At 34.8% G+C, this 72089-nt stretch overlaps 2 long non-coding RNA genes across 3 annotated transcripts; one reads left to right on the forward strand and one right to left on the reverse strand.

Moving 5' to 3' along the window:
- The first annotated feature begins 20300 nt into the window (after positions 1-20300).
- Positions 20301-28176, forward strand: LOC134270746 (uncharacterized). The gene is made up of 3 exons (XR_009992878.1): positions 20301-20650; positions 23834-24022; positions 26982-28176. It is a non-coding gene; the product is annotated as an uncharacterized LOC134270746 (long non-coding RNA).
- Positions 28177-37006: 8830 nt separating this feature from the next.
- On the reverse strand, positions 37007-45816 carry LOC134270754 (uncharacterized). 2 transcript variants are annotated; one of them, XR_009992883.1, is made up of 3 exons: positions 45764-45816; positions 44775-45200; positions 37007-37893 (listed from the first exon to the last, which is right to left on the reverse strand). It is a non-coding gene; the product is annotated as an uncharacterized LOC134270754 (long non-coding RNA). The 2 variants fall into 2 exon arrangements; XR_009992882.1 differs by lacking the exon at positions 37007-37893 and having other exon boundaries at positions 44730-45200.
- Between the last annotated feature and the right edge of the window lie 26273 nt (positions 45817-72089).

Consider the following 72089-nt stretch of genomic DNA (forward strand, 5'->3'; position numbering starts at 1 on the left):
ATGTTAACTATGACGTCACACAATATAAGGTCTTCAAAATACCACAAAATGAAATTATTTGCTATTTCAGACAGCTGGATAGCTGTATACTACATACAAACCTACTTTTACATGCAGTTTTGTCGTTTGTTAAATCCCACACAACAGTATATAAACAATGCATCGATCGCAATGTACTTGTCAATGTGACGTCATCTCGCAAAAATGACGCAGTTTGTACACAGTGAGAGGCTGATCAAGTCACATTTTGTACAATGATAAATGTCTGTTGTTCTCAAATAAAACATTATTTGCAGTAAAATAAAAAGCCGTTAACATTGATGCGATGTCTATTTTAGTATTTTATTTATAAATTGTACGTGCATTCTCCAGACAAGCGACACTGTCGTATGTTTGTATGCAGATTCATTGAAAAAGTAATAGAAGGGCCCTAATAAATCGATTTATTGCAAGGGCATACCCTCAATGTATCTTGTCAAAATTTTACACATAAACTCAAGAAGCATTAAGATATTTTAAAAGTGCTGCGAACCTCTTGAAATCTTGCAAATAAAATAATTATAGCTGTATTTAATGTAGTTGACCAGCAAAATAATCAACCTGCCGTCCAACAAATTAAATTTTACCAAAAAGGGAATCTTTATAGGTTCGCAGCACTTTTCACAAAATACAAATTGTGTTGAAAAGGATTATAAAATAAAAGATTTTTAACTTTGTTATGCCCTTGCAATATTGAAATTTATAGATGACCTCTAAACTGTAAATATAATTGCCAAAGTCATGTGACGTCGATATCACATGACAAGTCTAAATAAAAAATCTAAAAATCCCAAATGTCCCAAACATGTAGATTTAAACCACATTACATTTTTTTGATATCAGTGAATTCCTAAAAAGAATCGCCCATCCTAATAAAGTATGTATTTTTTAACTTAAAAAATCGCCGATATTTCCATATGTAACCTTAACTGTGCTGCGGGGTTAATAAATTCCTCGATAGCTTTTTGTTCTTCTTCACTTAGAAGACGAAGGTGTCCATAATCTATATGACAGATGTGAAAAAAGTAAGACTTGTCCTAAATTTATTGGTAATTAAATTGCTATTAAGCGATTTAAAAAGGTTTGTATACTACTACACTTATTATTATCATCTATATTACTTTAAAATTAAATTGATGAGAAAGGCGTGTAAAATGCTCATTGTCATTAAAATCAGGGTCATTGAAAAAGTTCGTAGACTTTTGTTCTAACGTTTTTAGGTCACCTGGGTCACTCAGGTGACCTATTGCTATCCGTTTTCGTCCGTCGTGTGTTAATATTTGAACATTTTCATCTTCTCTGAAACCACTGAACCAATTTCAACCAAATTTGGTATATAGCATCTTTGGGTAAAGGGGAACATAAATTATGAATTTCATGGTCCCTACCCCCCTGGGCCCTGAAGGGTGGGGCCAAAACCACTAAAATTGATGAAATCTTTAAAAATCTTCTTTTTTCCTGGACATTAAGCAGGCAAACTGTAAGCATGAATGTAATGACCATTGAGTCCTCTACCAAAATTGTGAAATTCATGGCCCTGGGATCAGGGGTTCTAGTGCTAGGGCGGGGCTATATTGATTATATAGTGAAAATCTCTTCTCTGTTCCTGGGTATTGAAAAAACAAACTAAGTACATAGCTACAATGAGCAAGAGTGCCTCTTCTTAAAATGTGAATTTTATGGCCCCCAAGGTCAGGGGTTTTGGTGGTAGGGTGGGGCTCAATTGATTATATAGCGAAACTGCATTAATTTTTTGAAAATCTTCTTTTCTGCTCCTGGGTATTAAATTAACTTAGTACATAGTTATGATGACCATTAAGTCCTCTACCAAAATTGTGAAATTCATGGCCCCAGGGTCAGGGGTTCTAGTTCAAGGGCGGGGCTATATTGATTATAAAGTGAAAATGCATTAATTCTTTGAAAATCTTCTTCTATGCTCCTGGTTATTAAATAAACTAAGTACATAGTTATGATGACCATTGAGTCCTTTACCAAAATTGTGAAATTCATGGCCCCAGGGTCAGTGGTTCTGGTGTTAGTGCGGGGCTCTATTATGCATTATTTCTTTGAAAATCTTCTTCTCTTCTCCTGGTTATTAAATAAACTAAGTACATAGTTATGATGACCATTGAGTCCTTTACCAAAATTGTGAAATTCATGGCCCCAGGGTCAGGGGTTTTGGTGTTAGTGCGGGGCTCTATTGATTATATAGTGAAAATGCATTAATTCTTTGAAAATCTTCTTCTCTGCTCCTGGGTATTTAATGAACTACAGAGTAACTAAGTACATAGTTATGATGACCATTAAGTCCTTTACCAAAATTGTGAAATTCATGGCCCCAGGGTCAAGGGTTTTGGTGTTAGGGCGGGGCTCTATTAATATGTTGATTATATAGTGAAAATGCATAGTTATGATGAGCAAGAGTGCCTATTCCACAATTGTGAATCTCATGGCCCCAGGGTCAGGGGTTCTGGTGTTAGGGCGGGGCTCTATTGAAAATGCATTAATTCTTTGAAAATCTTTTTCTCTGCTCTTGGGTATTAAACTAAGTACATAGTTATGATTAGCAAGATTGCCTCTTCTATAATTGTGAATTTCATGGCTCCAGGATCAGTTGTTCTTTTTTAGTGGGGTGCATAACTGTTCATCATAACTATGTATTTAGTTAGTTTATTTACTACCCAGGAGCAGAGAAGAAGATTTTCAAAGAATTAATGATCTCTATCACGCACAATAAACAAACGATAGTAGAAATGACAAACAAATGTGGTAGTGATCAGGGCGGTCATTAGGATCAAGGTACGGCTTCATCCTGTTAGCATGCGCTGTCAAAGTGTTTGATTTGTGATCAGGGTCCTGTAGTATGTAGGTAACATTAGATAATCGCTCAAGATCTCGTACGGTACTTGCCATTTGTTTTGGAGAGAGTCCAAGTTTAGTCGTTGGAGTGAATTACCATATTTTGTCACCTTTAGTATAATGAGACTATCGTTTGTTTATTGTGCGTGATAGAGATCTAAAAGATGAAATAGAGCATTAGGTTGATTTGTGTGAGAAACTGGATAAAAGAGATCTGGTAATGGGCATGCCCTTGGAACACGTGTGAGAGAGAGAGGAAAAAGTTTGGAAATCAATGAGAGTGGACGTGTCTTTTAACAGGTCTGGACGATTTCTAAATATGGAAGTCAAGAACGATAACCGCAAGTTGCTTTAAATATATTTCCTAAACACATGAGATGGTTTTCTGTCCAATCAGAAAACAGGATTGTGACGCACCTATGAAAAACCGTAAATAAAGAGCGCAAGTACACTGTACACGTGGATTTTCTTTTTTCGTGAAAAAGATTTTTTTGATAATTTTTATTTCGAAATCAAATTAGATGTATTGGTTAAAAGAGATATTTACATTTTTTTTAAAATTTTTTTATTTATTTTACCAGATTTATATAGCACTTTTTTCATAGATTAATTGATTGTATATTTTTTAACGTTCAATCAATCTATGAAAAAAGTGCTATATAAATCTGGTAAAATAAATAGATAAAAAAAAATGTAGTAAATACATGTATGTTCAAGAGTGCTTTACAACAAACAAGATATAGCAATACAATACAGTGATAAGATTAAAAACAATAACTCTTACTAAGACTAACATAGACAAATATATATTTAAAATTACCAGTCATAAAAATCTAATAAGACTATAGGAATTAATTAAGCACAAGTATAACATAAAATAAGATTTAGGCTCATTAATACAAGTTTCAATGAGTTTGTAATTAAAATATTTATATTCGTTTAAAATAGAAAATTATAAGAACGATTAAAAATTAGGTTAAGTTTACATGTTTACATGAAAAAACAACATAAAAGAAAGTTAAAACTTATAAAATATCACATTTTAGCATCACTTTCTACTCAATTTATTCAATGTCTTATTATTGTTAATACCTCCAGTTACTCAACATAATAAGAGCGGAAAAGATGTGTTTTAAGCTGTCTTTTGAAAGCGTTAAGAGTCTGGGCGTTTCTAATTGACTCTGGTAGTGCGTTCCATAACCTTAGTGCAGCATGGCTAAAACTACGGTTTCCAAATGTCACAGTTCTGGTACGTGGTACTACAAGTGTTAAAGAACTGCTAGAACGAAGGTCTCTAGCTGGACGGTACACACACAATAACTCTATAATGTACTGTGGGCACTGTCCATGGAGAGCCTTGTAAGTGTATAGTAGGACCTTGTAGTCGATCCGTTGACATATTGGTTGCCAATGAAGTTCCTTGAGCACCAGTGTATATGGTCATGACGAGGAGTTTTTTGTGATGATTCCATATGGGAAGACCCCTTTACTTCATTACTGTGGAAAAAGTATAAAACATAAATGTTAAGGGTTGTGACAATATACTTTTTATTAATTTAAAATAAGTTAGTTAACTACCGGGTAGATATGTATGTTAAATTTTACCTGCACAAGCTGAAAATCAAGAATTTTGTTTCTCTCAAGGTCCATGATGGTATAGGTACCATATTTGGCAGAATATCCTGGGGAGTCACACCGTGCATCTCCTCCTACAACAACATCCTGGCTAGGTCCGTGTCTAATTGCCTGAAGTAGTTCTGACTGCTCAAAACCCCAGGTTCTCGTTGCAGAAGGTACAACATAGTATGAACAAGCGATTATTTTCAGACATTTTACAGCATAATGACGGCATCATAAATTGGGTATAGCAAATGACATATGCATGGAATGCATTTTGTTTAATTCTAGTTTATTAATAATTTTTATTTTTCAACAGATAAAATTAAAAAAAAACATTTCTTTCTTTATTTCGTCGGAAAATATACATCAACACCAATGAATGCAATTATAAGCATGTATTATGAATTTATAATACAATCATGTAGTATCTTGAATACAAATCTTAACAAATAAAAACCAGAAGTCTCTGTCGAGACTGAAGCTCTACTGGTTTGAACTTATAGCAAAGGAAGAGAAAAGTCCTTAAGCAGCTGGGATTTGAAACTTTACAACAGCAATAAATAGAATAATGATCGTTGATAAAGTCTCTTTATGTTCTTAGTGTAGTCTACTTGTGTGCCAAGATATATTGAAATCAGACCAAAACTGTAGGAGGAGTAGCATTTTGAAACAATTTTACAGATATTTCTATTTTTAGTAACCACGGCAACACCGCTCATCGAAATCAAAAACCAATACACAGAATTATGTATCTTAGTGTATTCTACTTGTGTGCCAAGTTATACTGAAATCAGACCAAATCTGTATGAATAGTAGCATTTTGAAAGAATTTCACAGAAATTTCAATTTTTAGTAACCTCGGCAACACTGTTCATCGAAAATAAAAATCGATACACAGAATTATGTATCTTAGTGTATTCTACTTGTGTGCCAAGTTATATTGAAATCAGACCAAAACTGAATTGTGAAAATTAGCGACATCAATCAACCAAACTTGTAAGAGATTTATTAGGACCCGACACTCCAAACCACACTTCTCGTAGATATGATTTTTGCATAGAGCAGATTAATATTTGATTTGAATTATGCAAGTAGTTGTAGAGTGTTTCGGCTATTAAGAAGCCTCACCAGGGGTCACGGACATAAATCATGATGTTTGTTTTAGGTGAGACCGGATTATTTCGTCACCTATATGAAAACTGAAAAATAGAATTTTTCTTGAGGTTCATGTTTTTTTTTAAATTGAATTTCGAATTATTCTCCTAAGACATAATGTAAAAAGTAATAAAACTTAATTGATTGATTATCATTTAGCGTAATTATTCATTTTTTAAAAAATGTTTTCGCCGGTTTACTTCATTTGCCTCTTAGCCGTTTTACGCCGGTCATATGACCGGCGCAATTCGGCGTACGCCGATCAGTGACAAATGAAACTGGCCCATTGTGAATATTTTTTCACTAGGAGATTTTATATATTCAAATGCAAGTTGAATGGCCTTTGCTTCGGCGGTAAAGATTGTTGCTTCATTTGGGAGCCGTGTAGAGAAAATATTGTCTTCCATCACGGCAGCTGATGCTACTTTATTTTTATCCTTTGAACCATCTGTATACACCTCGACTGTTGAACCGTAAGAATGTTTTATTTCGGCGAATTTTTGTTTAAAAACAAGACAATTTCTTAAATTCGGTTAAAGATAAATCTACAGTTGGATTTATTAATTGCCATGGCGGTATTTCCGAAAAATTAGAAGGTTTTATAATATCCAAAGGTAATTCAGAATCTCTGATATGTTTTTTAGATCTTAGACCAAGGAGTTTTACACATGATTTTCTCTTATGAAACAAGTCTTCATACTGCGGATGAAAAACACAATTATAAGCAGGATTATTAACATTTACATCAATTAAATGACTTCGATACGATGTTATGTTTGATTTACATAATTCTAGAGCCGTGGCTCTATAGGAAAGACATATTTAAATATTTTTGATAAATAATACAATGTATTTTATTGCAAGCCAACTACCAATTAACCGAAAACAATTTATTTGTCTTTGTTCTGTCATGCCTAAAGTCCGGCGAGGGTGTAGGAGATATTTGATTGATTACTCAAGGTGAAGCCCTAGTAATTGTTATAACATTTTGAGTTGAAAGACGGTATAATTGTTTGATTAAAGTTTCAGTTAGAGAATTGATGTGTTTAGATTTTCTAATTATCCCAACTTTACTGTGTCGGCAAAATTTTTACTGTGTTTTTACTTTTGGTAGAGGACAGGTAATTTATTTCTCTTGTGTTCGGGTTTCGGATGTTTATTTGTGAATGTTCCTAAAATTAATGCGAAATGAGTTTCATTGCCTGTATTTCAGATACTGATCAACTTTGTAGAGACAAAGCTCATGACAACCGAGTTTATTTTGAAAGTTGGCCCCTTAGACGTGTTGAGAGACGACCGTCGCTAGGATTTTGGGGGGCCCAACTTAAATATTGAAATGAGGTTAGCCTATTAACCTTTCGACATTTTAGGATACATTGAAAAAAATGCATTCAGATACAGCGCGTGGAGGATTAAAGATGGGGCTCATTTTTAGGTGTCTGAGTAAACTCAGGTGACCTATTGCTATCTGTTTTCGTCCGTCGTCGTGCGTTAACATTTGAAAATTTTCACTTTCTTCTCTGCAAACACTGAACCAATTTCAACCAAATTTGGCACAACGCATCTATGGGTGAAGGGGAACAAAAATTGTGAATTTCATGATTCCCACCCCCCTGGGGCCTGAAGGGTGGGGCCAAAACCACTAAAATTAATGCAATCTATAAAAATCTTCTTCTTTACTCCTGGACATCAAACAGTCAAACTGTTTGCATGATTGTAATCAGCAATAAGTCCTCTGCCAAAATTGTGAAATTCATGGCCCTGGGGTCAGGGGTTCTAGTGCTAGGGCGGGGCTAAATAAGTAGGAAGTGAAAATGCATTATTTCTTTGAAAATCGTCTTCTCTCCTCCTGGGTATTAAATAAACCAGCTAAGAACATAGATATGATGAGCAAGAGTGCCTCTACCAAAATTGTGAATTTTATGGCCCCACGGTCAGGGGTTCTGGTGTTAGGGCGGGGCTCTATTGATTATATAGTGAAAATACATGAATTCTTTGAAAATCTTCTTCTCTGCTCCTGGGTATTAAATAAACTAACTAAGTACATAGTTATGATAAGCAAGAGTGCCTCTACCAAAATTGTGAATTTTATGGCCCCAGGGTCAGGGGTTCTTGTTTAAGGGTGGGGCTCTAATGATTATACTTAGCATGTTTAGTGAAATGCATGAATTCTTTGAACATCTTATCCTTTTCTCCTTGTTAATATGATAATGATCTAATTACATATTTAAGGCCAGGGTGTATTTTATTTTCAGTTTTACAAACTCTCCGCTCAAGGTTTTGAATTTTCAGAAAAAAATAAAACAATTTTTTTCTTTCCGATGTCAAATTTGAGTCGGGATAGAGATTTCAAATTTACGAACTCGCACTTCCGGTTTTTACGATGACACGGCGGGTAAATAAAGCTAGCTTGGTTTTGTGTAAAATTCATCGATAAGAGTGCCATTCAAAACGTTTCACCTGTTCAAGGACAAATAAAATGCTGACGACTTTGTTGCACAATGACATGCTGGTGAGATAATTATGTATTCGTTTCAAAAGTAACTGTAAATTATTTTCTGCCCCCAGGTTTTAAACTGCTCGTGGTAGCTATTGCATATTGCCAGCGACATTGTTTAGGTCTCTGTTATAGCTTACAGTCTAAGCATCATTCTTCAGAAAAGGGTGGCTTATGCATCAGATGTAATGAATAAAACTATGGGAGAAGTTAAGTCCATAATGTCTACACATTCACCTAACACATATTAATAAAATGAAGATATATTGAAAGACTTTTAAAGAATTGATTTTTTAAAAAAATATATTTTTGCCACCAAACATATGAGTATCAACTTTAATGACTGCATGGAACGGTAAAAAAAACAACTAAAAACATCGTCTTAAAAATATTCAGTATACAGACTGAGTTTTTTTTTAACACTTTAAATTTTCGGCAAAAAGCTTCGTTTGTTGAAATTACTTACCTAACAAAAATAAGACGTTATTTTCTTAAGACTTATTTGCAAAATGAATATGACTTCATATACACAGCCAATTGTGCCTAACATTAATTTAACATGAAAAAACGTTAATTTAACGTTTAATTAACGTCAATCGAGCTTAAACATGAATTTCACGTTAAAAAAATTTACGTTCAATTAACTTCGTTTTCATGTTAAATTTACGTTAAGTGTTACATTAACGTTAAATAGTTCTCAATTACTTAACGTTAAAATGCATAAAAATTGTGTGCATATTTCTGGAATTTTCCTTCCTATTCTTCCAGAAAAATACATGTTATTGCATTATAGCAGAAGCTTGACTGACACTACTTGTAATCATAATTATTTCTATTAAGGTACACCAGAAGCTCATCAATTTTTCACTTTTCCTTTTAGCACTGCAGAAAGCTAAGCTTGCATGTTGACTTCATCCCCGGTGTCACTTTCTTTTCAATTTGCATATATCCTAAAGGATAAAGGGACCCATCAGCTCCTTTCAACAAAGTCCTTCAAGCTTTAAATTTTCTGAAGAAAAGAGAAAAACACCAATTCATCCATTAATACTTTTAATCAGGCATCTTCAATACAATGCTACAAATCTTTTCCAACCTGAAAAAGAAAAGAGGCAGATACATATATTGTAATTTTTTTTCAAATGAAATACTTTAAAACATGAACAATACATTATATTAATTTAACAACTTAAATTTGCCTAAAATATGAAACAAAAGGTCGATTGGCCACATCTCTCACCTGATCACATGGGCTGGTTTGAAAATACAAATCAGCTAAGAAAGATGGGGTTAAAGAACATGAATATTGCTTGGGAAAAGTATATTTCTTTTGAAATTCGATATGATTTTCGAATGTTCATGGAAAACACCGTCAGATAATGACAAGAGCTGCACTTTTAAATAAAATACGGCTGAAGTGTACAAATTCATATTTTCCCCCAGCACTTTTCATGTACTAAAACCTAAGCTCTTTTAAATAAAGGCTTGCATTATAGGATTCATCCTCATCTTTCTCTTGTGCCAGCGCGATTTATGTGGAGTTGAGTCAAAAATATAAATATCCGATCACGTGATTCGGAGGGTCACATGACACGAACATGAAGACTTCCCATGGAAGCCCTAGATGTTTTCAAGACAATATTATCAGTTACTTCATCTTCCTATCAGGATTGTTTGTGTCCAGGTTAATGTATTAACATATAGAATTTAACGTGGTTTTAAGCTCTCGGACAGCCTTATCGAAGCCGCGAATTGTAGATGGGCCTCCATTATCTAACTTTTTAACAGTAGGTCCCTGATTTCTGTCTGTAAAATTTCCTTTGAAATTCTGTTGAAAAAAATCCATCAATTTCTTTTTGATCTCATTTGCCTGCTGAAGTAATGAACAATTTTTACAATATAAAGTATAATAAATGCTGTCATGAAATACAATCACACATTAACATTCTTGTGAACAAAGAGAACATTCTATGAGTTAACAACTTTTTTCTGTAAGGGGGAAACTGTCAGACTGCCTGCTTTACAAGGTCTCCCAGATGTTGATGATGACTGCGTAGACCTACTGTGCAAGTGATCCTGAATTAAAACTTTGACTGGATCTTGTACGTGTCCTTCATCTGGATCACTCAGCTGCAGGTGACATTGAATGTTGAAAAGATCTATCAGCTCTTGTGAGTGATCTTGATCTTTGTCGAGGGGTATCGAATCATGAAGGTGACATTGATCTGATGTTCCTTTTATGTTACCTTGATATTTGTTCCGATCTGTTTGATCCTGCTGGGGGCATCGATCGTTGATGACATCTGTTGGAACATGCACCTGCAGATGACCTTGATCTTTGGCCGGATCTATTGGATCTTTCTGGTGAAACTGATCATTGATTAGATGTTGTCGATGCAGCCGATTGTGACCTTTGATGAACTCTGTCTGATCTTAGAGGTGATCTTGATCCATCACTATTCGATTCTCTAAGGCTAATTATGCAAAATATATTTATAACAAGAGGCCCACGGACCTTATAGGTTTATAACATTTAATGCTTTTGTAAAAGAAAGAAAAGGCTTATGTTTGAAAGATGTAATAAGAAATTTGGAAAATAAATTTTTAAAAAAAAGGCTGTTTCAAAACTATATCTTACGCTCAGTACAAACGCTTTGTATGCATTTATAGTTTTGACGCACTCCTCTTTTTTTCAACTGATCTTCCTCGAAAAGAAACAAGAGGTCCATGGACCACATCGCTCACCCGAGTTTGTCAGGTTGTGCTTAATGGGATTTTCCCCATTGTAACATCTATTATAACATCTATTATGACCCCACCTTACCACAGGGGTCATGAATTGGACAGTTAAAAATCTACATTGCCCCAGGATGCTTCCATGTAAGTTTCAGTTTTTCTAGCCTAGTGGTTCATGAGAAGATTTTTGTTCAATGTTCCTACCCCAATTGTGTCTTTTCTTGATTATCTCACCTTGTGAGGAAACTTGGTCCTTCATTTTTACAATTTAAACTCCCCTTTACCCAAGATGTTTTCTACCAAGTTTAATTAAAATTGATCCAGTGCTTTTTGAGAAAAAGCTGAAAATGTGAAATGTTTACAGACTGACGGACAGACAAGAGGTGATCAGAAGCTCACTTTACCTTGAAGCTCAGGTGAGCTAAACATGAGTTTGTTCCAACTGTTGGACATTTACAAGTATATACTTATTAGATATATAGAATGTATTGGTATACAGTCATAATTTCCGTAACATTGTCTACACTGTTTGCCTTTATTTATTAGATTTATATTTACTTCTCTTGTTGTCATTGGGTGACACGAATAGAATGTCTTTAGGAAACCATTCTGGGACCAAGCTTTCAATTCCCCCAGAATCCCCTCATTATTCCATACTTGTTATATACTAAAAGAAAAAGAATACATATATATTGCCAGAAAATGAATAATTTATATTACTGGGTGTTTTCATTCTTATTTTAATTTACTTTAAATAAATATACAAAAACAAGATAATAATGACTGATTGTAGTATGTATGAAACATGTGAAAACTAAACTTTAAATAATATTTTGAGATTACAGTTTAATAAACACGGATAAATTAATTGAGAAACATCGCACTTTTTTGTGCGCCATAAATATATAGTTTTTTTTCTCCAATGGGTGGCACTGTAACTCTCCGGTCTTTCAATTTACAAAAGTTAATAATGTATTAAAATATGCGGGGGCTGCTGAAATTATCACTAATCATATTGCTGTTTTTTTTTCTTTTTTTAAATTAATGAATTAATTAGAAACAAATAATGTTCGTAATTATTTCTGAACTAATCTAAAGTTAAAATTCTACTCACAGAAAATTCCATCATCTGAAATTATACATGACGCACCTAGAAGAAAATGTCGCGAACACCGCTTTATGCCGTCACGCCTTGAAATTATGAATTATGAAATTTGGAATCCAGTAAGAAAGGAAATTTACCTATGAAGAGAATTTGAAATTGAAAGAACTCCTTCCTCGGCCCCCGAGATCTTCCGCGTTCTCTCCATAGAAATTAATTTCCAAGGGGAGACGCAGGTTGGTGGCATGTTGTATATCTTCCACGGCATCCCGAAAGAGGCTCTGTCGGCTAACAAATAAACTTGTTGTCTCCCCAACAGCCTCTTCCGTAACGTCTAAGACATCAAGGGGGCCTCCCTTACAGTACATTTTCTACAAAATGTGTCCATAGAGCTACTGGTTCCTCTGTCTCGAGCCTTATGAAAATAGATTAAAATACATATTATTTTTCTTTAGATAAGGTTTGAACAACTTTTTACTAAATGTAATAAGGAACAATAGGTTGGTAGACATGCAGTGTCATTTCATATTAAATATTTGATTTCATGATTTGTTTGTTTAAAACAATCTAGAGCAAGTGATTAATTCACAAGGTAGATAATTTTTTAATGTAATCAGTTTACAAGCTGCTTATACTTATATTACACGTTTTAACAACATTTTCTAACCTTATTGTCTCTTGGGCAATTTTAGTGGCAATTTCACAGCCCTCATCCACTCTTGCTGTTATGGGACCTGCATTAGGGACATAGGGGCTGCATTTTCGGTCACTGCACTTTCTATGTCAAAGGGGACTTCGTATTCCTCCCTGTAACAACTTAAAACAATTAATTCCTTCTTTATCTGGCATTGTTTAAGTAAACAAAATATATAAAGCATAATTTTACATTTTACTCTACATCTTAACTTATTATGTGTAAATGAATTAAATTTAACATACCAGAAAAAAAGCACCATTGACCAAACACATATCGCGTTAAATATTGGATGCAATGTTTAGCGAATATAATGGACGACTTAAACTACATCACTTGCATGACAGGATATCGGATCTGCAAAACACGACTTACACGATTCTTAAATGATCCCGACGGTATTTTTTTTTTTTTATAAAAGAGTGATTATTACTATGATCCCAGACGTTATTTCACTAACTGCGATGTATTTTTTTGGAAACACGAGTCATTTCCAAGGTCGACCCTGTGTAAATTCGAGTTGACGTTGTTTAACTTTCTCTTTTTTTCTGCATGGGGAAGTATTGAAATTACATCTAAACAATCATTTGTACATTGTTTTCTAGAACTTTAAGATAGTCGTTACTATTTTTAAAAATTATTAATTATGAAAGTTATAGCCAAGATATAACTATGTAACAAAAATAGAGACATATCCTGATTACTGGTATTCTATACGACTTCCTCCTAATTTAAAGACCATTTGAGTATACTTACTGAAAAGGCTCATTGTCCTCCACAAGAGGGGGAAGTATAGGTATTGTCTCCTGGGTGTTGCTAAAACGCGGAACGGAAAACGGAACGGAACGGAAAACGGAAAATTTTTTATCAAATAACATATGTTCAATGAAGTACGGAGAGCCGAGCTCATTTACAGAGTAGAATGGATTTCTTACATGAATCACGTTTATATTCTGATGACAAAAATATTTTAAAACTATCAATATTAATGATAAGACACTGACAATGAGTTTTTCAATCCTAATACCACGGGCCGATTTTGTCAGAATCAGAATTAATCTGGTACCGCAGCTGAATGTAAACAAACAGGCCAGTCTGGTTCCCTCTCCTGCTTTACCTCGTATGTGTAGAGAACTACGGTAACACTGTTATCAAAAATCCTTACGCTAATGAAATATGTTCTTTGACTTATGAAGTTTTCAAAGTCATTAATTACTACTTATGTTTATTTTATATAGATAAAACTTCGTTTTATTTTTGTTGCTTTATTTAGCGTTTGTATTATCTCAAAAGCGGTTGAGAGCAAGAACTATATTTTTGCACGTAATTTTAAAATGGCGACTATGGGGTCAACATCCTGCCTTGAACAGGATCCCATAAGCCGGCAATTGCTCTTTGAGCAATAAGCCCGGCTAAAAATCAGATAACATAGCAATATTCTTGTTTTAAAAGTCATTTTTTATAAAAATTAATTATAAATTATTATATTTTCCTGAGCCATACACCCTCCGTGGAAAAAAATGCTACTGAAAGGCAAAGGACATCCCCCCTTTTTTTTTTGCTTGTCAAATTTGTTGTATGTTGTAAAAAAATTTTCCGACCCCTACCCCCTCTTTCAATTTGTTTCCAATGTCAATGTCTGAAAAGGCAAAAATAACTAATTATGCTATTCAGATTATGCACGCAGTGTCGAATTCGCGAGTCATGAAAGGGAGGGGGTGGCAGTTTCGGGTCTTCGTGGGGGCCCACAGCCACATTAAAAATTGATTTATTAAACCTTATGTGCATTTTGGACACAAAAGGGGGCAGACCTATTTTAACTTCAATGGCATTTCCGATGAGCGGGAAAACAAACTCATTTTTACGGGGTCATTCATATACGCCTCCCCCCCCCAAACATGCACACATATGTGCCGCAAACAAACAAAATTTAACTTTAATGAATGCAGATATTCTGCAATCTGCATTATATCTACCACAACGTTGTCTATCCATAAAAGGACTCTATTTTTGAATAAAATTTTAACAAGATATGTTTATTCGAGCTTGCCGTAAAGGTTTGCCCTAAACGTAATCTTAAATGACTTAATAATTTTTTCTCTTTCCATGGTTCATTTAGATATCATATATTACCCCCTTCCCAGTCATAACCTTTTTACTACGGAAATATTCTTTCAAGTTCACATTCTCACCCTTTCTGTGAATATAATAAATGTGGTGTAGGGTGGTTTCGCGCCGATTACGTGTTCGCGCCGAGTGGTATCGTGCCGAGTGGTTTCGCCCCGTTTATCAACAGGAAAGATATTGGTAGTATACAGTATGGCTTCCCCCCGATTACCTGTAATTATATAACTTAGTACCTTGTAATTAATTAATCCCAAGCGTTAATGTCGTGTGTTGCATAATTATCCCATTTTAATACTGAATAGTGATAATGATGTGTTAGCCATTTATTTGCACAAATTTGATCGTCTAATTTGGAATAATTAAGACCGGATGATAAAATAAATATTTATTTCACAAATCTCATTGACTTTTCAATGAAGGTTGTCATTGTTTTTCATTTGATTTACAATATTAAATTATGTAGGATTCTTCTGCATGGCGATTATTCTTTATTAGACTTCCCATTTCATTGCAATTACCACTTCTTTATAATATTTTAATATATATATTAATCAAATGACTAATTCGATAAGCGGTATCTTCAGTAATACAGTAGAAACCAATAGGGGCGAATCCACTCGGCGCGAACAAGTGATCGGCGCGAAACCACTCGGCGCGAACACGTAATCGGAGCGAAACCACCCGCATTCATAAATGTAGTAAGTTAGTGTTAAAAAAATAATACTGATAGATGTTGGGAGTTGGAACTTATCCCCCCTCCCGAATCAAACAATTGTTTTCTTTTTGTGTTTTATCTCCTCTCCCGAATCAAACAATTGTCTTCTTTTTGTGTTTATTGCTTGTCAAATACTTTTCAAGTTCGTTTACCACCCTCACCCCCCTTTTCAAATTTGATTCTATGTGACTGCTATGTTAGCGACTTTTGTAAATAAGAGACTGAGCATGACAAAATCAACTTGTATTTAATAGTAGGGGTTGTGTGTACAATATATATCGTTTATGGTAAAATGTGTGTATTTTAAGTGATTTAATCCAAAATAATATATTCCGTTTTCCGTTCCGTTCCGCATTTTAGCAACACCCTTGTCTCCTAACTAGATGTAGATATGCTAGATGAGCTTGAGTCGGACACACTATATCATAAAATTAATGTAAGAATGTTGTTTTAAAAATACTGCACATCTGTAATATAAATGTTTCACTTTTTGAGAAGTTAAACTTGTGATTACATTGGCATGACAATGTGGATGCCCTTGGGGTCCCTTCTTTCCTCTCGTACCCCTTCCTCTTGATTTTTACGTCTTTTGTTTATCACCAGGGAACAAGCGCCTTTTCAATGCAGGTTGTTTTCTATAGGAAATCAATAAATATATAAATGAAATTCCTTTCATTTAACTGTGTTAACGTATGTATTTATAATGATTTGACCTCATCAAATGCTCTCTGTCATACATTACACTACATGCACAAGTAACATTTAATTGTAAGACACTTACTCTTGCTGAACGTGTGGGAGTGTCTGAACCCCCTCTGTCCCCTCAGTACAGATCTTAATACTGCCGAATTCTTCAGCTTGTTGGACAGAGAGACTCCCTGAGTTTCCTCTTTTAATAAAACTGTAACTGTACTTTCCAGGGGTAAGAAACTCGACTTCTCCCTGCTCATGATGTTCTGTGAGCGTTTTGGATACTTTCGATAGTTTAGGTTTTATGATAAAAAGTGCTTCAGAAGGATATGGAAATAACGAACAGTATTCAATCTCAACGTCCATTAAACAAATATACAAAATAAGAGCAGAGCAAACACGGACCTCCGAAACATCAGAGGTGGGATCAGGTGCCATGGAGGAGTGAGCATCCCCTGCCGACCGGTCACACCCGCCGTGTGCTCGTTGTCATAATCAGGAAATAACGGAAAAAATCCGTGGTCAATTCAGTGTATAAATAATGGACTAACAATTGGTATGAAAAACGTCAGTCAGCATTTCATTCAATGATAAATTGTATTTGCTGACAAGGTCATTGTATCGACCATAGAATTTATACGAAATGATGACTTTAAACGAGACTGTTGATATTCTTGTTTCATCAAATTGCTTGTCAATAATTTACCTCGTTTAAGAAATTGTTCACACGTAGAGCATGCTCTTGCGTATTCAGCAGGTTCTAAGATTTGCTTCTGTTACGATTTGGCAATTTTTTTTTAGCTGCTTGATATTTCTTGATTTGGATTGTTTCAGTGCTTGTGTCCTGTTTTTTTTTTTGCCTTTCTTCTTCATTGTCTGTTGTTTTTAGTTTTACTGGTTTCCGTCTTCTGAATTTTTTTGCCCTGACTCATTCATGTCTTTGGTTTCTAAGAAAGAAAGAAAATTGTCAGACAGACATTGAAAGTAATAAGACATGATAAAAACAGGCAAACCAGAAGGTGATGTAAATTAGAATCACAAATGCAGAGGAATAGATTTAAAAATTAATGTCAGGTCTTTTTTTTTGGGGGGGGGGGGGGTAGGATGTTAAGATCCTGTACATTAATGAACTTTTAACATGAAAAATAAACAAAGTAGGTCGGTCTCTTCTGATTACAGGGAAAGAAGGTCACCTGATCTTTGTCCACATTTTCTTCCTCTTAAGGACGGTTGTTTTTTTTTTTTCATCTCCCTCTCTTCAGATCTTATCAGAGATTTTTTGAAGATTAATTTAAAAAAATATATAATTAAAAAAATAAATGAATATATAATAATAAAGAATAGAAAAAGTTATAAATTACTGCGTTGTTTTCTTGGTTTTGATGTTGATAAATGTCATAAAGATTTTGACTGTTTCTGTGCCATCTTTGAATATCAGCTGAAGTTGAGGTTGTTGTACTTATTATGTTCCCCAAACGAAGTTGGGGAACATATTGTTTTTACTCTGTTTCTTATTATGTTCCCCAAACGAAGTTGGGGAACATATTGTTTTTACTCTGTGTCTTATTATTATTATTCTTATTATTTTTCTTCTTCCTGGGAAAATTTTGTCCACGAGTGATCTTGTAAACTACACATCCGACTTAGGTGAAACCTTTTTAGGGTAAGTAGGCATGTTATGTAGAGTTGCCAAACAAAGGTCATTTTGCGCGCACGTGCTTGCAAGAGCGCGCACGTGCAACAGGTGAAATTACCAATATAATGGATATTGCTGTAACTTTTCTATTTTTTGATGAAATTTTTTGAAACTCATAATGTAAGGATACATTAGTAGTATAGACAAGATAGCATGGTCAAAATAGCAAGATCTCACGCGCATGCACGTGCGCTTCGCTCTGATTGGCTGAAACTAAAGTCTCAATAACTTTCTTGTTTCTTGTCATAATTCTTTGAAATTTTGAACATAGTCCTACATTATGAAGATCTACCGCATGATAAATAAAAATTTTCATGAAAGCATGCGCATGTGTGCGTGCTGCAAGCTGATTGGCTGAAACTTTAAATGGCAATATCTCCTTTGATTTTTGACGAAATTCTTTGAAATTTAAAATATATTCATGCATTAGGATATCCTACAACATGATATAGAAAAAAATCATGAAATCACGCGCATGCACGTGTGCTGCAATCTGATTGGCTAAAACTTTAAATGGCTATTTCTCCTTTGTTTTTGACGAAATTCTTTGAAATTTAAAATATAGTCATGCATTAGGAAATCCTACAAAATGATATAGAAAAAAAATCATGAAATCACGCGCATGCACGTGTGCTGCAAGCTGATTGGCTGAAACTTTAAATGGTTATTTCTCCTTTGTTTTTTGACGAAATTCTTTGAAATTTAAAATATAGTCATGCATTAGGATATCCTACAAAATGATATAAAAAAAATCATGAAATTACGCGCATGCACGTGTGCTGCAATCTGATTGGCTGAAACTTTAAATGGCTATTACTCCCTTGTTTTTCAACCAAACAGGATGGGATTTAGAACATTGATAGATGTAAGGGACTCCTACAAGAAGATATGGTCAACATGCACGTGCACGCATGTGCGTGTATTTGAAACGAGTATATTTAAAAATATTCTTGAATGAGTGATTTTTATAACTTTTGGACTGAATGCTTTAATATATAGTATATTAAAATATATAAATAGTGTAGACAAGATGATATGGTCATAACGCACATGCATTCACATGTGCTTGGGTGCAATGCTAAAAATTGAATATAATTGGTATCCTTCTGGGAAAACATTGTTAAAGTCAAAAATGCACAGAGTTTGTCTTATTTAATGAAGCTTACAGGGAATATGGCACCGAAAGGGAGTTGGGGAGCGTTTGGGGAACATCTGTAACGGTTCCCGTTACAATTAGCACTAGTTAGGGTCTTCCGCTTCCTTCGGAAGACCCTACTGTTATTCTACTGTTTCTTATTATTATTTTATTTTTTTTTTCCCGCTCGATTTTTGACAGGCGATTTCTCAAAGACCTTTGGACTGATTTTTATGAAACTTTCTGGTTAGATACCTTGTAATTAAACCTATTTACACCTGTTTTCAATTTTTTGATGCATGCCTTTAATTGTGAGTTATTGCCCTTTAATTGAAAATTTTGATGTCTCGTTTCCACTAAAAATCTCAAGAACGACGTAAGATATTTACACGAAAGTTGGAGAACTTGTAGCCAATACATTGTAGATGTGCAGAACGATAAAATTATAAGCTGATTTCCTAAAGTTTGGAAGCTATAAAACGGCAAATTTTAGTAATTTTTTTTCTTGAATTTTTGCTACTTTTTGTGTAATAACTTTTGAACCGAGAATAATTTGGTAAGAAATATATAACAAAAGTTGTGTGTAATTACGAGAGCTTTCATATTAGATTAATTAAAAGGGGCTGGCCCCTATAATTAGGGGGTTAATAGCTCATACACGTTTTTTTCTGATAGCTAAAATATTGGTATATTATGAAAAAGTTTGACTGAAATAATTTCGAACTTATTAAATCTTGTCATTTGATATAAAAAGAAATAAACTTCCAGCTATATTTAATTGTTTTTTATATAAAACAAGTATGTGAGAAACCTTTCAGGAACAAGTTGTCTACTATAGCCAGCCAAGCCTTTACTGCATGTGCACATTTTTAGTTGATGCATCTAAAAGATATAGTTTTGATTCGGTGTTTCTTTGTTTTCTTTTTATTCAAATAATTTTAAAATGTGATGATGTACACAACAATAATTAGTACCTAGTTTAGAGGATTTTTGTTTGTAAACAACGCGCGGCATTGTGGGAAATAGGAAGGTACTAAAGACGCGATGTACTAAACACTGATTTGACCTGATTCAAATTTGTCTGTGAATGTTCCAAACAATTGAATTTTTGTATAGCATATGCCTCGAAGTCATAAAGTCTGTATATAAGTAAGTTGAAATACTCAATATTACCATTTTATTAAAAAATTAAAACGTCAGGTAAATATCAGGTCTCTAGTATATCCCGTTTTTAGTGTGCCCCTTCGAGTCGATGTCGGACACATGTTTACAAACTGAAAATAGAATGATTTGTGAAGTTGAACGTTTTCTCACCAAAGAATACGTATGTAGACATGCACACTCATTTAATCTGCAGCTACGAAGTACTTTGTCACTCCTCTGGAACATTATTCTAAGCAGAATTATTCAGATTCATATATTCTAAGAAACTTGTGTGAATTGTTTACGAGGAAATTCCAACTGTCACATTAACAAGGATGAGCACTCTTGACTCTGCTTGGGATTTCCTAGTGATAATTGCATCGAGTGATGAAAGAGCTGACGGCGACATTTTAATGTATGATTGGCTTGGACCATTGGAATGAAGGTTAGAATACTTTTTTATTACTTAAAATACATGACAGTGACATACATTGATATTATTAGAAATACACAGACACACCGATATATTATCTGTTTTACAGTTCAGACGCTCCCTGTTTGGCTTGTAAATCCCCACAGCTTTATATTATACTTTTTTTTTAATTTGAGAATGTAATTTCAACAAGTCTTACTCACTCAGTCACTGTTACTTTCAAAACCAAAAATGCAAAAATTCCAACACAACAGTCCTACTATCTATCATAGTGATCATACCCTATAATTCAAACTGCACTTAGTGTTACAGAATATATTCAACTAATTATATATTGACAGTGTGACTGTTAGGGTGAAGGCAGATACTTATTATGTTCCCCAAACGAAGTTTGGGAACATATTGTTTTTACTTTTTCTGAATTTTTCCTTTGTTCTCCGGTACTTTTTTTGTCCGCGAGTGTTCTCGTAAACTACTCATCCGATCTAGGTGAAACCTTTTTAGGGTCACTAGGTATGTTATGTAGATGTGCGGAACGAAGGTCATTTTGCGCGCACGTGCGTGCAGGTGCGCGCACGTGTAACACGTGAAATGACCAATATAATAGATTTAGCCGTAACTTTTTAAATATTGGATGAAATGCTTTGAAACTCATAATAAAAGGATAAAATAGTAGTATAGACATGATGACGTGGTCAAAATAGCAAGATTTCACGCGCATGCAGGTGCCCTTCGCTGCGATTGGCTGAAACTTAAAGTCTATATAACTATTTTGTTTTCTGACAAAATCCTTTGAAATTTTGAACATAGTCTTACATTATGAAGATCTACAGCATGATATATAAGAATAATCATGAACGCACGCACATGCACGTGTGCTGCAATCTGATTGGCTAAAACTTTAAATGCCTACAACTTTCTTGGTTCTCAATAATACAGGGTGAGATTTCAAATATGAATAGATATAATGATTGCCTACATTATACTACTATCAAAAGTAAATACATGGACGTGCATGCACATGCGACCGCACACAATGTATTAAAAGACAGTATACTTGAGTGTTTGATGTTCATGCAGAATTAAGAACTTCTAAATGTCAAGACATGTAACATACTGAAGCATGCAGATCTTTTTACCCTTGACCTTGAAACTTAGGTCAAGGTCACTGGTAACCTGAATAAAATGTTGATATTAACTATTTACCAAAATCACCTTGACCTATGAACTTGAAATCGACCTTAACCTTTGTCCTTGACCCAAGGGTAAAAAGAAAGATGAAGTACATGTACATGTATCTAGAAACACCTTTCAGAGTTTATTTCGGTTGACAGGTTAGAAGTTAAAGAGGTGGTGGTTTTTAATGACCTTGACCTTTCATCCAAATGTCACAATCAATCTTAAGTTCTTGGAATAAGATACAAGATTCAACTCCAACGTTAAATAGGTTAAGAATAAAAATAACACCCCCCATCCCCACCCCCCCCCCCCACACACACACACAAACAAATCAAATTAATGGCAACGTAGAGAATCACTGTTAAACTCAAATAACACCTCGGACCCACATAAAATTTCAGGAAAACTGCAGAAAAGAGCTCGAGGAAAGTGTATTAAAATATTTCATATGAGTTTCCAAAGTATATAGAAATTATTAATTATACAGAAAAAATTACAAAGTTGGCATATAAGCCTTTTATAGCCTATTTATTCAGATGTCGTTAATAGCATTCGATTCTACTGATTTGAAATAATATTTTAATACCAAGCATCCTTTGTTTAATTTACCTTTGAAATTTATTTGAATTTTTTTTTAGAATTACGCAATCCCCAGAAATAGCGATTTTCGGTATATTTAAAAATCAATATACATGTACGCTCCTTCGTAAAATAATCAGATATTTGCATTCATGAAAAAAATATTAATAAGAAGGTGTTAAACAATATAGGTCACATTAGCTGACACGAATGTCTTTTTAAACATCTTTTGTAAAACCCAGAGAGTAGCCCCCTATGCATTGGAAAAAATGAATAGTTCCGGTCAAAAAACCTTTATATATTTATTTACAAAGTATATAAAATTTACCAGGCACAGGTATCAGAGTTGTCAAAATGGCCTGAGAGGAAATATTTAAAAAATTCTGAACAGAAAGGAAAATCCCTTTTCCATGTATGGAACTACTATTGAATAAGTTCATTTTGATTGGTTAGGTATTGGCGTGATACCCTTAGTCGACTTTAACCCTGCCTTGTCGTCGGAATAAAACCAACTTTGAGCCCGAGGTTAAAATAAGTAGAGAAATAAAATGTGAATCGATATATTAAAAATATGACATATGCTTGAAAAATGGTTAATTTATATATGTATTTTTTTCTTTGATTCGCGGGATAGAAAGATATGTTAATCGCTTAATCAACATGCCATAATCATCTTGCATATGCATGTACATGTACGTGTGCGCGCATGCAAAACGTTAAACAATATATCGTTGATAATTGATATCATTGTAACTTTTATATTCTTAAATGAAATCTTGGGATACTTAGCATATTTATAAAAGGTCTTAGAGGAATAAGGCACGATAAGGGACATGGGGAGAGTTTGGGGAACATCTGTAACGGTCCCCGTTACAATTAGCACTAGTTTAGTTTTAATTTAGATTGTGCTTGTCAAGCCGCATTTGACATAATGGTGCATCCATGCACAGTGTTCACACTGAGAGTTTATTCAAATGTTTAATTCGAATGATTTCACTGCTCGTTAAATTACTTCCCATTAGCTCCATGTGAACATGACTAAGGATAGCTAATTCAAATTAAATAGAAATGAATTTTGAATGTAGCTTAAACATGTTAAAGAAGCTAAGCACTGTGGGTCCAAAGTATACTGTGGAAAAATTGTGTGGAGCAATGTGCAAGTCAAATCTTCTTTTGCCGAGGTGTTATCATAAGAGCTCGCATTATGGGCAGGGATTTGTGCTGCTGTCTGGACTCGCTATAAATAGATGTTTTCAAAAAGTCTGAATTTTTTTAATATCACACTTTACTGACAAAAAAGGACAAATATTGCTCAGTTAAATTGCCAAAGAAATTTGTTTAAAAAAAATTGTAATAATAGAAAGTTTGCTTTTTTGTTTGATAAGACTGCTGTAATGGTTTAATGTTTGTTTATTTGCCTTAATCATACATTTTCAGTCATTTCATGGTGCCACCACTTGGGATGGTATTAGCTGCAAATATAGACTTGTACTTAGCACTTATTGCCTTTAAGAAGTATGAGATCCATTTTGTGCTAACACCTACCATGACACAGAATCTTGGTTTATGCAGTCTCATAGGAGTAACCTGTCTAAAGCATTTAGCAATGGGATTGGAGCCTGAGACGTAAGGTTCAATTTCTTATTGATACTTTGATTGATAATATTTATTTGAGAATTTCACTTATTCACATACTTAGAGATGTTGATATATACTGTTGAATAGCATCACATAGACCTTTACTTAGCTAACTTAAGTAAACATGTACTGTGAGGTTTTTAAGGTCTCATTCATTTTATATGCCGGATGCATGTTAAGGAACATTACTGCATAAATGTTTTTGTCTTAAATTTGAAGCTCTTTACTAATGCCCTGTTCACACGGAGAGTTTAATTCGAATTAAACATAAGTTTACTGCGAATCAGCTTCGCTTAGCGTTCACACGGAGAATTTAATGCGAATTAGTTTACTTCGCATTAGTTTACTGCGCATTAAATTACTTCGCATTAGCTCTGTGTGAACGCTAAGCGAAGCTAATTCGAATTAAATTTTGGGGCATGCGTAATGGCAAAATTAAGTAAAATGCGTCATGTCGGTGGTCAGCTTGAAGTGCTTGTGCTATTTTTGTGTGAAAATTTAAGAAAAAATGTGTTAATCACTAAAATATGTCTCCAGACACTGTGACATTATGTCAAATGCATCTGCTTCTGCATAAGGTGACGTGATTTGCAAATGACGTCATAATAGCCTTCCTCACGCCTGACTGTCGAAGTAAAATTTTAATTCGCATTAGTTTACTTCACATTAGCTGTCGTGTGAACGCAATTTAATTCGCATTAGTTTGATTCGCATTAGTTTACTTCGCATTAATTTACTGCGAATTAAATTCTCCGTGTGAACAGGGCATTATATAGAGATATGTTACCATATAGTGTTAAACGTCCTCAAATTAGGGTAGACCTTTACTTTAAACTCAGCAATGTGAGTGTGTTGTGTGAACTTGTGTTAGCAAGACAGTGTGTTGTATGAAATTGTGTTAGTCTGACAGTGGGTTGTGTGAATACTTGTTAGCTGTTGCGTAAACTAGTGTAAGCGAGACAGCGTGTTGTGTGAAATCGTGTATAAAGTGTAAGTGTGACAGTGTGTTGTGTAAACTCGTGTTAGCTAGACAGAGTGTTGATTGAACTCGTATTAGCGAGACTTCGTGTTGTGTAAACTTGTGTTAGTGAGACTGCGTGTTGTGTAAACTCGGGTTAGCGAGACTGCGTGTTGTGTAAACTCATGTTATCGAGACAGCGTGTAGTGTGAACTCTTATTAACGAACAGCATGTTGTGTGAATTTGTGCTAGCGTGTCAGTGTGTTGTGTGAACTTGTGTTATCCTGAAAATTTGTCGTGTGAACTGGTGTTAGAGAGACAGTGTGTTGTGTGAACTTGTGTTAGCGATATTGCATATTGTGTGAACTCTTGTTAGCGAGACTGTGTGTTATGTAAACTCGTGTTAGAGAGACAGCGTGTTGTGTGAACTCGTTTTAGCGATACTGCATGTATTTTGAATTTGTGTTAGCGTGACAGTGTGTTGTGTAAACTCGTGTTAGCCTGACAGTGTGTTTTGTAAAATGGTATTAAGATTACAGTGTGTTGTGTGAAATGGTATTAGGATGACAGTGTGTTATCGCAACAGCGTTTGGTGCGAACTTGTGTAAGTGAATAGTGAGACAGCCTGTTTTGTGAATTTGTGTTAGCGTGACAGTGTGTTGTGTGAACTCGTGTTAGCCTGACAGTGTGTTGTGTGAAATGGTATTAGGATGACAGTGTGTTGTGTGAAAATGGTTTTAGGATGACAGTGTGTTATCGCAACAGCGTTTGGTGCAAACTTGTGTTAGTGAATAGTGAGACAGCCTGTTTTGTGACTTTGTGTTAGCGTGACAGTGTATTGTGTAAACTCGTGTTAGCGTGACAGTGTATTGTGTAATTTCATGTTAGTGAGATTGCGTGTTATGTAAACTCATGTTAGCGTGACAGTGTGTTGTGTGAATTCATCTAAGCGTGACAGTGTGTTGTGTGAACTTGTGTTAGCTAGACAGTGTGTTGTATGAACTCATATTAGCGAGACTGTGTGTTGTGTAAACTTGTGTTAGCCAGACAGCGTGTTGTGTGAACTTGTGTTAGCAAGACAGCGTGTTTGTGAATTCGTGTTAGCATGATAGTGTGTTGTGTGAACTTGTGTTAGCCTGATATTTTGTTGTGTGAAATTGTATTAGCGTCACAGTGTGTTGTGTGTTAGTGTGACAGCGTGTGGTGCAAACTTGTGTTAGTGCCAAAGTGTTTTTCAGTGTTGTGATGGCGAGCTGTGTGATAGCCTAATGGCATCTTTTGTGTCAGTAAGATGGCACGTTTTTATGAAAGTGCTATTGAGCTTTAGCAAGTGGCCCTATCTGGACACACCTTATTATGATTGATCAGTTCTCAGATATACAGTGAATTACCGGTATTATTGTCAACATGAAATCAGCATTTACAGTTGCAATTACCTAGTTAGTAATCATAAGATATTGGTTTGCCAGTTATTAAAATTATGGTGTTCCAATGATGTGAAGTTGCAGTGTGTTAGCATGTTAATTTCAACAGACTGCCACTCCAATGCAGCTTTAAACAACAGGCTGCTGTGTTAACACAAAACAAAATATCATGCAAACACAACTCTAAACAATCTGTTGAGTGTTAGCTTCACTGCGTGTTGGATTCAGTGTGCTGGCATATTATCACTGACGTACATGCTAGCACATTGTCACCTCGTGCTAGTATGTTGTCATAAATACTCTAGCACATTATCCTAGACCCGCTAGTGCATTATTACTTTGCACTTGTATGTTGTCTTATTAGGGAATAGCATAAATGACTGCCTTGATTGGTGTAAACTTCTTTTAATTGATGAAAGAGTACATTAAAATTTACAAATTATACAGGGAAAATGTGACAATATCTTAGAACTCAATTTTATAATCTAATTTATAATCTCATGAATTGCATGTTTTATTGATAAAAGAATTATAAATTAAAAAATTTCAATTTCTTTTTGATAGGTGTGACTCATCTGAATACTGAATTTTGATACCAAGCATGACCGTGATTTGCCAGAAGATCATCTGTTTGGATGTGACATGGAATAAACAGCATAGTGAAAATAAGTCAAGTTTTGGTTTGTGACGACAACTTTTAAACACACTGTGTATCATTTTTAAATTTTGATTTGACAACATAAATCCACAAATATGAGCATATCAATTGCTCTCAGTTTTTCAAGTGAAATAGTTTTTGTAACAGAAATACATGTACCAGTAATTACATTGGACAAAATGTTATTTTTAAATATAATAATATTTTGTTTGTGTTGCATGTTGACCTCTTTATTAAGGTCTTCCCTTTCAAAGTTTAGACTTACTTATTCTAATGATTTAGATAGATCCTCTGTCTTCAGCAGGAATATAAGATCTTGTAATACATGTATGTGTATTTTTACAGTATAATGTAAAAAAAAAATTATTTTGGCACATACAATTAAATAAAGTCATATACATGTGTATGATTCCAAGGAATTCAATACATAGGGCATGTACATGTAGTTTTCTAAAACAAGATTAAAGAGATGTCCAGTCACATTTCAACTGCAAAACTGTGCCTGTTGCATACTTATTAGCCCATCTGAGCTAAAGGAACAAGTAAATTTTTTAAAAACATAATTTTATCCATTATCATCATTGTCTAAAATTTCACAATATCATTTTCCAGAACCAAAGTGAAACTTGGCATAGAGCATCCTTAGTGTAGGGGATTCAAATTGTTCTTATGCAGGGCAATACTTTCAAAGAGATTTTTTTCTTTAATGCTGTAAATGTATTATATTTAGCATGTACAATATTTGGTGGAAATTGACTTTTGAATAAGTTAGCGTAGATATTCTTATTTATATTTATGTACAAAACTTTTAGCTTTGTACTTGATTTAGTGATTGCTGCATTCCACAAAAGCCGCTAAAAAAGAATACACAGCCATATGTAATATGTTTACAATAAACCTTTCAGAGAATTTTACACTCCTATTGAGGTACCACCAGTTGCTAGTGGAAAGCTGCAAATTCGAAATATACACAACACATTTCTGTGCGTTTATTATAAAAGTATTGTTCTACTTACTGATTGCAACTAATGAAGATTGTTCATCATTATTGTAAATACATTTGGATTTTTTGATTTATTATATAAAAATTTGTTTATTTTATTTACCTAGTTATATTGTATATTAAATGATTTTTAAGCCATTTTTAAGATGGTAATGTAGCAAAACACTTATGTTTCTGTAGTATGACACGTTTCACAAACATAATTGTAACAAAGATGATATATCCGATATCAAAAGTCATAATATTGGAAGTTTAACTGTTGTGGATACGATTTCAAGAATGCTGTTAGAGAGAGTACCCTTTAGACCTCATGCTCACACCAAATTAAAGAATTCAAGTAAGGGTTTTTGAGACAAATCGAAAAAGAGAATGTTAGCAAAGTTGACAATCTAGGCAGAAACATTTAATCTTTTGCTGATCGCTTGGAAGGAAGACCCACTCGTTGCTTTGCAACGAGCTTTGCTCTAGTTATTATTATTTTTCTTCTTCCTGGGAAAATTTTGTCCACGAGTGATCTTGTAAACTACACATCCGACTTAGGTGAAACCTTTTTAGGGTTAGTAGGCATGTTATGTAGAGTTGCCAAACAAAGGTCATTTTGCGCGCACGTGCTTGCAAGAGCGCGCACGTGCAATAGGTGAAATTGCCAATATAATGGATATTGCCGTAACATTTCTATTTTTTGATGAAACTTTTTGAAACTCATAATTTAAGGATACATTAGTAGTACAGACAAGAAAGCATGGTCAAAATAGCAAGATCTCACGCGCATGCACGTGCGCTTCGCTCTGATTGGCTGAAACTAAAGTCTCAATAACTTTCTTGTTTCTTGTCATAATCCTTTGAAATTTTGAACATAGTCCTACATTATGAAGATCTACCGCATGATATATAAGAATTTTCATGAAAGCATGCGCATGTGCGCGTGCTGCAAGCTGATTGGCTGAAACTTTAAATGGCAATATCTCTTTTGTTTTTTGACGAAATTCTTTGAAATTTAAAATGTAGTCATGCATTAGGATATCCTACAAAATGACATAGAAAAAAAATCATGAAATCACGCGCATGCACGTGTGCTGCAATCTGATTGGCTGAAACTTTAAATGGCTATTTCTCCTTAGTTTTTTGACGAAATTCTTTGAAATTTAAAATTTAGTCATGCATTAGGATATCCTACGAAATGATATCGGGAAAAAATTCTGAAATCACCCGCATGCACGTGTGCTTCAATCTGATTGGCTGAAACTTTAAATGGCTATAACTCCCTTGTTTTTCAACCAAACAGGATGGGATTTAGAACATAGATAGCTGTAAGAGACTCCTACAAGAAGGTATGATCATCATGCACGTGCACGCACGTGCGTGCATTTGAAACGAGTATATTTAAAAATACTCTTGAATGAGTGATTTTTATTACTTTTGGACTGAATGCCTTAATATATAGTATATTAAAATATATAAATAGTGTAGACAAGATGATATGGTCATAACACACATGCATTCACATGCGCTTGGGTGCAATGCTAAAAATTGAATATAATTGGTATCCTTCTGGGAAAACGTTGTGAAAGTCAAATATGCACAGAGTTTGTCTAATTTAATGAAGCTTACAGGGAATATGGCAACGAAAGGGAGTTGGGGAGCGTTTGGGGAACATCTGTAACGGTTCCCGTTACAATTAGCACTAGTCTGCCATTGTAATAGCCATGCTAACACGACTTTAATAAACATGATTGTACTGGATAATTTTTTGCTTTGTTTTATTTTTATTATTTTTATGCCCTCGTAAACGAAGTTTTGGGGGCACATAGTTTTGTCGTGCCTGTCTGTCTGTCTCTCTGTCTGTTTGTCCGCAAAAACTTTAACCTTGCCCATAACTTTTGATTTAGTGGAGCTATGACTTTCATATTTCATATATGTATTCCTTGTGACAACAACTTTCTTTGGGTACCACCAAACTTGACCTTTTGACCTTGGAGTTTGACCCACTTTTACATGAAAATTTTAAAATTTTACTTTGGCCATATCTTTTGAACAGTAGACACCAGGACATTTATACTTCATATATTTAATGTTTGTTAAAAGACCTTTCACTGGATACCAACAACTTTGACCTTGACCTTGTAGATTTGCATACTTGTGAAAAAACTATAACCTTGGCCATAACTTTTGTACAGTCAAGGATGGGGCTTTCATACTTCATTCAAGTAATCCTTGTGAGAAGACCTTTTATTGGATACCAAAAACGTTGACCCTTTGATCTTGACCTTGAAATTGACCTACTTTAAAAAAGCAAACCTTGACCATAACTTTCAAAGAGTCAGGGCTAGTGCTTTCATACTTTAAATATTTGATCATTATGACAAGACCTTTCATTTGATAACAATAACTTTGAACAATTGACCTTGGAGTTTGACTTACTTTTTAAGAAATTGAAGGTTGACCATAACTTCTAAACGGTTAGGGCTAGGGCTTTCATGCTTTACAATAGTATTTTATGTGGCAAGACCTTTCATTTGATACTAATTACATGGACCTTTTGACCTTGACCTTTGAGATTTTTGTAATTATTAAAAAATTTTCACATTAGCTTACTTTCAAAGTTCACAATTGTTTTCCAGTGAGAATACCCTACTTTTGGTACCAATTAATTAAATTTGCATTTTAGAAAAGCTTAATCTTTGCTATGTTGCCATACGGGGGTATCAGTGTTTTACAAACACATCTTGTTTTTTATTCATCTTCATTCAGCAGAAAACTTTACAAAGAAAAATTAATGTAACAATGCACTTGGAAAAGCCAATTTTAAAAGTTCAATGTTTGTAACAATGTTTACAGTCAAAAAATTCTATGCACTCTTTTACTCCGATGAAATCCACAATTTTGAGGATGAGGCAACAATTGACACTTTTTAGGTCACCTGAGTAAACTCAGGTGACCTATTGCTATCTGTTTTCGTCCGTCGTCGTTCGTCGTCCGTAAACTTCTGAACATTTTTAGCTTCTTCTCTGGAACCACTGAACCAATTTCAACCAAATTTGGTTTACAGCTTTTATGGGTGAAGGGGAACATAAATTATGAATTTCATGGTCCCTGCCCCCCCCCCCCCTGGGGCCTGAGGGAAGGGGCCAAAACCACGAAAATTAGTGCAATCTTTAAAAATTTTCTTCTTTACACCTGGACATCAAACAGTCAAACTGTTGACATGATTGTAATCATCATTAAGTCCTCTACAAAAATTGTGAAATTCATGGCCCCAGGGTCAGGGGTTCTGGTGTTAGGGGGGGGGGGGGTATATAGATTGTATAGTAAAAGTTCATTATTTCTTTGAAAATCTTCTCCTCTGCTCCTGGGTATAAAACAAACTAACCAAGGACAAAGTTATGATGACCAAGAGTGCCTCTTCAAAAATTGTGAATTTCATGGCCCCAGGGTCAGGGGTTCTGGTGTTAGGGTGGGGCTCTATTGATTATATAGTGAAAATGCATTTATTCTTAAAAATCTTCTTTGCTTTTGGGTGTTAAATAAACCAACTAAGTAAATAGTTATGATGAGCAAGAGTGCCTCTTCCAAAATTGTGAATTTTATGGCCCCAGGGTCAGAGGTTCTGGTGTTAGGGCGGGGCTCTATTGATTATATAGTGAAAATGCATTATTTCTTTGAATATCTTCTTCTCTGCTCCTGGATATTAAATAAACTAAGTACATAGTTATGATGACCAAGAGTGCCTCTTCTAAATTTGTGAATTTTATGGCCCCAGGGTCAGGGGTTCTAGTGTAAGGGCGTGGTTCTGTTGATTATGTAGTGAAATTGTATTAATTCTTTGAAAATCTTCTCCTCTGCTCCTGGGTATTAAACAAAATATAATAAAGTACATAGTTATGATGACCAAGAGTACCTCTTTCAAAATTGATTGTGAATTTCATGGCCCCAGGGTCAGGGTTCTAGTGTAAGGGCGTGGTTCTGTTGATTATGTAGTGAAATTGTATTAATTCTTTGAAAATCTTCTCCTCTGCTCCTGGGTATTAAACAAAATATAATAAAGTACATAGTTATGATGACCAAGAGTACCTCTTTCAAAATTGATTGTGAATTTCATGGCCCCTGGTTCAGGGGTTCTGGTGTTAGGGTGGGGCTCTATTGATTATATGGTGAAAATCTTTTCCTCTGCTCCTGGGTTTTAACAAAATAATTAAGTACATAGTTCTGGTGACCAAGAGTGCCAGCCTCATCTAAAATTGTGAATTTTATGGCCTTTGGATCGTGGGTTTTGGTGTTAGGGTGGGGCTCTATTGATTATATAGTACAAATACATTGATTATTTGGAAATCATCTTCACTGCTCTTGGGTATTAAACCAATGAACTATGAACATAGTTATGATTAGGAAGAATGCCTCTTCCAAAATTGTCAATTTCATGGCCCCTGGGTCAGATGTTCTTGAGTAAGGGTGGGGTTCTATTGATCATATAGTGAAAACGCATGAATTCTTTGAAAATATTTTTCTTTGCTCCTTGGTATTATGCCAATGATCTAAGTACCGGGGTATGTATATTTATGATGGCGAAAGCTGCATCTAGCAAAATGGTTAATTTCATGCCCCCTGGGTCAGAGGTATCGGGGCGGGGGTTGGGGGTTACATAGTTTGAAAATTAATTAATGCATTCAAATCTGCTCTTTGGTATTAACAATTCATATCTGATGTGAAATAAAAATTCCACAATTTTGATATTTGTGCTTCCTGTTGGGTCTTGGACAACTGGTTACAAAGTGGAAATGCATTTTTTTCTTTGTTACTCTGATCTACCTCTGGGTATTAACTATTAAGTAACTAGAGTAAGCATGCGTAGTGTATAATTATGATAAGCAACAGTGCCTCTTTCAAAATTGTGAATTTCATGGCCTCTGGTTTAAAACACAAATCAAATTCCATTGTTTGAAAGTTGTAATATGATACTCAGGTGACCTATAAGGCCCGTGGGCCTCTTGTTTTCATAAGAATGACTTGTATTTTTTTTTATCAGTTTATGATCCCCCTTTCCTAATTCTTTTTCCATCACCTAATGCATCTTTATTTCTGACTTGAACTCGGAATTTTTAAAAACATTGAATTTCTTTGTTCAATGAAATCAGGCACAGCATCAGTATTCAACAAATCAGGTAAAACATCAGGAACAACAGCTGATCTCAACATTTCCAAGTTCATGTTTATGATAAGAAAGCGTCTCTCAAAACCATGTTCTCATTCTTCCTCGATGGGGCGGTCGTCATTGCTTGTAATAATCACCTTTTCACACTCGACGGGAAATTGATCCCACCCCTTCAGCGACTCCTATGTGATCTGTTAATTGGTTAATGACGGTTCTTCTTCTCATAAGCTTGTGGGTGGAATGTTACGTGGATCGCAAACAGGATCAAGTTTGAAGGTTACATGTTGATGAGACCATTACCATACCCCTTCTTCTGAGGCATTGGTAATTGGAAAAAGTGAAAATCCTGAGTTGATTGAAGCCTGTTTTTCTGCAATACAACCAGTGTTTGGAGATTAACAAGAGGTATTTGTGGGCCGCTGTCTAGTCAACCCTTTCAGGCCAAAGATTCCAGTGAGAGGTGTTTACACCTCCATATTTCCTATTAAACTGAAGAAATATCAACTTTAGGAGAATTGCATCCAGTTCAAGAATGTACAGAGATCCAAGATTCTTCTGGATACCCCTTAACGCCAGATATGGTTAAGCATAAGTGCAATAAATCGCATGAGCAGGCAGTGGATGGCAATAGTGAACACCCAAGAATCCCAACTGACTGGAATGATACGGGAAATACAGTACTACGGTTGCTGCGGAGCAAGGCCGATGTTCCTCAGCTGCCCGAGTATTTGAAAGACTTGTATGAAAAAAGTTGTGGGAAAAATCCATTGCAGTGAAGACAAGATCAAACTGGCACAGATACTGTTAACTAACAAGGATGCATTTGCTCAAAACAAAACTAATGTTGGTACCTGTTCTGTCATCACTCATAAGATATTACGGCAGGATCAGCTCCCACCAGACAACCAGTTAGAAGGACTTCTCAAGGATTTGAGGCAGAGGAAGAAACCTACTTAAAAGAACAGCTACGCAATGGAATTATTAAACCTTCCAAATCTGCTTGGGCCTCACCAGTGGTATTTTTTCGCAAAAAAGATGGAACAGTCCGTTGGTGCATTGACTACACAAAACTCAACAAGTTAAATTGATGCAAAGCATCAAATCGGCCGCAAACAAAATTTAGCAGTAAAAAAAATTTCTTTCACATGCAAAGAAAGCACGTCAAGATATTCAAAGGAGAAATGGTTGAATTTTTTTTCAGCCTATCTTCAAAGCAAAGTATTTTTTTTAATTAATAAATAGACAATTTACCGCATTTGCTCATAAATTGTTCCATCGACTTAAAAAAAAGTCAATGATGAATGATGAGAATTTATTGAAAATGATGATGTAGCCCTCTCAAGATAAACCACGTGCTGATACCCTGGATCTTTGTCACGTGATAATGCCCATGGCTTATGCAGAGTAGGCTCTGCTGCAAGCCGCGGTGCAAAATATACCTGGAAAAATCTTTGCATCATTTGCAGCTTTTCTAGAGCATATCCAAAACAATATTTTTACTGAGTTGAATATTCACCATGCACTTATATCACGTCAACATTTCCGGAAAATCATGGCGATTTCCTTTCATATCTTACACACTCCCAGACGGGGGAGTATCTATTGTACACTCTTGTTATATAACCATAAATTATCAATTTTCTGACGAGAAATGATAATGAAATTAAAATATAATAACAACAATTAATGCTAATATTAAAGCAAATTTTTTAAAAATATTTTACACATGATTTTTACTTTTTATCAATCAAGAATTATTTTACTGAACTAATGAAAAATAACGTCTCATTTCCCCATGTTCACTTTCTAACACAACCACAAATAGATCGGCCGCTGCTGCGGCCGATAATGACTGCACCCGTAAAGATGCCTATCCTCTACCACGTATTGACATGTGTCTAGATTGTCTAGCAGGTGCATCAACCTTTTCTACAATGGACCTACAAAGTGGATATTGGCAGATTGTCCTGGAGGAAAAAGACAGAGAAAAATAAGCTTTTATAAGTAAATACGGACTCTTTGAATATACAAAGATGCCTTTTGGTCTATTTTCTTCACCAAGTACTTTCCAAAGATGCATGGAATTAATCTTCAGAGGAATGCAGTGGAAACACCTATTCATATATCTTGATGACATCATTATCTTTAGCCAGAATATGGAAGATCATTTTAAACAGTTGAATGAGGTTCTTAAAAGACTCCAAGCCATCGGGGCTTGTCTTCCGGATTGATAAATGTAAAATAATTTTTCAAAAATTTGTATCTACATTAAATACACTCTAAAAATTGCTTTAATAAAGATTCTGACATGATCAGGCGTTAAAAATAATGTTTTAAAAAAGTACTACATCTATATATACATAAACTCTCAAAGGGACGCAAGCTGACATCTTAGAAAAAATACCCCCTCCCACTTCAGCACCTATTTCTGGACTCTAAGGCATTGATTTATTTAGTTGCCACAGTTCTCTTCCCTACAGTGATGATTTTCCTAAATCATGCTGATGCGGTTGTCATTCGTGGACACGCGTTTAATCAACAGAAAACGGTTACAATTTCTTCGACTTGAAGCTCATCTCGCTGAATCAACCTCAAAAGAACGGAAGTTGACTTTTTATACGGAAAACTCAGAGGGTAATCGAAAGCAAATGGTAACACCAAAGGACTCCCAGCTTCGCGGAAAAAATGTTAACCGACAAGAAAAGGACAGTAAAAACTGATAAATACCGGCTAAAGTTTGGTTCCACAGGCTAAATTGTCAAGAATGATTTAATATATAAGTGATTTGTTACATAATTTACAGGACACTTACTCTAAAAGCACGCTATAGGCTATACCACGATTATTGCCCTTGCGTCGTTACCATGCAACCTTGTCAACTTCCGTTCTTTTGAGGTCGATTCAGCGAGATGAGCTTCAAGTCGAAGAAATTGTAACCGTTTTCTGTTGATTAAACGCGTGTCCACGAATGAAAACCGCATCAACATTTAGGAAAATCATCACTGTAGGGAAGAGAACTGTGGCAACTAAATAAATTAATGCCTTAGAGTCCAGAAATAGGTGCTGAAGTGGGAGGGGGTATTTTTTCCAATATGTCAGCTTGCGTCCCTTTGAGAGTTTATGTATATAGGTGTAGTGCTTTTTTTAAAACATTATTTTTTTCGCCTGATCATGTCAGAATCTTTATTAAAGCAATTTTTAGAGTGTATTTAATGTAGATACAAATTTTTGAAAAAATTATTTTACATTTATCAATCCGGAAGACAAGCCCCTATGCTCCAAGCTGCAAGTCTTTAAAAACAGCTCTAAAACCAATATTACGAAATGGTGTGTTCTAATATTGACGTCATCTCGCTTAGAGTGACGTTATCATACGTCACTTATTTACCAAAAGAACAACATTCTGTATGCACCCTTGCGTAGTAGCTGTAATGATTAGGAAATGATTGACTTATGAAATACATCAACTGTGACATACTGTTAAGGATCAATCTGTACCTCAAAATGAATAATCCTATACTGTTTAATGCATTTCAACATCAACTTTTTCTTCAATGAGGTCTTGCATGGCTCACCATGAATTAGTATCTTGGAATACAATTTTTCAAAAACTATAAATTTTAAAAAGTAAACTTTTTGATTCTAAAGAACTTTCATGTCGATTAATATTTCGTAATGGTAGAAAAAGAAGTTCTACCTAGATGTATCTTTCTCCTTCGTAAAATATCAAGCTAGATCGAACATCACTCTCGAGCTTGTCTATGGAAGGATATGGAAATAACGAACAGTATTCAATCTCAACGTCCATTAAACAAATATACAAAATAAGAGCAGAGCAAACACGGACCTCCGAAACATCAGAGGTGGGATCAGGTGCCATGGAGGAGTGAGCATCCCCTGCCGACCGGTCACACCCGCCGTGTGCTCGTTGTCATAATCAGGAAATAACGGGAAAAATCCGTGGTCAATTCAGTGTATAAATAATGGACTAACAATTGGTATGAAAAACGCCAGTCAGCATTTTATTCAATGATAAATTGTATTTGCTGACAAGGTCATTGTATCGACCATAGAATTTACGAAATGATGACTTTAAACGAGACTGTTGATATTCTTGTTTCATCAACTTGCTTGTCAAGAACTTACCTCGTTTAAGAAATTGTTCATACGTAGAGCATGCTCTTGCGTATCGAATCAACTGAGATATAAATACTCCGTATGCAGGTGATGAAGGTATATTGCTGCATAAGTAAGGGAAGTTGACGATAGAAAAGTTAAAGTCATCACGTTTATCATATAGCTTGGTTGTTAGATTACCATTAGTGTCTTTTTCAAGTAAAATATCCAAGTATGAAGCAGAAGTGTCGGACTCTGTGGTATCTTTTATCTCAAGCTCACCAGGATAAATCAAGTCGACGTAGGAATGGAAATTATCATTATTAATTGACAATACGTCGTCGATATATCTAAATGTCGAGTTGAAGGCCACAGCAAGTGTTTTCTTCTTTTCACGCAAAAGATTTTGCATAAATTCTGCTTCATATGAATATAAAAATAAGTCTGCTAATAACGGAGCGCAATTTGTACCCATGGGAATTCCAATAGATTGTTGGAATACATGGTCTCCAAAAACCACATAGATATTGTCAATCAGAAACTCGAGCATCTTCTTGATGTCAACTTCAGAGTACTTGTGTGTGCAATCAGAATCTGTTTTAACAAAATAATTCTTCAAATGACCAATGACGAGGTAAGTAAACTTACGAGTTCCATTTTTGTTGAAGAAGCAGCTGTCAATGCTATCAAAAAGCTGGATTTTAATTTGTCGTGGGGAATTATTGTGTATAAAGTTGAAAAGTCGTAAGTTTTTATGCTGTTGATTTTTGTAAAGTCTTGTGATATCAAATTGTCCAAAAGTTCTTTAGAATTTTTAAGTATCCACATCTGATTTACACCACTTCTTGAATATATAGTTGTACAGTACTCTTGAAGTTTTTCCTTCACTACTGTCAATATTTTAGTGAGAAGTAACGAAAGAGGCTTGGTTGAACATTTACTGGAACCTGCAATGTATCTTTGTTTGTAAGGATTCTTATGAAGTTTCGGAATCCAATATATATAAGGTAGTTCAAATTCATTTTGGCTCTGTGGAATATTAAAAGTATCCAAAACTGAAAGGTGATTTTGAAGAATTTCTTCCTTAGAAAGAGACGTATATGTATAAGTAGGATTACCACTTGTAGAATTAAATCCAAGTTCTTCTAGAATGCAATTTATATAATGAGCCTTATATTTTCATTGACCTATCTGAAAGGTGGCTCAATTACACCGGGAATTCCGTCAACCTTAGTCTTGAGTATATAATCGGTTGTTTCATTCCATTTATAAAACATGTAAATAAACTTTAATACAACAAAGTTTTAACATTTAAGGCAAAACAGATAATCATGATAATAATTTTTAAAAATGTATAAATGTTTAAGATCACCGGAGCTGATGGCTCAACTGGGCTCTTCTGATCACATTTGCTCCAGAACCATAGGACCAATTTCAATCAAACGTGGCACAGAGTATCCTTTGGTGATTCGAATTATAAATACTCTGTCTGCAAAAACAATAAAATAAGTGTCAATTTTACTTGCGTAAATCTGACATGTATATGAATATGTGTTCCCAAGACATCTCCGTGCTCGCAACAAATTTCTAGTTAAACTTTATTTTATTATTGAATTGAATTTTGCTTTTTCCTTACCACATTACTTTTAGCAATGTGCCCCATTGGCCTCGTGTTCAGTTGTTGTTTTCTCCGAAAACAAATGAAAGAGGGAAACTATATTGATATAACTGATAGGGTTCAGGTAATCAAAAACATATGAAGTAGTAAAACCTTTGAAAGTGTTTATTCACCTTATCAGTTGACCACTCTTTCCACACTAGATTAGCTTTCCCAGACACGTTTGCCGACATCTTGAAGATAGGCGGCCTAGATTAGTTCTTGATGGCATTTGTGTGGTAGGGGCCAGTCGGTGATGTTGGAAACATCGGTTGTCCCAATACTGGCCCCAAGACCATAACTTGGGAACTGACTTAAGTTAAAGTTTAAAACCAGTGTAACTTTTTAAATAATTTTGATAATGAGACAAAATTTATACCAAATATTTGAATTTATGTGTTATAGGAAATTGCAAATTTTTAAGCAAATACGTCAAGCAGAACTCTAAGATATTAAAAGTTATAATTTTGACTTAAGTCTGTTCTCAGTTTATGGTCTCCAGGCCTGGTCGGGTTGGGGGTGAAACATTTCTCAAATCCTGTTTCTCCAGAGTCGCCGCCGAATGACTGACGACTTAGCCAGTCATTGAACTTATAAAAGAGCAATGCATTATTTCAATGAACATTTACTTATTAGTTTTGAGCGAGCCCTAACTTGGAGAAAACCTGATGTTAATCCTCATGGGTGTGACTGACCATTAAAAATGATTTTTCCTATTCTACCGGGGGTGTCATAACTGCCTATACATATCAGTTAAAGATAAGGTAATGATTAATTTTTTTCTAGAAATTACGTCAATACGATGAAATTTAATGAACGATTGTGAATAAATCATTTAAGTACTCTCAGTAATTAAGCTAAATTAACTACATTTATCAGAGACTTGCTTAAAAATTAAGAGTTGCCAACATATAAATGTTTATTACTGATTAATAATTCATATTTCATTTGTATCAAATATATACATGTACTTTTTCCCATTGCACTATTATCCATTTGCAAATACAGCACATGAGGCAGAGATTCTATTAACGTACTCATAAAAACAGATGTCAGATTAGTTGAGTGGCTGTATTCGAAAAGATCGAAAAAGCTGTACTTGACACCAATCTCATGTAATATAAAATCAACTAAGTGCACACGCAACTTCCACATGCCGGAGGTAAATTTACTGGCATGCACACAGTTGGGTATTTGCGTCTTGTTCTTTTCCATCCCATCTATAATAATGGATATATATTTGTCTGGGTGGGATTTCGCCTTGGACTGATGTTTGTAATACTTTTGCCTTTCCATACTGAAAAATAAAATTGTCATTTTTAGCTCTACTGGTCAGAGACCAGAAGAGCTTATGCGATAGTAATGCGTCCGTCGTCCGTCCGTCTGTCTGTCTGTAAACAATTTTTCAAAATGCTACTACTCCTACAGTTTTGGTCTGATTTCAATATAACTTGGCACACAAGTAGACTACACTAAGATACATACTTCTGTATATCGGTTTTTGATTTTGATGAACAGTGTTGCCGTGGTTACTTAGAATAGAAATTTCTGTGAAATTCTTTCAAAATGCTACTCCTCCTACAGTTTTAGTCTGATTTCAATATAACTTGGCATACAAGTAGACTACACTAAGATACACAATTCTGTGTATCGGTTTTTGATTTCGATGAACGGTGTTGCCGTGGTTACTAAAAATAGAAATTTCTGTGAAATTCTTTCAAAATGCTACTCCTTCTACAGTATTAGTCTGATTTCAATATAACTTCGCACACAAGTAGACTACAATAAGATGCATAATTCTATGTATCGGTTTTTGATTTCGATGAACGGTGTTGCCGTGGTTACTAAAAATAGAAATTTCTGTGAAATTCTTTCAAAATGCTACTCCTTCTACAGTTTTAGTCTGATTTCAATGTAACTTGGCACACAAGTAGACTACAATAAGATACATCATTCTGTGTATTGGTTTTTGATTTCGATGAACGGTGTTGCCGTGGTTACTAAAAGTAGACATTTCTGTGAAATTCTTTCAAAATGCTACTCCAAATACAATTTTAGTCTGATTATAATATCAAAGTACTCGGAAGTACAGACAGCCGGGCTCATTTACAGAGTAGAATGGATTTCTTACATGAATCACGTTTATATTCTGGTGAATTTTTTTTTTAAACTATCAATATAAATGATAAGACATTGACAGTGAGTTTTTCAATCCTAATACCACGGTCCGATTTTGTCAGAATCAGAATTAATATGGTACCGCAGCTGAATGTAAAAAAGACGGGCCAGTCTGGTTCCCTCTCCTGCTTCACCTCGTATGTGTAGAAAACTACGGTAACACTGATTATCAAAAATCCTTACGCTAATGAAATATGTTCTTTGACTTATGAAGTTTTCAAAGTCATTAATACTAATGTTTATTTTATATAAATAAAACTTCGTTTTATTTTTGTTGCTTTATTTAGCGTTTGTATTATCTCAAAAGCGGTTGAGAGTAAGAACTATATTTTTGCACGTAACTTTAAAATGGCGACTATGGGGTCAACATCCTGCCTTGAACAGGATCACATAAGCCGGCAATTGCTCTTTGAGCAATAAGCCCGGCTAATAAATGTGGCATGCAAGTAGACTACATTAAGAACATGATGAGACTTAGTCAAGGATCATTATTATATTTATTGCTGTTGAAAAGTTTCAATTTCCAACTGCTTAAGTACTTTTCTCTTCCTTTGCTATAAGTACAAACCAGTAGAGCTTCAGTCTCGACAGAGACTTCCGGTTTAATCTGTCATGATAATCGCATTTGGGATAATGTCAAGCACTGTAAATTTACTGGCATGCATAAAGTGGGGTATTTGCGTCTTGTTCTGATCCATCCCATCTATTATCATGGACATATATATTTTCCTGGATGGGATTCCGCTTTAGTCTGGTGTTTATAGTACGTTTGCCTTTCCATACTGAAAAATAAGTTTATTTGTCATATTAATCAAATATAGGATAATGTCAAGCAATGTACCCGATAGGCTAGGGTATCATTTAGTAGACATCTATAATCAATAATCAGAGGATCATTTCACTTAGTGGGAGGAGACTATGCTACCAAGCTGTCCCCTGTGGAGTGGGGCCAAAACCACGTAATTTAATGCAGTCTTTAAAATCTTCATTATTCCTGTACACCAAGCATTCAAACTGTAAGTATGAATGTAATGGGCATTGAGTCCCTTAAAAACATTATATAAGTCTAAGGCAGGGCTATATACATTTCATAACGGAAATTCAATATTTCTTTGAAAATCTTCTCTGCTCTTGGGCATAACGTAAACTAACAATTCTTGATCAAGAATGTCTCCTCCAGAATTCAGAATTTTACAGCCCAAGGGTTCGGGTGCTAAGTCGGGGCTCTATTGATTAAATAGTGAAAATTTATTATTAACATTTTCACTGATCTGTTTACTCTTTTAAAGGGTTCATCGTCTGCCTCGCCTGGTTGTCTGCTGTCTTGAGGCTGGCTGGTTGTATCCACAGAAGGGACAGCCCTCTCCCCTATCCACTGTACGGGCGGTGCAGAAGTAGCAGACAACCCGCTGCTCACATTGTCCACAGAATTCGTTTCCTCGTCAAACAAAAACACATTTTGCAATATGTCGTCATCACACAAGCAGACTACACAAAATGAAATGGTGACGTCTACCCGTATGCCCCACCTGAGGACGACTCCGCATAAATAAAGTATGTCCTGCGGGTGTTGTAGTGCTGAAGGCTCCTGTATCTCTGGATGGGCTGTCTCCCAATTCAAACTTTCTTGACTCCGGTGCTGAACTCGCAGGTGGAGATGGTACAATGGTAGCGCCCTCCTGGATGTAGCCCATTGTGTTCTTCCTCCCCCTCCCTATGTTCCTGTGTCCATCTTCCTGACCTGCAATATGATTTCAAAGTTCATTGCCTGGAACCATGAAAAATTCTTCGAAGAATTCTTGGTTGGATTCCTCAGCAGCTATCTAAACAGATTTAATATCAATTCTCTGTAATTATCAAACAATATCAAAAATGCTTGGCCACGCTACATTTTCAATTTCTATGAAACTTTTTGTGTGTACTCACATTGTCATATCATTAATGGTTTTATAGTTTTTTATTTCAAAAAATGTCTCGTTGCCATGGTAACGGCACCTATTGTTTCCCCTGTAAATTCTTCCTAAAAATTGACCAAAAAACGTGATTTTGTAGGTTTTACTGAATAAAAATGAGCTTAAAAGAAACAAGAGAATGGGAAAATCTACTTTTGTTTCAAAACTACCATTATTCCTCTCTAGTATAACAACATAATTTTTTTAAAAACTGTAATTCTACATAATGGCTTAACAACGCTTAGCTTTGGGGATTTTGGCATTTTGCCAAATTGAGAAAATTGCCATTTTAGACCCTTTTTCAAAGCGATTTTTTAATACTTTGCACACTGATTTGAAATTCAGGAAACAGTGCATTGTATAGATGGTACATAAGTTAGTTTAAACACATTAAAATATTTATGGGAGACTTAATTTTTTTTTTTTTTTAAAAGCTGATGAAAAATTACCCAAAATCTGCAAAATTTCCGTATTTCAAGGAACATATGCACATTTCATTAAGTTCATATAGAAAAGAAATGTTCCTTTCTACCTGTTTTGATGTCATTTACAGTAAAATTAGTCCATACCTAGGAGACGTGTCATGTAAAAATATTCACATCCCATTTCCAAGAGCATTAATACATGTAAATATGTTCTTAGATAGGAGAACTGTGAACACCTGCACAAAATGCCCCCCCCCCCTTCCGTAAAATTGACAATTTTGAAGTACATGTAGATTAACCAGGGCATGTTTCAAGTTTCCTGAAACTATCTCCTTAGATTGAAACTAATATGAAATAAAATTTTCCCTATCCATTCTCTATTACTATGGAAACAGGAATGCAAGATTTGTTACCATGGAGACAGGAATACCAGATTTTTAACCAAAATGGCTGCGTTTAACATAACAATATTCCCAAAACTACACTTATTTACTCTTTTATAAAACATGTGTAATGAGTTAAATGTAAATGTGAACTAAATTTTTTGGCATCTTAAATTTGCATCTTTATGATGTTGCAAAAATATAATGCATTTCGTTATGCTATGTCAAATAATTGCAAAACCTTGTGGCTTTTACTTTTTCAAGATTTGGTCAAACTTGAAAAATTCTGAAATGAAACTAAAACAAGCAGGACATTCATAATTTTTTACTCATTTCAACTTGTTACTTTGTATAATTATTTATTAAATTCATGGGCAACTGCAAACCACAGATACTTTGAATGAAGTCAAAAATTTACCCCCCCCCCCTTCTGATTTTTTCATTAAAACTTATGAAACACTGCTTTAAACTTGAGAAAAATTACATTGGTTTAAAAAAAATCACATCCTCTTGGGTAAGTTATCTTGGATTTAAACATAAATATCCAACAATGGAAAACTTTAAACATAGTGTTTGGCATATAATTAATAATTAGGTTTGCAATGGATCTTTTGTATTCTGTAAAGTCAGTTGAAACAATGCCCCCCATGAGACACTGTCCCCCACAAGTATCATTTTAAGGAAGTTCTTCCTTTCATTTTACTAGGTTCCTGCCAACATCTCATCACACCAACTATATCAACCTCCTTTTCTTTTTTTTCACATGTAAATATAAATTCTGAAAACAAGAGAACTTTTTGCTTTTTTATTTTTTATATATGCAACATTTAGAGTACATGTATTCTCAACTACGGTACATATCATTAGATTTACGTGACAAATTCTACTGTTTCTGCTGCTCTGAAAATCTTGACTCTGATTTTTCAATTTTAGAGTTTTAATTGGTAAGGCATGTACCAGTAATGACCTACATTGACATATGCAAGTAACACTGATAATTAGTTAATGAGAATTATGCTGAGTTGAGTTTTTTTTGGCAAGGTACAGGATAAAGCTTGATAAGTTCTAAAACATATTGTTATACAACATAAGATTTGAGGATGCCATCACATAATATAATAAACATGTTCCTATTATATTTGAACTTTGACATCTCAAACACTGATATCTTGAAGACAGTGGGTACAAGTATGTTGAAGTAGGTTGGAATTCAGCTTTCACTTGCCTGGTTTCAAACCTAAAATATGGCATCCCTTCTCAACCTGCAATGGTAAATAATTCCTGCACTTTCCAATATACTAGTACACTGATTTCAAGCTAATTAAATGTGTATGTAATCCTTTAGAAAGTTGTTTTCTTTATTCTAGTATAATAATTCTTCTGTTACTGGACAGGTATTAAATTTTGTTTAAAAAAAAAGAAATAAGCAAGGTTTAAATTTAGATATAAAACTGAAATATTTTTTAACAATTTAAGGACAGATGATACAAACAAACTTTTGTCAAAGAATTTGAAAATAACAACTTGAGTCATGTTTAAATCAGTAAAATTAATAACTTTCCTCACGACAAGTACTTTTTAATTCATATTTGCATAAAAATGGAATTTGAAGTGAAAAATATTTGTATAGATTAATAAGGATAGTTTCAAGAGGGCAGACTTTTGAACATCACAGAAGGTTTACAATTTCTTAATATTCTAGAAATTTATTAATACATCATTAATTTGCAATTAAATTATGCCAAAAAATATATACCAATCCAGGCATCCATTTTTGTTTGTATCATCTGTCCTTAATGTACTTTCATATTTTAAGAATGGTTACCTTGAAAAGAACAAAATCTAGGCTGTCCGTTTTCTTGCAGAATGCACTTGAACAAACAGTCATGGCCTATTTGGTCCTGTTTTGGTTTACTGGTCTTACTTTTTCTTTATTCATCTTATATGGTAAATCCTTTGATGAAAAAATGATGAAAATAATTATTTTCCTAGGAACATGATCAAAAGGAAAATTTATTTCATTCATACACAGACATGTTCATGTGTGTGATCATCTTACCAGTAGTGAATATTTGCCTGAGTATCAATTAATTTGTTTAGAATATTATAAAACATGGTCAGTGTGTACAAAACAAATATCATTATAAATCAGAGGTGAATATTCTACATGTACATGTATATAGTTTTATTATACCCTCTGCTTGAAAAGTGGTAGGGTATACTGTAACCGGTATGTCCGTCTAACTGTACGTCCATCTGTCTGTCTGTTACGCTTTAGGGTACCCATCTCTTATTATCCACAACTCCTCTTATACCACTGCAATGAGTGAAATTTAATGAACCTTTCACAGAATCTTTATTACATATTGTCATTGTGCACCTCCTATTTTACTTTTTGATTCGACACATATTTTTGGTTTCCCGGCCACAGTAAAACATGGATTTGTCATCAGTTATAACCATATGGGAGGCAGGGGGTATCATCTAGTGAGCTCAATGCTCACAGTACCTTTAGTTAAATTTTGTTTTAACACTTATACATATGAACAAGTGTACATATATATATTTTTACTGTTTGCTATTTGAAAAGATAATTATTATTCACACAAAATTGAACTATAGATTATACAGTACCGGTACTTCACAGATGAATGAAAGAGTCTATGTAAACAAGAATAACTCAATATTTCCAGTGCATTCTTAACCTAGATCTATTTTGTCATTACATATAGTACAGTTTTGGATATATATAATAAATTTAAAGTTTAAAAGATAGAAGCTTTTAAATAAAACAATGACATCAAAACAAACATGCTGTTTTCCTATTTTCTGCTTATGAACATCACACACTGATATATATAGAATACTATTTAGAAATCTTATCTACTTTATGCTTGTGCTCACACATTATAAACGTTTGATGCACTTTTTTTATAGAAACAAATTAAACTTGCTCTAGTTAATATTTAAACAACACAATTCTGTAAAATATGTGCCTAATGCCAATAAAGAATTGAAATAATAGGATAAACAATGAATGAAAACTGACAGAAGTGGAAATTTATTTTATAAAGATAAATAATGTTTACTTAAAAGTCTCTCTCAGCACATCATAAAAAGTAAACCTCCTGAATGGCACAGATTTTTCACATGTACAATCTCTATATAGACATTTATATTTCGGGGGGGGGGGGGTTCAGCTGTATCAGCAAGTGATGTTTATATGCTTCAAATTCATTTTTATTAATAAAAATAATTAATTCATTGGTCAGAAAGTCAAACTGTCAAAAGGTATAGTTCGCTTGATTTGATAAGGATCACTGACCACTACCGGTAAAACAACTGTGTATTGAAAGGCAATTAGGCAAATAAAATTAAGAAAATATGCATTTGTTAATCTTGATATTTTTGTAATGCTCAGTATATACATAAATTTACCTTCTGTCTTCATTGTTTAAGATGTCTAGCCTTCTTTTCTTCTTCCAGACTGTAAAACTTTGATGAGATCTTTCGCCAGAAAATGTTCATTGCTGTTTACTAAATACACATTGTACCTCCAAACGTTAGAGAGTAGTTCAAGGGAAGTAATTAGGAAGCAAAAAATGCTTCAAAATGTAGAAAAAAGTCATCTTTACCTTTAAATTCCTTTTACATCTTTGAGTCACCCACCAATATTTTACATATTTTGATATAATCAAATATTAGCCTTTCATAATTAATTATTAGTAAATTTGTAATCAGTGTGCCTTTTTTGTTTTAAGCCTCCAAAAACTCCACTAAACCAATCACATATCTGATATGTTATACTACGTAAAATGGCCATTTACTATTGAGAAATTAAATTAAAACTACAGATATAATTACTTTAATCTGTAGTATTAAATTTAGATAATGACAACATATTAAGTTATCCCTTTTCATTTCTGGACACAGTTTTTCTTGATAAGTACACGTTTTTCAAAATTAACGAAATTAAGAATTTTGCACCCCGTTTCTATGACAACCAAGGGTCTATTTCATAAACCCACTTTAGATTTTACAATTAATGACATAGCTGTTTAAAATTATTATAAAAAAATCAAAATGTTTTTCTATGCGTGGCCAACCAATTTTGATAATTACAGAGAATTGATATTAATACCTAACGAATGACAGCTCGGTCCCATGGGGCGACAAATTATCGACAGACCACGGACGTCTGAGAAACCACCTTAAAAGCCCGGATGTTACCTAGTAAGCAACCCGAGGCCAACTTTGAAATGTGTTTGTCCATATGAATATTTTGATGGATTATTTATTTTGTGTTTATAATCGGATTAATAAAGGTCTAAATAAGGTAAGTTTTCCTTATCTTTTAATAGTATATGACGGTACACGTCATTGGAAATAGTCAGTCATCCTCCGTGGCCACTTATGGTCTGAGAAAATGAGGAGAGTCGTCAAGTGAAGACGTCAAATGTCTCTAAAACAATAAGTTTTAGGTCACCTTAGTAAACTCATGTGACCTATTGCTATCTGTTTTCAGCCAAATTTGATATTTTGCATTTACGGGTGAAGGGGAACAAAATTGTGAATTTCATGGTCCTTGCCCCACTTGGGCCTTGGGGGTGGGGCAAAAACCACTAAAATAAGTGCCATCTTTAAAAATCTTCTTCTTTACTCCGGGACATCAAGCAGTCAAACTGTTGGTATGACTGTAATCAGCATTGAGTCCTCTACCAAAATTGTGAAATTGATGGCCACAGGGTCAGAGGTTCTAGTGCTGGGGCAGGGCAAAACAGGTTATATAGTGAAAATGCATTATTACTTTGAAAATCTCTGATCCTGGGCATTTAATAAGCTAAGTAGGTACATAATTATGTTGAATAAGATTGCCTCTTCCAAAATTGTTAATTTCATGGACCCAAGGTCAAGGGTTCTGGTGTTAGTTGGTTCACAGGCCTTTAGATCGCTTAGAAAAAAATTGAGGTGTTGAAAAAAAAATAAAGGTATGGAACTCTTTTCATGGGGTACCTACTTTCGCCAATAAAATTCTTTTAAATCAAATGCTTTACAATTTTACTTTCTATCCATATCTATTCAAATATAAACAATCTTCATTACTACCAAAGTTCATTCCGTAATTCCTTATACTTCTCGAGATATTCTGAAATTAATTCCCAAATTGACAATAATTTTTTTACTCGACATCAGCTTGGGCCTTCGCTAATTGTAGAGCGGGAACGACGGGACAAATTTTCCCCGAAATTTATTCTAAACTCAATGAATATTTGCTCATTTGCATTCCAGCTTTAAAAGGTTTTTCTTTAATTTGATCATATGGTATAACTAAGTCACAAACAACATTTTAGCGGTCTAATTGTTTTGAAAATCGAAAGGTATATAATGCATTCCGGGAAAAATCCGTTCTACCATGGCTTCATTTACATTCATAATCAACATGGCGGTAGTTGTTGATGTAGACGTTTTCAAATTAATTTTTCGCGAAAGGAATATTATTACGGACTTAACGTTACAATCTGGAGTAAGAAATCAACTTTAAATTGTTGGAAGATTTTGCAAATACTATGCAACTCTTCGCCGCACTTCAAACACCGTCTGTTTACATGTGAATGGCCAGGGGCCCAAGCTAATGTCGAGTAAAAGAAAGTAGGTCATTTTTGAAATTGATTTCAGAATATCTCAAGAAATACATGGAATTTCGGAATGAGCTTTGGTAGAATTGAAGAATGTTTATCTATGAATAGATTTAAATAGAAAGTAGAATTTTAGAGCATTCGAATAAAAAATATTTTATTAGCGAAATTAGGTACCCAGTGTAAGAGTTCAGTACCTTTATTTTTTTTTACACACACAATTTTTTTTAAGCGATCAAAAGGCCTGTGAGTTGGTTATATAGTGAAATTGCATTACTTCTTTGAAAATCTTCTTCTCTGCTCCTGGGTATAAATGTAACGGTTGATTTTGCGAATGTTGAAAGAACGCGAAACGCGCACCATAGTTTTTTTTACCGACAGTCTATTTATAGAGTTTCTGTCCTTGCGCCAGGTATTTACTTTTATTTAGAGATTATATTATTAAAAACTTTATTAAAATTCTGTTTGAATATTAATTTAGTTGTTATCTATTTTTTATTATCTTACCTGAGCTGAAGGCTCATGTGAGCTTTTCTGATCAAAATTTGTCCGTTGTCTGTCGTCGTCGTCGTCGTCGTTGTTGTTGTTGTCGTCGTTGTCGTAAACTTTTCACATATTCTTCTTCTCAAGAACCACTGGACCAATTTCAACCAAACTTGCCACAAAGTATCCTTAGATGAAGAGGATTCAAGTTTGTTCAAATGAAGGGCCACCCCCTCTTCCAAGGGGAGATAATTATGAATGAAAGAAAAATTAATGGCATTTTTAAAAAAATCTTCTTAAGAACCACTGGGCCAGGAAAGATGAAACTCATGTGGAATCATCCTCAAGTATTGTAGATTCAAGTTTGTTCAAATCATGACCCCCGGGGCTTGGGTGGGGCCAAAATGGCCGACCCAAGTTTTACATAGGAAAAATCTTTAAAAATCTTCTTCTCAAGAATCACTGGGCCAGGAAAGATGAAACTCATGTGGAATCATCCTCAGGTAATGTAGAGTCAAGTTTGTTCACATCATGACCCCCTGGGCTATGGTGGGGCCAAAATGGCCGACCCAAGTTTTACATACGAATATATAGGAAGAATCTTTAAAAATCTTCTTCTCCAGAACCACTAGGCCAGGAAAGATGAAACTCATGTGGAATCATCCTCAGGTAGAGTAGATTCAAGTTTGTTCAAATCATGACCCCCAGAGCTAGGGTAGGGCCAAAATGGCCGACCCAAGTTTTACATAGGAATATATAGGAAAAATCTTTAAAAATCTTTTTCTCAAGAACCACTGGGCCAGGAAAGATGGAACTCATGTGAAATCATCCTCAGGTAGTGCAGATTTTAAGTTTGTTCAAATCATGACCCCCGGGATGGGTGGGGCCAAAATGGCCGACCCAAATTTTACATATGGATATATAGGGAAATCTTTTAAAATCTTCTTTTCAAGTACTTCAAAGCTATGATTAGTGATATTTATATGGAATCATCCTCAGGTAGTGTAGATTCTAGTTTGTTCAAATGATGAATGCCTGGGGGGGGGGGTTAAATTCAAGCTCGATGTGCTCAGGTGAGCGCTGTGGCCCCTGGGCCTCTTGTTAATTTTCAGTGCAGTGATTTGAATTTATAAAATTATTATTTTGTTGATTTAAACTGGTTTATCAAGTAATTTATTTACACTCACTGTGCTGACGCCACTGTGTTGAATGGAACGTGTTCGAGTTTGAGAGTGATGCGTGTTACGGTAAGAATGGTGTTAATCTTGTGTTTTATTTAACTTGAATTATACTAAATATTTTATCCTTTTATCGTATAAATAATAAGTACCGGTATATTGTTTATTTTAATGTAGAGACCACACACGCAGTGTATCATAACTTTTCATGTATGAGTGACCGGGTGTGGCATCGCCATATTTTGGTGCTCATTGCCAATTTGAAAATTTAATTAAATTAAAAGAACCGTAAAAAAGAACTTGACTTTACTAGTTACATAAACAAAACAAACTAAGTACGTTGGCATTATGACCAAGAATGCCTTTTTTAAATTTTTGAATTTCATAGCCCATTGATGAGGGGTTCAGGTGTTAGGGTTGAACTCTTCAATGGTTTATATAATGAAAAAAAAAACATTAATTCTTTAAATAATCTTCTCTTCTCCTGGGTATGAAATACAAAAACCAAGAACATGGTTATATTGAATAAGTCGTCCTCTTCCAAAGCTATGTCCCCAGGGTCAGGGGTTCTGGTGTAAGGGCGGGGCTCTGTTGATTATATAGTCAAAATGCATCAATTCTTTAAAAAATCTTCTCTTATGCTCCTGGGTATAAAACCAATGAATTATGTGCATAGTTTTGATGAGGAAGGATGCTGTTGAAAGGTTTTTGCCACAGTGATAATCCACTATATGACATTTCGCATTAAAATATATACATATTGTATTTATTTGAAATCAGATGCTGGAAAACAATTGTCTGATAATGGGGCTTTTCTCAATGATTGTCCTAATTCATTTACTTTTCTTTTAAAGATTCCTTTTCTAAAGATTGTCAATAAAGCTGTCTTTGGAGAAGAGTTAAAGAGTTGACTAGTGGAAAAGCAGTACCTAATGACAGTCCATTGTCTTCACTCTACCCATATATTGATGAAGAAGGAGTACTTAGAGTAGGCGGACGGCTAAAGAACGCTAACCTTGGAAGGAACATGGAACATCCAATCATTGTTGTAAGAGCTCACATGCTGCAGTATTGCTAGTTAGGCATTACCATGAAAGGGTACATCATCAAGGGCGGCACATCACAACAGGAGCATTGCGCATAGCAGAGTTATCTCGCTAGGAACGACTCCAACTGACTGGATATCATCTATGGTTGTAGCGAGGAAGTCAAAATCAAATGGTGCTTTAAGACTTTGTATTGATCCTAAACCCTTAAATGCAGCACTTCAGAGGAATCATTGCCCCACTCCAGCATTAGAAGACATCCTACCAGATTTTATGACGGCCAGGATCTTCTCAGTGTTGGACGCTAACGAGGGATTCTGGCATGTCCTGCTCGACAAAACCAGTAGTTTCGTAAATACATTTGGGACCGTTAGTTAAGGATGCCTTTTGACATAGCACTTGCAACCGAAGAATTTCATAGGAGAATGGATGAGGCACTTAAGGGTTTGAAAGGAACGAAAGCAATTCATGATGATAAACTTGTCTATAGTTGTGGAGACACAGATGAAGAGGCAATTAGAGACCATAATCAAGAGCTAATTGAGTTGATGGACAGATGAAAACAGAAAAACCAAGTTGAACGTTGAAAAACTAAAATTCGGACTCACATTAGTGTCTTACCTGGGACATGATATTTCAAAGCAAGGACTAAGTGATGATCCGAGTAAAGTACAATCGATTCGAGAGATGCCTACTCCTACAGACAGACAAGCAGTACAGCGTTTGTGATGAATGGATTTTGTGCATATGTTTGTACCCAATTTTTCTGACTTACATCAACCACATTATACTGCCCTGTGGCACAACCGCTCTTCATCCGGATTTTCTGAATCTTGCCTTCGTGAATGCTCTCTTCGGACGTAAATAGATCAGATTTGGAATACTTGACAAAAGATATCAATGTAACACTGTTTTAATGTCATTGCATTCCGAGTATTTCCAAAAGGTCCCTGTGACTGCATTTAAAACATTTTTCTTAATTCCTGTGTGTATATTTGTAGTATGTGTGACTGCTTTATAAAACATTTTTCTTAATTCCTGTGTATATGTTTTGTAGTATACGATTTCATTGGCGAATCTTGTATATTTTGAAATAAAATTGTTACTCACATTCTACGTTTTGTATAGAAACTGATATCTGGACTTGCATTACTCATAAATTAAAGATGACGTGTATGCATGTTTATTGTGCTCTCGATCAGCCAGTCAGTTTATACAGCGTTGCATATGTAAAAAATACAACTGTTCATATGATCTTCGACTTAATTTGAACCTTAAGGTGATCAAAAACATGAAAAATGTTGAAAGTACAACTTTTATCATGTCTTAAATTGATTTACCTTCTGAATTATCCTCTTGACTGATACACTTTCACCCTTGACTTTCGTTATGGTCTTGATGTCTTCTGGATCCGGTTTAAGGAATTGACTGGCAGTTCGAATGTGACTTCTGCCATGTCAGTTTGAATGTGACTTCTATCATGTCAGTTTGAATGTGACTCCTGTCATCATATGTATCCATTATCTATTTCAGTTTGCAAAATGAAAATGTACGTATGCATTATTCCTATTTCAATACTTGTGTATAAAAATATACATGTAAACTGTATTACAAAATTGATTAATAATCAACTACTACTAAAATATGATCAATCTTTGTAGTTTTTATTATGTACCTTAGAAGAGGGTGTTGCTAAATATCGACAAATGCAGAATATATTCTTCCACGATTTATTTAGCTCTCGGTCACCCGATCTTATAGGGTGCTTTCTTTGACAGCCGCAATATGCGCATAAATACCGACGCTCATTAGCTGTTAACTTTCATTACTATCTGCTTGTAGCGACAACACATGATCGCTGACGAACAACAAATCTTCCTGAAGGATCTATACCTAATCCCGTGAAAAGAGATTACAAGTTATTAAGTCATGAGGACCTAAACAGGAGGATCCATCGCCAGGATGAACATGGGGCGGATCGAGGTGAAACTATCGACCCAGACCAGAAGGGGCTCCATAATCACCACCTCCATCACCAGCAGAGAGCGGTTTCCGAACATTTAAATTCCTTGGTCGGAAGAAGAGGGGAGGGATGTACTCTATCAATCAAACTGGCTGTACATAGCAGCAGGCAGTCATCAGTAGACACCGGCCACAAAGTTAGTTCATATTCTACCACCATGATATTAGAATGGCATTATAATTCCTGACATGATTGATTTATATATCATTTCTATATATGCTATCTCTTGTAAACATTGCGTGGCATTCATATTTTCCTTGTCCAGTCTCTGTGAAGGACATCGAGGTCGAAGTGCAGAAGTATGTACTGATGTTCTTTGCATGTAGGACAAGCCAAGGAAGAAAACTATGCCTAGAAAAAGCACATGTATCAACACTAGAATTGACCAGACAAACCCATCCCAAGTTGTCCCCACACCAGACAACTATGACCCTAGAATTCCTTCTCATTGGATAAGTCTAAGTTATGAGAAAGCTACCAATTTTTGAATCAACTTAGGTAACTTGCGACCGCCCTATCACGGAGCGAGCGCTCTACCGACTGAGGTAGGTGTCATTTGAAAGAGCTTAATTAGTGATGTATGCGTACCAATTATGAAATATCTATCTCTCATGGTTCAAAAGTTATTGCGAAGGATAAAGTTGACAACAGGCAGACAAACATACAGGACAAAAAATATACGCCCCGGATCTTTTCTAAACACGAGTGGAAGTGGTGCAGTAGTTCTAAAACCCTACATAACAATCAAAGTCTTCCAAGAAGAAGAAAAAGGATGCAGCCAGTCTAAGATAATGCGAGCAATAGAATGGGATAAAGTTCCCAATAATCTTGTTTTGCCTCTTCTTGATTCTTTTCTATCTAAGAGATGAACTTTCCAGCCTAAATTTCCTATTTCAGCATACGTCAAACGAGATATGTCATATTTGGCCACCCTTGCAGAGAATTCAAAATTATCAACATGCTGTTTGACATCACCTACAACTTCTTTGATCTGTTCGCAGGCCTCACAAAAGTTAGCATGGTCATGATTGCATTGCGAAGGAAACCGTATAGAGCTGTCACTTAGAGCATACCTACGGCAGTGATCTGCAACATCTGATGTTTCTGCCACAGGAGTCTGAAAAATGCAAAAATATATTGTTAATGGGTGTGGATATATGATGAATGCTTTTACTTTTTTATATACAGAATTGCATTGAGATGATTCTAATTGAAATGAATTATAGACAAGTTCTTTAAAATGAAAAATCTTGAATATGAAAATAGATCTCCTAATGACACACAATCGATTGTCGGCAACAATCGTTCCATCACTCGTTGGAATAGCCTCATTTTGGGTTTAGTGGGCTGTGGTTGGTCATTTCTTCTAAAATAATAAAAAATGCTAGATTATAAATTTGAATTTTTTAGGAGTAATATTGAAGATTTACAGAGCAAATGACTGAAAACTGGGGGATTCACATAAGAGGTACGAGTTTCTATTTTGGAAATTGATCTTACCATTCATGCAAGCCTCCTTTTGACTTTAGTGGGGTCTAAAGGGTTGGGGTTCTTGGACAGCTGCGGATTTCATGGTCATTGCCATTATGGGAAAGTAATTGTGTTCTCGTCTGAGACCATCAAACAGATTCTATTTGCAGAAGATAATCAGATATTTTTTCATAGTGATTTTGGAAAAGAGACATTCTGCTGCCAGATGATTTAAGGAACACAGATACGCCTCTGACTGTATTCAGGAGAAAATTAGACTGTTTTCTAATTATAGGGTCCTATTTCCTATTGTTAGTCATAAGAAATCGATGCATCTCCAGTGGCCCGAACGGACTTCCACTCAACATAAACCGTGGTAATCAGTTTAGGAACCGCAGCAGAAGAAACCGTGTAATGAGGAAATATAACACCAGACTGTTTACTAAACTCGTCATCACTCTGAAGGAACACTCTGGGGGAAACAACATGACACGAAGAGGATCGTTTTCCACCAACCTTCTCAAATTGGCAGTAGTTGTTCAAATCCAGGCTTTTTGATATCATTGACAGCTGCTTCTTCAACAAAAATGGAACTCGTAAGTTTACATACCTCGTCATTGGTCATTTGAAAAATTATTTTGTTAAAACAGATTCTGATTGCACACATAAGTACTCTGAAGTTGACATCAAGAAGATGCTTGAGTTTCTGATTGACAATATCTATGTGGTTTTTGGAGACGAGGTATTCCAACAATCTATTGGAATTCCCATGGGTACTAATTGCGCTCCGTTATTAGCAGACTTATTTTTATATTCATATGAAGCAGAATTTATGCAAAATCTTTTACGTGAAAAGAAGAAAACACTTGCTGTGGCCTTCAACTCGACATTTAGATATATCGACGACGTATTGTCAATTAATAATGATATTTTCCATTACTACGTCGACACGATATATCCTGGTGAGCTTGAGATAAAAGATACCACAGAGTCCGACACTTCTGCTTCATACTTGGATATTTTACTTGAAAAAGACACTAATGGTAATCTTAAGTCCAAGCTATATGATAAACGTGATGACTTTAACTTTTCTATCGTCAACTTCCCTTACTTATGCAGCAATATACCTTCATCACCTGCATACGGAGTATTTATATCTCAGTTGATTCGATACGCAAGAGCATGCTCTACGTATGAACAATTTCTTAAACGAGGTAAGTTATTGACAAGCAAGTTGATGAAACAAGATTATCAACAGTCTCGTTTAAAGTCATCATTTCGTAAATTCTATGGTCGATACAATGACCTTGTCAGCAAATACAATTTATCATTGAATGAAATGCTGACTGACGTTTTTCATACCAATTGTTAGTCCATTATTTATACACTGAATTGACCACGGATTTTTTCCGTTACTTCCTGATTATGACAACGAGCACACGGCGGGTGTGACCGGTCGGCAGGGGATGCTCACTCCTCCATGGCACCTGATCCCACCTCTGATGTTTCGGAGGTCCGTGTTTGCTCTGCTCTTATTTTGTATATTTGTTTAATGGACGTTGAGATTGAATACTGTTCGTTATTTCCATATCCTTCCTTAATGTTTAAAACAAGACATCATCTATAAGAAAGATATTTCATTGTCAAGTCTTATTTACCTGATCCTTTTTGATGCACATTATGTCTAATAACTGCATTCCTGATAACAGGACTTGGCTTTCTACCACTGGTGTTCCGTGATATGTTCGCAAATATTATACATGTAGGTGTAAAAGCTCCTATACTATTTCAAATAGTTTAATGATTTGAGATAAAGTAATTCAAAAATATGAACAAAAACCATTCCTGATAACATAACTTGGCTTTCTATCACTGGTGGTCCGTGATATGTTAGGCTGTCGAAACTTTTCTCTTCGTTTTCTGTCAGCTAAGATCTCAAGCAGAAAATCAGTACATTTCAGCTGCATAGGTCACAATGCTGTGAAATGGGGAACCGTAAAATTTTCTGCTGTGCATCTTTACTAGTTTCCCAATAATAACTTTACACAGATAACCAAACAGGAAAGTGTGATTGTAGAGACGTAAAATTTTTGACAAAGATTCCCATCTGCTGCTTTACTATATGCTATCGAAATTGTATCGGTTAAAGTGTTGCATTAATGCAGAACTCCATCTAAATTTTGCTAGTTTTACAGCATATAACCTTGCATAAGATCCCTTGATTTCGTTTCTGTCATCGATGGTAGCTTTGCAAATGCTTCATTACCTTTTTGAATTTTTTTGTCAGAGAGGTAGTAGGGTTATTGAGTAATAGGATTTGATACCATGTCTGCAATATCATTGTAAATAGAGGAAGCAAGGCAAAGATATAAGCAGGTGTATAGATCTCTATATTATCAACTCAAACGAAACCATGAAAGGGTTTTAGTCTGCAAGTCCATGTTTCTGTTTAACTTACGCAATGGCGAAAAGACCTTTTATTCCTGGATAATGCTGATATGGGAATTCCTAAGCCATTCACCAAGAGACAGATACAGATGCGAGCTATAGAAAAGGTTACTTTTGCAAATTACTTTTTGAAACAAGTACCAAAGATCCCATTACATAATTACAGATCGTCTACTTCGAAACAATATATGGAACCAACTTTTAACTCCTACTGTGAACTCTACAATGAAAACATCCAAACAATGTAACCAACCATTCCTGACAAGGAAAATGTTTACAGAATTATTTGAAAGCCAGAACATCTCTTTATTCAGCCCTAACATAGATCAGTGCGATGCATGTTGTGGTTTTGAGACAAAAAATATATCGGAAGAGATCTACGCGAAACATATAGAGATGAAGACAGCAGCACGCACAGCAAAAACAAATTGATAAAGAAAGGGCATTTAATGAAGACAACCTGCATGATGTCTAAGTTGTGAATGCTCCTCCGGTTTCACCGGTAGATGACTTATAATTTCCATGACTGGAATGACAATATGACTACATTTTCAAAATATTCATTTTAATTTTAATTTTTTTAATAAATGTATAGGAAAATTCTTTTTTCTGTTGAAGATAGCCTTTAGGAGACATCCCATCAGCGTCTATAACTCTGGGATGTAAAGGCTGAGCATCCATCCATAGTAGTTGGATCACTATAAGAAGTATATGCGGTTAAGGCGACACCACCCAGTCTACATTTTTTAATGTAGTTAATACTCATTGGGCAAACATTTGTACAAATGAATGAGATAAAGACTATTTTTTTACAGTCAACTATAACTCTATATTTACAATGCATTATTATGATGCTGAATGTTCCTAAATACTTCCTGCTTATAAGATAATTTTGAGTTGTGAATATTAGGGAAACTTTGAAGAATTACTGACGACATTGAGAAACGTTATTTTGAAGTATAAAATCTAAAACTTTCCCACGTCTTCGCTGTAGATGACCTTGATCTCGGAGACTTCGAAGAGATCGAGCACCGAAAAGATACTGGAAATGCGCCTCCCGTTTGACCGGTCACGGTAGCCTAGTGGTAGAGCGTTCGCTTCGTGATCGGGAGGGCTGGGTTCGATTGTCGTTCGCGGCGCCGCGTCATACCTAAGAAGTAAACAAAGGTAGTGACTGTTCCTTCGCCAAGCGCTCGGCACTAGAAGTGAAGTCACTGGTCTTTCGGATATGACCTTAAAAACGTAGGTCCCGTGTCACGGTAGGCGTTGGCACGTTAAAAAACCCTCACTGCTCAATGGCCCCCTAAGTGCCTAGTATAGGTCTAAATTTGAAACCCTTCACCGGCGTACGGTGACGTCTCCATATGAGTGAAAAATTCTTAAGAGGGACGTTAAACAATATACAATCAATCCATCCCGTTTAGAAGCGGGTGAAGAGTTGTTTCTGGCATCTACCTCTGCGTTAATTGGTAAATAACCAGGATGCGCTCATTGGTCAAGTCCACATTGAGAGTTATACATTTGAAAAATACAGTTTTCAAAGAAGGGAGGGTATATTACTTTGCTGCTGTCTGTCGGTTTAAACCAGTCTATCTGTCTGTCAGTCCACCCTCTTCATTTTCAAAGAAATTTATAAAACCAATTGATTTTATGTCGCTCAGGGTAAAGAACGGATAATTTCCAAAGAAGATGGGCTGGAAGTATCCAGGGTAACAACAGCTGGGACCACAACAAGGCCTTTGGAGTTAAGTGCCGGACCCATTCCCCAGCCTGAACAAGTTTCTATGGAAATGTAATAGATTTAGGTCATGAACTATTTTAATAAAAGCACATTATGCACTTTCAAGTACTTCTCTCCTGTCAATAAACGTAAGGAACATATAGAAATGAATACATTATTTCTTGTATAGCAAAATAGCTTGGCAAACACTACATCTTTAAAGAAAGAAATTACAAGTTATTTATGAATTCTTGCAATGATAGCAAAGGCGTTTTACACCATGTTTTATACAGTACATGAAGGAAAAATAAGACATAGAATACCAAATAAGTATAAAATTCACAACAATTCTTCTAAAAGCCTGGATACCTATCATTTTTTAACCCAAGATATATTTGTTGATCAATTTGCAATTTGAAAATGCATAGCTGATATTCGTATTCGCTTTTTCTGAATATATTTTGGGAGATTTGACAATTTTCCTATATAATATGATTAACTTGAATATTTCACTTTTAAGAAATGCTCTGGATAAATCTACGTTACTTTGTGGATTCAGAGATAATTTTTTGAATATTTTCGATTACTTAATTGCTAATTTTATGGACCTGAGGATCGGACTACCTTAAGTTTCAAAACACTATCTTAATTGGTTTCCTAACAGGGCTTTACACCAACTAAGGAGAAATAATGTTAATATAGTTGATATCATACACCAGTATGAACAAGCATTCTGAGAGTATTGCATAAGCAATACATGTCCCTTACCGGGTTCCTCTTATATATAATATATATCTTATATATACTTTAATATTAGTGTTGGCAACGAGTACCTGGTTAACCGGTTAACCGTCGAACGATGCGAGTATCGGTTAGTAAAACTGCTATTCGGTTACTCGGATAAAATAAATTCTACATAGTAAAGGCATAGAAAATAAATGTTTTATAATTAATAAATGTACCGGTATACTAACTTACACATTTCCTTATTTTAGATACCGTTAGACGTGATCTATTGCATGGTTGTAGGGATCAAACTGTTTTGATTAGTTTTCACAGTTTATATAATTGATAACTTTGATTGCTTGGGGTAAATATCTTTTGCAGGCCTGAGTTATAATTACTTCATTTGATAATTTAACGAGATGCCGCCGCAGACATATTAAGCTTGGAGTTTAACAGAAGAACAGCTCATTCACAATCTGTTAAATCACCTAATCTTAAAATATTCGGAAACCAGCGATTTGCTGGACACCCCACATATTGGCTATTAATTATGGAGTATGTAAATAATTATTCTCCTTGATTGCGACATATTTCGGGGCTGAAAAGGAAAGTGTAAAATGGTGATTGACGATGATATATTTATTTGTCTTCTCTGTGTGTGGAATTCCTTATTTTCTTTATTTTAAAACCGTAAATCTTTGACGATATCGTATGTGTGTATTGTAAATATAATGACCATATACAGTATATTTGCGGATTACTACTGCCGATAAGTAAGAATAAGATGAATAATAGATATTGATGCTTTTACCAAAAATCATTAGAGTAACCGGGTACTCGATCGGAAGATGAAGCGAGTAACCGGTTACTAAAAATCGTCCGATTTGCCAACACTATTTAATATGTATAATTTATATTTTACATATTGTAATGCTCAGTGTAAAAATTATGAACTTGATTAATAAACTTTTCGTATCTTTGATTTAAGGTATCATTTTTAGATCAGGAATTCCAGTTTGTTGAAATCAGGCCCATGGACGTCTGTTTTATGATCTTATTAGTGAGCATTAGCACAAAGACTTCAATGAGTATTATTTTATAAAAAAAAAAATAATAATTTACAAACCTTTTCTTTGGAGTTTTGCTGGAAACAATGAAGTTGAAGTTATCATTGATTGGGTTGACCCTAGATTAACAAGTTTATCTGCTCTCTTTTTGTAGGTTTCGAACATTTCTTCAAGGGAATGTCGTAGACCATCTTTTTTTTTGTTCTTTTGTTTTTGTTATGATAAAGATATGCATACATGTAAAATAAGTAAACATTTTAACTTGAAGAACATATTTTAAAGAATTAAAGTATCATTTTCAGCTCACCTGAGCCGAAGGCTCAAGTGAGCTTTTCTGATCAAAATTTGTCCGTTGTCTGTCGTCGTTGTTGCTGTCATTGGCGTCTTTGTAAACATTTCCATTTTTTTATAATTTTTTTTTTAATTTGTGGCCCCAGAGGCAGTGGTTCCTGTTGGGTGGGGTACATTACTGGTTATAAAGTGGAAGTGCATTTTCTCTTTGTTACTCTGATCTAAATATTTGTAATAAGCAAGGTGTTTCTTTCAAAGTTTTAATTTCATGGCCTCTGGTTTAAACACAAACCCAAATTCAATTGTTGGAAAATGGTTACATGATACTCAGGTGTCCATTGTCCCCTTGTTATATATTCTTAATGTAATGACGCACCTTTATTGTGCCTGTTTCGGATTAAGGGAGTTTAATGTGTGAAACTTTCCCCCCACTTAACAGCAAAAGTTCAATAAATTGATTTTGCATCAACCTGCCTGTTTCGGATTATGTATTTGAGTTAAATGTGTGAAACTTTCCCCCCACTTAACAGCACGTGTTCAATAAATTGATTTTGCATCAACCTTTTATGATATCATTCAGAAATCTTGTCAAACATCTAATGACATGAGGGATCCTATTTATATGGTTGTTAGTGTGTATTGCTTTATATAGCATTATATATATATATATATATATATATATATATATATATATATATATATATATATATATATATATAAAATAAAAAATCACAACACCGAAATAAACTCAACCGGTTTCATTTCCAATCTTCAGGAGTTTGACAATACAATGCTTAGTTACACAAAATCAACATTCATATTGTGACGTCATAAAGCGCCAATACTTAGTCGCGCTTTAGCAAAGTTCATTATGACGTCATGATAATACGTAAGTAAGTTATTACGGGAAATTAGATTTTTTATACAAATAGCACAGTTATATTATGCGGGTAAAAGTATATTTCTTAAATGAAATATAATTATGCTGCATTTAAAAAAGGTTTATGTCTGTTTATAAAATGTTTTTCTTTAGTTTCACGTTCTTTTTCTGTAGTATCCCTTCGGAATTTATAGAAAGGAAAAACAGTAAAATTGGGGGTTTTATTTTTGGCACAGTTTCTGATGTGTTCGCTTACGGCGGTACACTGGTATCTTGGTTCCCTAATTTGTTGTCGGTGTACGGTCATTCTGTGTCTCAGGGTGTCTCCTGTCTGGCCGATATAATTTTCACCACAACCGGCGCAGGTTATTACATAAATAAGATTCGAGCTTTTCTTATCGCCTTTTTTCGTCGCCTGTACGTCTGTAAACTTTTACATTTTTAACATCTTCTCAAGAACTACTTGGCCAATTTTTACGTAAATTGGTACAAAGCATAATTGGGTAAAGAGAAGTTATAATTAATAGGGTTGTGTAGATTCAGACGCCCGAGGGTAGGATGGGACCACAATAAAGAACCCAAATAATACATTTAAGTATCTTTAAAAATCTTCTTTTCAAGAATTATTGGGCCAGAGAAACTGAAACACATGTAGAAACATCCAGGGATAGTTTAAATTCTTGAAATCACGACCCTCGGGGTAAGGCGGGACATACGAGGTAAAGCAGGAGAGGGAACCAGACTGGCCTGTTTGTTTACATTCAGCTGCGGTACCAGATTAATTCTGATTCTGACAAAATCGGACCGTGGTATTAGGATTGAAAAACTCACTGTCAGTGTCTTATCATTTATATTGATAGTTTTAAAATAATTTTTTCATCAAAATATAAACGTGATTCATGTAAGAAATCCATTCTACTCTGTAAATGAGCCCGGCTCTCTGTACTTCTTAGTACTTTGATTTAGACATGTTGACGAAACCTTAAATACAATTCGCCCCATCGCTTTACTGACACAGCCTAACAATGAAACAGTGACCCGCCCATGTGTACAATTACTTGTAACTGTGAACATACATGTTACATGATGTATTTTAAAGGTTGGTAGCTAACTCTCTGTTCTTCATACTATTAACATTTATTGTATAATACCAGATTAATGATAACAAAAAATAATAATAATGAAAAAAAAATTAAAAAGATAAAGGAGCGGGTCACTTTGATAAAGGATGGGCGGGGATGCATTTTATCTGGCATCAGACCGTAAGGCCTATAGGCCCTACTTGATAGAAGTCTGCACTTTTGTTAAAAAACAGGAAAGCTAATACATCAAAAATACATAGTGCTAGCTTTGAGTTGACGTCAAATGTTCTGCTGTTCTTTTTTCTCCTCTGTACGTTGTTTAACACACCGCAATCAAATCTTATAAATAGCACACTACCTAGTCCATATCTTCTCTCATTCTCAGATGTAACGGTGATCGATACGAAACACAGTACACCTGCTGAGCTACAGTGTGTACCTCAACTATCCGTCTTCCAGTGTTCCATTCTTCATTTTTGTAGGGATCGACGATGCAATTTTCTTGAACGTCGACATCAGCCGTGTAACATGAAAAAGAGTCGGTTGGCGAGGTGTAACTGTGGTCCTCGTTTACTGTGTCTTCCACCGGATGAGTTTTTGATGAATTTCCTTTAATTTCTGTGGCTTTAAAATATTTTAAGTTTGATTTTTTTTTCATTGAAATTTACCTTTTTTATCCCGAAACACAATTATTTGAATGAATGTGCATGTTTACAATTGTAATACTAATTTAACTGTTTCAAACACTCGGGTGATCAAGGGAGTCGTTGACGACGAGACAAGAGTTATCTCCCTGTAAGCGCAAACCTTACCTTAATAAATTTTTCTAAGTACTTACTTCAATTGTGGTGTTGACGGTGGAGTTTAAAGGAATTTCATATTTATAAAAGTCCACAGGCATGCACTTGAACTTGGTAATTTCGCCAACTGTTGGGGCAAAAGCAACTTTATTGCTCCAATTTATGGTTTCCATTGTAATGATGGTGATGATATTTCTTGTTGTTTTTTTCAGTTTGCAGGAATGATGAGACCTAATATACAAATTATCAAGTTAAATGATGATGAATGACTTTTTCTTATTTCCAAAGTTAGATGTAAGTAATTAATATATAACTGCTTGTTTCCTCTCTAGTTTTGCTGGATCTTCTGCAAACTTTCCGGAAGACTTCAGGGCGTCGGCTTTTGCTAGCTTCTTGGTAGCTATTGACGAAAAAGTGCGCATAAAAAATTGGAAGATAGTGAGACTTGTGACGCATTTTCTTCTAAATACTTTCCCTTTCTTGGTAACGTTGTCTAATCAAGAAATCCAGATAGCTTGTGCATTACGATTCTGGATCATTCACATGTTTCTTGATATCATAGTGGAAACCCTCAAGTTTCTTAAGTTTTGTGCACGATTTCCTGGATGTTTCTTTCACACAAAAGAGGAGAAATGTTTCTTTCGCACTCTTGATTATAACCTCAAGTACACTCAATACTATTCGTATTCGTCTCACATGAGAATTGCACCAATTTTCAAACGGTTCTACACCCTTTTCTGTCATGGAAACCTTCTCAATATTTCCTTCCAAGTGTTGACTTTTTGTTTCTACAACCTCTTCAGATTTCAAGGAACCGGATCCTGGATCTGATTGGTCACTTCCACTCATAGTGATCTGAGAGATGTACGGCCATACTTAGTGCAAACGTATGCCAAAAATGTTACGGGCGAAATCGTGTCGGAATGTGTTCCAAATTATGCATCATGCATTTTGGTAATGAACGTGACAGACTGCTGGGACCGTTGAGTATGTGACAGACTCACTGTGACCCGCGAGTTTTACAGATACCCTCCGACAGTAATGTTTTCATTAGACATAGATCACGAATCTGCGGTAAGTATTACGAGTTTTAGAAAAAATATTTATATATATTTATATATATTAAAAATATTAATATAGGTGACATAAATACTGCAATAATTACTGTTTTGATGCATTGAATGACGGGAAGGGAAAACTCTCCTGCTAGGCCTAACCCAGACTGATAACTGAGTTATTCGATAGCTTCAATTAAATGCCATTAAAAAAAATTATCCGAGACCCCATAAAGAGGGAAGGCAAGACGAGGAGCGTAAGACTGTCATGGCTGAGATGAGAGAACTCAATAAACTGTATCTCAGATTTCGGAGTTTGAGCGGTGAGGATCGGCCTGTGGAAGACAAGTTTAATAAAGAATGTCTGTATGATCTTATGGAGGCCCTGCAAATATTCGTAACGACAAATAATCAAAAAATAAAGCATAGACAAAATTATATATTGACGCTGTTATTCCGAGATCCTTGAAAAGTTAAGGTGGACATTATGCTCAGAAAAAGCAAGACTGAAAGAAGAAAGAGCTTAAATACTTCAAATCTGCAAACAAAACATGTCCAGTGAACTTTTCCCAGTGCTAGACAGAAATATCACTTGAAAAGCTACGAAAGCCAGCTAATCTGCCTTATGATACTAAGCTTGCGCCGTTGAAAGAATTTATTTCATCTGAAATACTAAATATATAAGAGGAGTAAACTAAAAAAAAAAAACTTCGCCTAGAAGAGGTGTCTACTGCACAGATACTCTATTTAAATGTACTAGAGGTATTTTTTGGAGTAAAAACTGTAATATAATAAAGTACAATATGTAGAGTTGCTGTTCTTGTGAAAAACGGTGTAAATGTATAAGTTGTCCCTGCAAAGGAACCTGCAGTTCTAGTCAACACCACCTAATCAGGAAGTAAAAATACTTTTTTAATTTTGCTCTGAGAAAGTCCTCTCGATATAAAAGAGATATTAAAATACCCTAGAATTGATATTAAGTTCCTTTTAAAGGTATTTGGACACAGATTTGAAATTAATTTTTTCTCTATAATATTACAACTGATATACATGTATTTGAATAGCATTTCACACAAAAATTAATTAAAAAACTTATTTCACTTCAGAGTTTTTAAGACGTCAAATTCTTTGGCGGGTTTAATTGACACATCCTTGCATTTTCGCAATTTAAATTTAACTCTTAATACTTAGGAAAAGTGCAAATCTTGTTGTATATAAATGAAAAATAATAATACTATAATCCAGAAAATTCTGAGTAGACATGTTCGAAAGCAAATCAGACACACAATATATTCTCAGTCCGTGCAGTTGTGGTTAGCAGACTTTGACGATTGAACGCATGCGGTGAATCGCAAACACCAACAATTACAGAGCTCGTACAAAAACTGAGTACAAAACACGAATGTGATTGATTTGCACACAACATTTAACTCGGAATGACGATTTGCACACAACATTTAACTCGGAATGACGATATCAGTGAAGTAGTTTTGCGTTCTAACATTTGTAATTTAAATAACATTATTTTCTGGATTAAAGTTTTAACATTTCTCATTAATACACAAGATTGCCACACTCAGACGTTAATATCATGTATTAAAATGAACTATAACATCAAGTTTACGGTAGTGATAATTAATTTGCAATATATAAGAGTTTATTTGAACAAGCGCTTAGTAATTTAAAGACACAAACCATGAATGAACATCCTGCTCTCTGACTGGTCAGAGTTGACCGGAATCCTGAGCCGCGCTGTACCTGACTCTAGCGCTACCGTCAGCTCTCCGAGGCTCATACCGATAAGGTCTGACGCCCAAGCAATACCCCTGGTTGTTTTCCTCCTTGCTATCGATTTCGTTTATGGGCTTTGGCAAAGAATAGTCGCTGTTGCAAGAATCGTCCGCAGACATGTTGTGTTCTTGATATGACGTCACACTGTTCAAGTCTCGTATATTCTCTTGACAAGAATAAATATTGTGTTTTTATCGTTCAGAATTCTTTTTATATGAAAACAAACGTGTATTCAACAGTTCAAAGTCTGTTATTTTAGTTATTTATATTGATTGTGTATTGTTTAACGTCCCTCTCGAGAATTTTCACTCATATGGAGACGTCACCGTATGCCAGTGAAGGGCTTCAAATTTTGATCTTTACTCGGCACTCGGGGCCATTGAGCAGTGAGGGATCTTTATCGTGCCAACGCCTGCTGCTGACAAGGGGCCTCGGTTTTTAAGGTGTCATCCGAAGGACCCGCAACTTTCACTTCAGAGTGCCGAGCGCATGGCGAAGGAACAGTTACTATCAATTATTTACAAGACGTATGTCTGACTATTAGAACATATCCAGATAAAAGCGTATGAAGTGTCAATTTAGTAAAAAAAAAAAAAAAAAAAAGAGCGTGCATGATAGCACCTGAGACATACAGGAGAAACCGCATCACATTCAGTGGTATCTTCCAAGAAACCGCATCACATTCAGTGGTATCTTCCAAGAAACTGATGTGATGGCCAGATACCATTCTCCACCTGCTAGTTATCAGTGTGATATCCAGCTAGCTAAAGAAATGTTGGAGAAGAGTAGGCGAGGGAACCTTGTTCAAACCATGGTAGAGAATAAGGGGCTCTTGAGAAAAAGAAATATACAGAAAACGCAAAAAATCTAAGACCACGATAGGAGTACTACATGTCGGCCACGAGTTTCGAGTGTGCAATCGGGTGTTACGAAAGCGAACGGTTTATATACCCGTCTGACAGTGCCTATTTATGAGAAGTGTTCAACTTTAAGTTACTGTGCACCAAAATCAGTGTTCTGAATTACTCAGCCGTGAAATTATGAAGCCACTTAGGGAAAACACTAAAAAGCCGAAAACAAAAGCGCTTTGATGACAAAAATGTTGCCAACACATCTTGTTGCACCATTTGACGTACCTGGGGTATACAAATTATTTTTCAATATTTAGAGACATATGGATTTCTTGCAATCTTGGTAGAGTTTACGGAAGTTCCATGGTGTCTGAATTTCGTATTGTCTAATTAATGTAAAAGGCAACAAAAGGTAACTAAGCAGTTTCTTGTAAATTTTCCCCCATAAAACTTGTTACCAGTTATAAAACTTGTTACCCATTGTCATAGAATTTAATTCTTTGAAAGTTGTTATATAATACTCAGGTAACCTATAAGGCCCGTGGACCTCTTGTTTTTTAAAGAATTTGTTTCATAACAGTTCCTCTAATTTTTTTACTTTTAGGTCCTGAAAAAAGGAGAAGGTACGCTGATTGTGTACACAAGACCGAAAGAAGGCACGTCAGCCAGTAACTACCTGCCGTGTGAATTTTGCTTGGGATTTTACCACGAAAAACAAATATGGCTACATGTCAAAACTTGTGAGTTACGAACAGTTGCAGTAGATTCGCCCAACAACTATGTCAGAAATGGTCGCGTTATGTTGTTACCATTCTTGATGTCCGAGAGAGAGGAATCAGATTGTAGACTGGATGAACTTTTTATAAATATGAAAGAAACAAAGAAGAACCCAGGTTTGAAGGATCTTTGCCTTTCTGATACTCTTATAAGAGAGTTTGGATTCTCGCTTATGGAGAGGCTAGGAACAACAGATGAACAAAGAAAAAGTGATTGTGACAATATTCGAACTAAGTTACGGTCAGTAGCAAGGTTATTGAAAAAGTTGAATGAAAAAAAAATTGCTCCCCTTGATTTGACAAATTACATTAGACCATCGCATTTCGGTCATGTTGTCTCTTCAGTGAAGGAAATGTACCGGGAAAATGATTCTCCACAATTGGGAATCACTTTAGGTCATTATATAAAACAAATATGTTTACTGAAAGCTATCATGGGACTAAAGGAAGAAAACGATAAAAAGAAGCAAACGAGTTTGCTGAGATGTATGCAGCCCACTGGAATTCAAGAGTGGCATGTGCTGCAAACAGAACACAAAGACTTCGTGCTATCAACTCACAAGACAACATGCCATCAACGAAAGATCTCATCATCTTGAAGAATCATGTAGAACAACAAATAAAAAAAACAAATGAAAGTCATGAAACCAACATATGAACAATATGTGTAATTAGCACAATTGCTGATTGTGCGAATCACAATTTTTAATAAAAGGAGAATCTCTGAAGTTGACGAAGTGTCTGTAGCAGATTTTGAAAAGAGAATATCCGGACAAGATGTTGGAAACAATCAGAAATTACTCATTCTCTTGAATTTTCAGAGAGGGCTCTTTTAAAGAGGTAATTATTCTAATTTGTTAATCAAACTATGGAGTAATTATTTACAAATACAACTAGGATTGGATACTGGTACTTGGTACAACTACCGGGGTAGTTACTTAAAAAATACCTGTAAAATGCGGTTTCATTTAATAACGGTACTTCTTAATTGAATTTGATTGGGATTCAATTCATTTGTTTTGTTGTTATTTATAATTAAAAGGTTGAAATGACATGTTTGTAATTTGAGAGCTAGTGGTATCAAGATATAGAAGTTGAATATAGGAATACCTATTGTTATCTCTTAAAAGTATAATTAACATAGTTTATAAGCACATTTTAGATTATAACATTGAAAGGTTAGTGAATGGCGAAAGCACATTTGTTATAAAATGAACCTTCATTCTCATTTATCAACTTCATCAGCTTCAACCAATTGACTGTAACTTCTCGAAGACCTGTTCTAGATTATGTACTATTTTTAAATGTTTAGTTTTTTTCCATATACAATAACATCATCCAATAGATCAGGCATATCTTGACCGCTACAAAAGTCTAAATGAGACGTTCAAACGTAGCCGGGGCATTACAGAGCCGAACGGCATCACATTGAACTCAAATAACACTTGCCGTGTTGCAAACGTCGTCTTATGCTTATCGCTTGGATCTAGCTCTACCTGCCAGTATTCACCGCATGTTTATGTTGTATATCTTACACATGTTTATGCTTTGCGGTGATGATTGATTTACGAGCTTTTTGTTGACCAACTATAACAATACCATTATATACAGATTTAATATAAAATTTCTTAACTTAAAATTGACAAAAAAGGTTTTCCTTTTGACGTATGTTGAAAATCGAAATTATTTTTTATCTGTACAAATTCTTTAGAATTTTCAGCGTAATTCTCTCTCTCTGCTAACAACAAATCCAAATCTATATATATATATATATATATATATATATATATATATATATATATATATATATATATATATATATATATATATTCGACATACATTTGTATGTTTAAAAGGTATTATATTGAAACCTTTTTCATCTTTTACATTTTTTTTATCTATGCCTGTTTTAAAACTTCACCTCTTCCTATAAAATTTCGATTCTTTTTGTTTTTTCTTTTTAAATTCCTATTAATGTTCCTCATATTTACAGATCTTGAGAGGTCTTTTAAAGCTGCATTTTCTCTCTTTCAATATAAAATTTCTTTTCGTTGTTCATGAATTTTTTCTCCCAATTCTGGAGATCATCTTCTTTGGTTCCTGTAATCTCTTAAATCAGTTAGGTCACTGTTTTTTCACTCTATTAATTTATTTATTACCAGGGATCTGTTATACATTAACATCTAAGAAATTTACGACAAGCATAAGGGTGGTGAAGATTATCAAGTTGGGATTGTTGTGCAACGATGACGGTTTATGTGAATGGAAACCAAATACTTTATACAATGGATGCTTGTCCAAGGATGTAACTGTTTTGAAGTTTTATCATTTTATTTTTTTATAAACCCATTATCAAAGCTGTGCACATAAATAATGTAAATTATCATGTTTGTTTCTTTAAGTTTACCTCATACCCTACCACAGTCACCACAGAGAAGTCCGCAAAGACTACAAATGAACATGAGGAAGGAAAATCGTCAACAGTGACCATCCTAATAAGTAAATATTTATCTTTTTCTTCTTTCAGTATGTCACTTAAAACAGTATCTTTAATGTTAACTATTTTTAGATTGTTGTATATCAAAATAAAACAAAGCCAGTCTCTAAGAAGTCCAATATATACTGGATCAAGTACTTGTCTTTCACTTGATTCTTTAGATTCAGAAGGTTATTTAAGACCACACACTGATGAATTATATGAGGATGTTCTTTAATTTTTTCTTCAGCTGTCTGTGCAGTTTTAACAACTTTATGTAGTTACATTAACTGTGATAATTATTTCTTGGTAAAAAAAGAAAAGACACCGTAATCTGTTGTATCCAAAAATA

The sequence above is a fragment of the Saccostrea cucullata genome, unplaced genomic scaffold, assembly GCF_032062105.1.
Source record: "Saccostrea cucullata isolate Sc308-1 unplaced genomic scaffold, CSIRO_AGI_Scuc_v1 ctg899, whole genome shotgun sequence".
Taxonomy (NCBI): domain Eukaryota; kingdom Metazoa; phylum Mollusca; class Bivalvia; order Ostreida; family Ostreidae; genus Saccostrea; species Saccostrea cuccullata.